The sequence below is a fragment of the Panicum virgatum genome, chromosome 3N (genome assembly GCF_016808335.1).
Source record: "Panicum virgatum strain AP13 chromosome 3N, P.virgatum_v5, whole genome shotgun sequence".
Classification (NCBI taxonomy): domain Eukaryota; kingdom Viridiplantae; phylum Streptophyta; class Magnoliopsida; order Poales; family Poaceae; genus Panicum; species Panicum virgatum.
In genome coordinates, this window is record NC_053147.1 from 18,347,960 (window position 1) to 18,415,628 (window position 67,669).

General features: G+C 44.8%; 9 protein-coding genes and 1 long non-coding RNA gene across 16 annotated transcripts; 6 read left to right on the forward strand and 4 right to left on the reverse strand.

Moving 5' to 3' along the window:
• Positions 1–3,395: 3,395 nt before the first annotated feature.
• On the forward strand, positions 3,396–9,418 carry LOC120667629 (probable aldehyde dehydrogenase). The gene is made up of 13 exons (XM_039947669.1): positions 3,396–3,820; positions 4,233–4,365; positions 4,750–4,817; positions 5,157–5,214; positions 5,370–5,483; positions 5,763–5,846; positions 6,372–6,590; positions 7,085–7,216; positions 7,301–7,390; positions 7,774–7,863; positions 8,242–8,451; positions 9,065–9,175; positions 9,335–9,418. Exons 1-13 carry the CDS (start codon positions 3,396–3,398, stop codon positions 9,416–9,418), a joined length of 1,818 nt encoding a protein of 605 aa, XP_039803603.1.
• A 1,923-nt stretch (positions 9,419–11,341) lies between these two features.
• Positions 11,342–13,122, forward strand: LOC120667630 (ethylene-responsive transcription factor WRI1-like). Its single transcript, XM_039947670.1, has 7 exons — positions 11,342–11,568; positions 11,626–11,747; positions 11,837–11,934; positions 12,042–12,115; positions 12,201–12,251; positions 12,350–12,426; positions 12,518–13,122. The coding sequence occupies exons 1-7, from the start codon at positions 11,342–11,344 to the stop codon at positions 13,120–13,122; spliced, it is 1,254 nt and encodes a 417-aa protein (XP_039803604.1).
• Positions 13,123–13,621: 499 nt separating this feature from the next.
• Positions 13,622–17,029, reverse strand: LOC120664802 (mitochondrial outer membrane protein porin 2-like). The gene is made up of 6 exons (XM_039944146.1): positions 16,878–17,029; positions 16,675–16,742; positions 14,937–15,047; positions 14,734–14,823; positions 14,450–14,658; positions 13,622–14,235 (listed from the first exon to the last, which is right to left on the reverse strand). Exons 1-6 carry the CDS (start codon positions 16,927–16,929, stop codon positions 13,935–13,937), a joined length of 831 nt encoding a protein of 276 aa, XP_039800080.1. The 5' UTR covers positions 16,930–17,029; the 3' UTR covers positions 13,622–13,934.
• A 1,532-nt stretch (positions 17,030–18,561) lies between these two features.
• LOC120664803 (protein IQ-DOMAIN 31-like) lies at positions 18,562–23,230 on the reverse strand. 6 transcript variants are annotated; one of them, XM_039944152.1, is made up of 7 exons: positions 23,118–23,230; positions 22,622–22,750; positions 22,198–22,476; positions 21,714–21,917; positions 20,789–20,845; positions 19,624–20,680; positions 18,562–19,011 (listed from the first exon to the last, which is right to left on the reverse strand). In XM_039944152.1, exons 2-7 carry the CDS (start codon positions 22,712–22,714, stop codon positions 18,980–18,982), a joined length of 1,722 nt encoding a protein of 573 aa, XP_039800086.1. In that variant the 5' UTR covers positions 22,715–22,750; positions 23,118–23,230; the 3' UTR covers positions 18,562–18,979. The 6 variants fall into 6 exon arrangements, with proteins under 6 accessions (XP_039800086.1, XP_039800083.1, XP_039800082.1 ...); XM_039944149.1 differs by having other exon boundaries at positions 22,198–22,479; positions 23,118–23,221; XM_039944148.1 differs by lacking the exon at positions 23,118–23,230 and adding an exon at positions 22,810–22,970 and having other exon boundaries at positions 22,198–22,479.
• A 3,767-nt stretch (positions 23,231–26,997) lies between these two features.
• On the reverse strand, positions 26,998–30,946 carry LOC120664804 (protein PIGMENT DEFECTIVE 338, chloroplastic-like). 2 transcript variants are annotated; one of them, XM_039944154.1, is made up of 8 exons: positions 30,024–30,946; positions 29,373–29,447; positions 29,222–29,293; positions 28,965–29,045; positions 28,491–28,588; positions 27,555–27,680; positions 27,370–27,418; positions 26,998–27,264 (listed from the first exon to the last, which is right to left on the reverse strand). In XM_039944154.1, the coding sequence occupies exons 1-8, from the start codon at positions 30,867–30,869 to the stop codon at positions 27,112–27,114; spliced, it is 1,500 nt and encodes a 499-aa protein (XP_039800088.1). In that variant the 5' UTR covers positions 30,870–30,946; the 3' UTR covers positions 26,998–27,111. The 2 variants fall into 2 exon arrangements, with proteins under 2 accessions (XP_039800088.1, XP_039800087.1); XM_039944153.1 differs by having other exon boundaries at positions 26,998–27,267; positions 30,024–30,943.
• Positions 30,947–31,513: 567 nt separating this feature from the next.
• On the forward strand, positions 31,514–33,984 carry LOC120664806. The gene is made up of 2 exons (XM_039944155.1): positions 31,514–31,792; positions 33,594–33,984. The coding sequence occupies exons 1-2, from the start codon at positions 31,670–31,672 to the stop codon at positions 33,702–33,704; spliced, it is 234 nt and encodes a 77-aa protein (XP_039800089.1). The 5' UTR covers positions 31,514–31,669; the 3' UTR covers positions 33,705–33,984.
• A 3,431-nt stretch (positions 33,985–37,415) lies between these two features.
• On the forward strand, positions 37,416–38,298 carry LOC120664808. Its single transcript, XR_005671023.1, has 3 exons — positions 37,416–37,861; positions 37,967–38,075; positions 38,144–38,298. It is a non-coding gene; the product is annotated as an uncharacterized LOC120664808 (long non-coding RNA).
• A 3,762-nt stretch (positions 38,299–42,060) lies between these two features.
• LOC120664807 lies at positions 42,061–43,901 on the reverse strand. Its single transcript, XM_039944156.1, has 4 exons — positions 43,675–43,901; positions 43,001–43,123; positions 42,679–42,781; positions 42,061–42,521 (listed from the first exon to the last, which is right to left on the reverse strand). The coding sequence occupies exons 1-4, from the start codon at positions 43,767–43,769 to the stop codon at positions 42,276–42,278; spliced, it is 567 nt and encodes a 188-aa protein (XP_039800090.1). The 5' UTR covers positions 43,770–43,901; the 3' UTR covers positions 42,061–42,275.
• Positions 43,902–52,517: 8,616 nt separating this feature from the next.
• On the forward strand, positions 52,518–57,889 carry LOC120664809 (type IV inositol polyphosphate 5-phosphatase 3-like). The gene is made up of 8 exons (XM_039944157.1): positions 52,518–52,730; positions 54,862–54,949; positions 55,198–55,302; positions 55,725–56,199; positions 56,588–56,775; positions 56,887–56,995; positions 57,065–57,204; positions 57,322–57,889. Exons 1-8 carry the CDS (start codon positions 52,679–52,681, stop codon positions 57,491–57,493), a joined length of 1,329 nt encoding a protein of 442 aa, XP_039800091.1. The 5' UTR covers positions 52,518–52,678; the 3' UTR covers positions 57,494–57,889.
• A 2,410-nt stretch (positions 57,890–60,299) lies between these two features.
• LOC120664810 (glyceraldehyde-3-phosphate dehydrogenase 2, cytosolic-like) lies at positions 60,300–64,086 on the forward strand. The gene is made up of 11 exons (XM_039944158.1): positions 60,300–60,443; positions 60,587–60,610; positions 60,720–60,820; positions 61,187–61,302; positions 61,391–61,490; positions 62,055–62,201; positions 62,295–62,355; positions 62,455–62,552; positions 63,162–63,304; positions 63,484–63,567; positions 63,655–64,086. The coding sequence occupies exons 1-11, from the start codon at positions 60,440–60,442 to the stop codon at positions 63,788–63,790; spliced, it is 1,014 nt and encodes a 337-aa protein (XP_039800092.1). The 5' UTR covers positions 60,300–60,439; the 3' UTR covers positions 63,791–64,086.
• The last annotated feature ends 3,583 nt before the right edge of the window (positions 64,087–67,669 follow it).

A 67,669-nucleotide genomic window follows, 5' to 3' on the forward strand; every position in this document is an offset into this window, starting at 1 on the left:
CAATGTGGGATGAAGTCCATGACATTAATTACATTGCCACATAGAATTTTTAACTTATATGGCACTATAATAAATGAGAAAGAAGAGAGAGGGAAGAAACCGGCTCTCATGCAAGACCCGGTTTTAATACGAAATCCAAATATTAACACTATTAAGTTTGCATTGGGAGACTAGTATCTTCATGATAGATGGAGAACAAATGCGATAGATGGAGAAGAGAAAGTATAAATTTATTAGAGCCCACACTAAGAGCAAGTATTATAACATGTTGTAAACATGTTGAATGCTGAGGTGCAGGAGAGAGAGAGAGGAGAAAGTGGGCTATAAGATTACAGACAGCTTCAATACAAATATCAAGAAACATTGTGAGAGAGATAAATGTGCCATTTTATTAACAGTGAAGAGCTAACTATTATGTAAGTGGGCTGAAAGATAGACTATAAAGATGCTTACAACAAGCAGCCGGCTGTATTATTAACGTTGCTCTAAAAAAACTATGAGTTGTAGAGTGTAGTTTTGAAAGAGATGTTTTGCTCATAGACATCATTTAAGGATACTATGGGTTGGGATTACTCTAAGGCCATAGGCAATGCAAGTGTCATAAGAATTTTATTCTCATTAAATGATATGCCATAGACAAAAATGATAATACGACATGCAATTTAAGGCTTGTCTCAGTGCACAATTTCATGGCACAGTTATCTAGACTGGAAACTAGATAACCGTGCTAGATGGGTTTCATGGTGATGAAACTCTTCTAACATCCCATAAAACTTCATCCTTCTCTCCCCTTGTCATGTCAGCAAAAGTGATGATATTTAATATCATAAAACCCTCCATGAAATCCACATTGAGACTGGCCTAACAAGAAAGAGGAGAATAGAGTTTCATGATGATGAAACTTGGTGTGCACAATTACAAAAACCATGAAATTGGAATGAAACTCTATTGACAGGATTTAAATCTCATCTACACACTCATCAACTTGTATTGATCACATGTCATATTTGATCTTTAATACCAATCAACAATTAAATGTGACAGCTTATCTATGAACTGTATAATAAAACTATGCATTGAGGGAGGTGGTTTCAGTCAAGGGTCAGACTGACATGGCACTTTTGGTAATTACATTGATAGTGGCATAAGGCCAAACCCAATATGTGATGTCATTTTATTATTTCCAAGAATACTACATCAACAAAGTAAACACAAATGAAACTATAGATAAAACTCATTAGCTCTCATCATATTTAATTCTAAGACTCATCAAGAGTCGGTAACCGTGTATATATTGTTTTATCTAGATGAAAACTATTTTATATCTCCTCGTTAATTCAGTGCCACACCATAAAAAATAATAATATTGTATTTTATTTAATGTGTATAAAACTCTGATGAAACATTCACTGAAAATTGTCTAAATCGGTAAATCTGAACCTAGCCTACACAACAACTTATGGATAAAAGGTAATTTGTTCTATGGCGAGCAAAAATCAACCAGCGGAACAATTTAATAAGGATAATATAAAAAAGTAATTTACAGTAGTTAGTGGTGCACATAGGAAGATAAGGCGAGTTGTCCATCGTCCGTCAGACCTTTCGGGATCCGCGCGCAGCCGAATCGCCCCCGAGGCCACGCACAGAGCCACCAGAGGAGCTGCCGTGGAAAGTTAAAAGCGCCTGCAGCGATACGCGACGACAGCGCAAGGCACCCGAACCCAACAAGCCATCACTCCCTGACAATCGCAGAGCGGAACGCAGCGGAGCCGCGGGCGCGGCTACCCGTAGATGAGCCGCCTCCTCTCGCGGCGGCAGCTTGCCGCCGCCGCCCGCCGATCCGCTCCCCTCGCGTGCGTGTCCAGGTGATCCGCCTCGCACCCCCACTCCCTTCTCCACTTCCGCGATCTGTTGCGCGCTGGTGGATCGTGCGTGTAAATTTGAGGCGCTCCGCTACGTGGTGTGATGCGAATTGGGGGATCGCACACTGATGGGCAGCGCGTACCGAGCGGTCGCGATAAGCTTACCTGCCAGGATTGTTCGGGGCGTTCGGTTGAGTCGCTTCGGATGATGAGTTCACTTCAGTCTGCGACTGATTGTTTGCGTGATTCGCAGGTGGTTGCACGCACCGTCATTTGCAACGGTTTCTCCACAGGAGATTTCAGGATCCAGTCCCGCGGAAGTGCAGAATTTCGGTGAGGGTTCTGCTTGTGTGTGTATTTTTTTTAGAGTTAAATACACCAGCGACCCTCGAACTTGTCCTGAGGTGTCACTTAGGTCCACGAACTCGCAAAATCGAAATCTGGCACCCTGAACTTGTCAAGTTGTGCCACTTAGGTCCATAACCCTTCAAGGGGCATGAATATATGCAAAAAAAAACCCTTAAATTTTATCGTCTTCTGTATCTACGTCCTCCTCATCTCTTTCACCTCTCTCTCACCGCCGGCATCGGGAGGAGGAGCGCGCGGGGGCTCTGGGCGCTGCCGCTCATTGCGCTGGCAGCGGCGGCGCCCGAGGTGCCGCGCATGTCGCCATGCTCGCGCTCTTGGTCGGTGTCCTCGGCTGGGGGCTGTGCGAGGCCGCCGCGGCGTACGACATCACGTCCTGGGCCATCGCCGTCGCGTAGCCGCTCTACGTCACGCGCTGCTGCAGGTGCCCCGGGGGCTCTGGGCCTTCGCCAAGCTCTCGCTCGCGTCCGCCATCATGCTCTGCCTCGGTCGGCTCCTCCTCTCACGGCGGTCTCGACACCCTGGCTCGCCGCTCCCTCCGCTCGGTCTCGAGATGGCGGCACGGCGGAGCAGTGGCCGCCACGCACCATCCATCCAGATGCCATCGCCGCCGCGCGCCGCATGGCCCAGCCGCGGAGCGCCGTCGCCCGCCATGCTCTGCTCTGGAACCAAGCCGCCCCCGCAGACAAATCCGCCGCAGGCATGGCTTGCCACGCCGATTCCTCACGCGTGAGGCCTTGTCGAGACCCCGCCAAGCTTCCTCGGCCGTCGCCCAGGCTGTCCCGCGCCGGAGTCACCTCCCTGCTGCCCAACAGCGTCGCCGCCCGCGAAACAGAGGAGCTGGCCGCCGGGCAAATCCGCCACCACCACCGCGACTCCGGTCGATTCCTCTGGCATCGGGCTCCACTGCGACCTCGCCGAGCCACCCCACCAGTCGTCCCGGCTCGTCGACCCTGGAGCAGCTCGCCGCCAGAGCTGCCACGGGCACCACCGCCGGCGCACGGGGCCAGGCCACTACGACGGCCCCTGGACGCGGCCACTCTCCATGCGACGGCCTGGCCCCCTGCGCGGCGTGAGCGGGTGTGGGCTGCCGCGGCGGCTCCCATCTCCGGACGGCGGCAGCACCAAGGCTAGATCTAGGCGGCCGTTGGCTAGGCGGCGGCGGCAATGCGGGGCCGCACAGTGGCCTTGACACGGAGGATCTGCTCCACGGCACTCGTCTCCGACCTCCTCGACTCAGCCCCACCGGCCTGCGGTCGTGCCTCGGCGCCGCGCGCAGCTCCGCCGGCCTTGTTGCGCTGCGCCGGCCGCGGTCCGGCCCCGCTGCCGCCCGCAGCTCCACCGGCCGCGGCGCGCCCCGCCGCGCGCAACCCCGCAAGCCGCGGCCGCTCGCAGGTCCACCCAGCCACGGCCATCCAGCACCGCCGCCGCGCGCAGCTCCGCCAGCCGCGGCGCACGCGGCTGGGCCGCCCGAATCCGCGCTTCCAAGTCGACGGGCTGCAGAACCTCACTCAGCTCGAGGTCTTCAATGCGGCGGGGTTCGCTCTCCAGGGGGCGGCAGCGTCCGCGGTGGCCGCGAGCTCCAGTGGAAGGCGAGGAGGCAGGGGGCGGCGGCGGCTCCACGCACTGCGGAGGAAGCAGGGGAGGCGTGGGGAGAGAGAGAGAATGGGAGGGAGGGTGTGAAGGTAGAAGATAGCACTTTTGGAGGGTATTTTTGCATATATCCATGCCACATGGCGCCATCTCAAGGGGTATGGACCTAAGTGACACAACTTAACAAGTTCAGGGTGTCAGATTTCGATTTTGCGAGTTCGTGGACCTAAGTAACACCTCAGGACAAGTTCGAGGGCCGCTGGTGTATTTAACTCTTTTTTTTAAACCCATGCTTCTGTGCCGTGCGGGTTCTAGGAAATTGAATAATATGACTGTTTTGTAGCATACTAGCATATAAGATATTGTTTAATTTCTCCAATCAATGCTCAACGATATGAATCTGACACTGAGGTGCTTGTGCCTCAACCACAACGGTTCAGTGCAGGGCAGCTGGACAGCATCTGCTAACTGGAACTGGATAGTTGATCCTCTAAATGGTGAAAAATTCATCAAAGTTGCTGAGGTTCAGGGAACCGAAATAAAGGTATGCTTCTCTTATATTTTCCATGTTGCGTTCATGTTCATGCAAGCATAGTTCAACTACATTTAACCTTTTCAACTTTCCTCAAATTTAAAGAATGCAAAACACTTTGTTATATACCAAACTTAGCTTTCCATACTCCTTTTATTTTATTACTTTTTTATATATCAAACTTAGCTTTTCATACTCCTTTTATTTTAGTGAGGGTGTGCCAACTTCATTCATATTTACTATGACTATGCAAATATAGAACTGTTGTCAGTCCAAAATGTTGCATTTAAACTTGTTTAATGTTCTTATGTTGCCATGTAAAAGAAGTGTCGTTTGTTTGAAAATTTTCTGTTGAGTATGATCTCATACAAAATATCATGGTTTTTTCTTCTGCAGCCATTTGTGGAGAGCTTATCTACATGCCCTAAGCATGGACTTCACAACCCACTTAAAGCTCCAGAGAGGTCTGTGTAGCTCTCTTGTATTTTGAACAATATTCAGGGCTAACTTATTTTGACTCCCCCCAAAAGAGCAAAATAACAAAAATTACTTAAGCCTGATCAACTTATCTACCCTCGAAGTCTCATTTAAATCACCATATCCGAAGTTGCTTGTTAGTCTTGACTTGGTCATTGAATTTTATTGTGTGCTATAGGTAATCTTGCCGTGATATCCTAGTTCTCTGACATGTGTTCCCACTGCCCAACGAAAATTGATGTGTTTTTCTTTTCACAGTCTTCAAGCTACAACTTATTCTTATCATAAATTTGTTTATGTTTTTTATTAAAAACTCCAATATACAGGTACCTCATGTATGGAGATATATCTGCAAAAGCTGCACATATGCTGGGCCAACCTGCGGTATGCCATAATGATACTATATTATCTAACACTATTTTATCCTTACAAACATTTCGCAGATGATGCTACTATGCTTGAGAAGAGATACATCTAACATGTCTTTTTTGTTAGATATTGTTTTCCATGGCTCATTGTTGTCAATATACTCTTTGCAGGTTTCAGATTTCTTTGCAAAACTTATCCAGAGGGTATCTCCAAAGAGCTACCAACAAGCTCTTGCAGAAGTTCAAGTTTCTCAAAAGTTCTTGGAAAACTTCTGTGGAGATCAGGTATTTTTGACTCTGTTTGCTTTTTTTTTTTGTATGCTCTGGAGACAAGATTTCGTCACCTGCATGATGAACAATACTGGTATACATGAAAGTTTATCCATTAGTCTTGATCCAAGTAGCTGTAGTAGTGGGTTGAGAAATGAGAGCATGCAGCAACACCAAATAGCTGTCAAAGTGGTCTAGTCTGCAGATTGGAAGAAAATGTTCCAGGTTGCAGATTGAAAGGGTGTCAGTTTTATCTTCTCACCATTTATATGTTTTCTTTTCCTACTGTAACAGGTACGCTTTCTGGCAAGGTCATTTGCTGTACCTGGCAACCATCTCGGACAAAGAAGTAATGGCTACCGTTGGCCTTATGGCCCAGTAAGTTTTCTTAACAGCCTCTTGTGAAAAATACTGTATTTTAGATTTCTCCGATTCATTTTGTATGTAGTCTTTGGAGCACATAAGAAGCCATGTGAAAGAAGTGTAATTTTTGCAAATCAATTTCCTAGAGTATCAAGTTAATTTACATGGAGCAAATTTCTTAAGGTGATAAGCAAGCCTGTGTTGTTGAAGCACTTGCTCCTTTTGAGTTATATTCCAATCTCTGTTTCAAGACATACCTTTGATGTTTGGACATGTCTTTCGACAAAATTTATTGTATTTGCTGTCTGGATTGGAACCTGAAGACTAACTTTTACTATGCTAGTCAAATTGGTTGTTGTCATGACCATATATACCCAAATATCTCAGCACGTTCAGTTTGATGTTTGGATGTGGACTGTCACATGTTAGCTGATGACTTAGTTTTATCTTTTATCTTATGTGGTGTAACCATGCAAGTTTATTTTTCTTCCATTCAAACTTGTGATGTGTTAGAGCTAATATGATCTAGAAACTGAGCAGGTTGCAATTATCACACCATTCAATTTTCCATTGGAGATTCCTTTACTACAAGTAATGGGAGCCCTATACATGGGAAATAAACCGGTCCTCAAAGTTGACAGCAAGGTTAGTGTTGTGATGGAACAAATGCTCAGGTTGCTTCATGATTGTGGATTGCCAGCCGAGGATATGGATTTCTTAAATTCTGATGGTATCACCATGAACAAGCTCCTGTTAGAGGTATGAACTCTGTAACTTGCTGGCACTGGTTATAGCAAGATAGAGTAACCAGATAAGGCAACTCATGATCACTGTAATTGCCATGGAAGTTTCTTTGGGATAACAATCCTTATTGTTTTAAGTTCTGAATACCTTTTTTGGTTTGTTTACTAGCATACTTACTACTATGTTCGATAAGGAACTAGTTACATGTTTGAAATAAATACCTGTTTTTTTCTTGTCAACTCTTTTGGTTTAAGAATTAAGAGTTGTCCATGTCATTGATAGCACCAGTAGGTTGTGCTTCAACCAATCCAGCAACATTTTCATTTGTAAGTATGTCGTACATCATGTTCAGCAAGCGAGGTTTTATAGAGTTATTACAGAGCAATATGTATCTCAGCACTCGCTTGTTTTCTCATTCAATGAGAAAATCTTTGGTCTACCAATTGGGTTTACATTCTGCTTGCAGGTGGTAGATTTCATGCTTGAATTCTTTTTGTGATCTCTTGTAGGCTAATCCAAAAATGACCCTTTTCACTGGGAGCTCACGGGTAGCAGAGAAATTGGCTGCTGATTTGAATGGCCGAATCAAGTTGGAGGATGCTGGTTTTGATTGGAAAATCCTTGGTCCAGATGTTCAAGAGGTCTGAAGTCATACTTCAGTTCAACATCTAAAATTATATATTCACAATTAGATCTGTGACTTAACTGGATTTTGTGCCAAACAGGTTGATTATATTGCTTGGGTTTGCGATCAGGATGCTTATGCTTGCAGTGGTCAAAAGTGCTCTGCTCAATCTGTTCTATTCATGCACAAGGTACTGCAGAATGTGGCTTACTTTGCTAGTCGTCTTGGGTCGTGATTGTGGACTCTGTGCATCGCCTATGATGCATAATCTTTCTTTGCCGATTTATAAATGAGTTGTGGTCCCAGTTGTTGATGTCTTTTTGCTTCTTGTTTTTTGTGTAATAATTTGGTCAATGATAGGATTTAGACCACCAATCTAACCATATTGGTCAACTGTTTCTTTGTATGCACTCAAGTTGTGGGAGCAGGACAGTTGTTGTAGATGCAATTGCTATGATGTTTTTAACTTTGGAAGCTATTTGAGAAGCTTACATGCCTTGGAGCATATTTTGCATTGTTACCAAATTACGATGTCCATATTTGTTCTTTATTATACTTCACTTCCACTTGCAGAATTGGTCCTCTAGTGGTCTGATTGAGAAAATGAAGAAACTTTCTGAAAGAAGGAAGCTTGAAGATTTGACAATTGGCCCTGTCCTTACGGTAAGTGGACAATTATTGGCATTTTTGTCACATAATGTTCTTCTAACTTCCGTGCTATGGTGTGATTTTCCTATTATGTATCAGTTAAAAAGCTTACTCAACCAATAAATAGAACCAGGTAATAATATGGTTTCCTGTTATTTTAATAGATGTGAGGTCCAGACATCAAATAGTGTAAGACGAGGAGAAAGAATGGTCTTTGCATAGTACAGGTGTCCATCTAAAAGGTTAATATGTGCGGAGAAAAAGGGATATTCATCACTGAATTTTGTGTGTTGACTTTTTATATGGTTGCACAACTGGATGACACTTTAAGCAGTTTTCTATTTCTTCTTAGAATTAGTGAAGTAATAATAATGTTGATCTTTTCTGATCCAGGTTACTACAGAAGCCATGACAGAGCACATGAACAACCTTCTCAAGATACGCGGATCAAAGGTTCTGTTTGGTGGTGAACCTTTGGAGAATCACTCTATTCCAAAGATATACGGTGCTTTGAAGCCAACTGCTGTATTTGTTCCTCTAGATGAAATCCTTAAAAGTGGGAATTTTGAGCTTGTGACAAAGGAGATATTTGGTCCATTCCAGGTAATAGACCCCAAATGTCATTAGCTTATCATAATTTCAAATAATACTCCAATGCTCATCGGTAATCCTTGCATTCCTGACACTATTACTACTAACCTCTTCCACGAACATATATCATAGATGGACTCGTGGTAACATAATAGCATTGTTCTTGGTTTTGGAACACATCTCTGCTTTCTGTTTGTACAGTTTGTTCACGTCTGCATTTTATTTTATTATAGGCAGCATAAATTTCAGAAATGCAATAATAGTTTTGATGCCTTGCATTCCTGTGGAACTGTTATCAATCTATTATATGCCAAGTATTAACCTCATCCTGAAGCATTTACCTCGGATGTTCGCATGGCCATGACCATAGGAAACACATACTATTCTTTGTTACGGGGTGCAACATCTACCTGTAGGTTTTCCTGAATTCGTTCTAAGCTGCATGGATCTTTTGCTTACCAAAACAATCTTTGGTGGCGTCATTAATCATTACCCTTACTGGCAAATGCTTATTTGGGGTTAACTACATATTTCGATGCCAGCGATGTATTCTACTTCTACTAGTGTACCTATTGCTACGCTGTTCTGTGGTAAAAACACTGATATATTCTGATTTCCCAATCAGGTGGTTACAGAATATTCTGATGATCAGCTCGAGTTGGTATTAGAAGCCTGTGAAAGGATGAATGCACATCTGACCGCTGCAGTAGTTTCAAACGATCCATTATTCCTGCAGGCAAGTTGGTTTTGCTCTCTGTTCGGGATGTTTACATTCATATTCATCTACTTTCTTTGTTATATGTTACTCCTCATTTCTGGCATAGAAACCTTCAGTCGTGTTACTGTCGATGATCAAACACTTCAATGACCTTAGAGCCCTTATCTCGGTTTTCAGGACGTGCTTGGCAGATCTGTCAATGGGACAACATATGCTGGAATCAGAGCAAGGACAACTGGCGCTCCGCAGAACCATTGGTGAGCTAAAACACATTACCACACTTCTTACAACACCAGCATAATAACATTTTCACTCCCCTGTAAAATTCAGGTTTGGTCCGGCTGGGGACCCAAGAGGTGCAGGGATCGGCACTCCAGAAGCCATCAAACTTGTTTGGTCCTGCCACAGGGAGATCATATACGATATCGGGCCCGTGCCCAAGGACTGGGCACTCCCCTCCCCGACATAAAAGTACGGAGATTCATCAGCTAGAAGAGAACTCAAACAATAAAAGGGGGGCGAGAAGTGGAAGGGTTCAGGATTTCCTGAGAAGGCCGAGTCAAATTGTTTCGAATAATCTGCCCGTCTAGCCATTCTCTGTAGCCTCCAGAAACGTAATATGAAGGACAGAGAAGAATTTTGTAGTGGTGGTTCAGGAATCAGAATTGGAGATTGGATCGATAATAATACTAGAATTTTTACCACAGTTCTTAGTTTTAGCTAGTTCAATTGCCATGCGGATGGTTTGCTCGTACAATGTATGTAGTGCGTCATTGCTTTCGCATTCTCTACTGTTCCTGAAACCTACGTGGACGCTCGGCTCGAGTAGTGATCTCGTCTTAACACAGGCCAGCGTGATCCTGTTGCGGCCATGGTGGTGCCACCAGCAGCTGCACGCGGGTTCCAGCCTTCTGAACTGAGGCGCGACGGTGAACCGGCGAGGTCGTCCATGGTCGGCGTAGAGCGCCCCTGGAAGGCGCCTGGCCTCGACGACCGCCGATTGCTCTGCGCGCCTCCGCGTGAGAACACGCGCCGCAGCTGGTGTAACGAGATCGGTGTTGGCTACACAGCTCATTTGGCGGCGGACTCTGTTCCCTCTCGCCAGGCGTCGACACGGGCACGGGGGTGCGGCCGCACCGCACGGTACGCGTCCCGTCAGATGAGTGAGTGAGCGTTCGGTCCGCCGGCGGTGCATCGCCGCGCGGCGACCAGTGTCGAGGAAGCAGGGAGCCAACAGTGTCCGGACATCACATCTCAGTCTCGGACTCTGAGTCGGATTCAAGTCTCTATCCGCCCGTGGTTTGCCGCGACGGACATGCGGAGGAGACGCCGTACCGTACGTGGCCGCGGCGGAGGGTCGGCGCGCGCGGGGGTCCGCCGGCGCCTTGCGCCGTAACGCCCGACGGAGTCGCCGAGCCGGTCCGATCGTCCCGTCCCCGTACTCACTCACCACGACCTCAATCTGGAACGACAACATGCAACCCAAGCCATTGCATTGGAGCTAACCAAGAAGCACAGTTATTTCTCCAGTCGCCGAGCTATAAAAAAAGAGAAGTATTCCAAGACGAAAGACACACGTCTCGCCGGTGGTGAGCCGTACAAGACGCCAGTACGCCACCTCGCCGCGGACACGGAAAGGCGACAAGCGTAGCGCAGCGCCCCCGGCACAGATTTCTCAGATCGGTTGCTGCTATCTTGTCCTCCCGCGGAAGACGAAGCCAAGCTTTCCTTGGACTCCTCCGGGGAATGATGCCCGGCCTTCTTGTTGCAGCATGTTGGAAACGCAAATATGCTGTGAAGGAAAACCTAAAATAAAGGGAACGCGCGCGCACACGCCTGACTGCATACACACAAACGCAGCGAGCGCACTCTCTGCAGCCGCAGCAGCCCGAGATAAGACAAGGCAAGGAATCGTTGCAGTTGAACTCGATGTTCCCAAACAGGAGCCCGGACAAAAGCGCATAGTGAAGACAGGCGGAGCTTGGCCTCATGGCCTGAGGCCCCCGTGAAAACCATCAACGCCTTGTCGCGCGCTCGCCAGCAGACAAAACCTGTCGCCGGGCGACGCAGCGGCGCGGCTGTATATAAGCGCACCGCTGGGTTCCGGCGTCTCACCTAGCTCGCAGCCTCCCTGCTCCCACCGTCCGTCCGCTCGTTGCATTGCTGCAGCTGGGCGGGCGAGCCATGGAGAACTTGCTGATGGTCAAGAGCGAGATAGAGGGCTACGCGGGGCCGGCTCCCGCCGCGGCGATGAGCGCGCCGGAGGCGGGCCAGGTGGTGGTGAGGAGGAGGAGGAGGAGGGAGCCGCCTCTGCTCGCGCCGATCAGCGGCGGCGCCAACGGCAGCGGCATTGGCAAGCCGCTGCCGAGCATCACCGTCAAGAGGAGCTCCAGGTTCCGCGGAGTCAGCAGGTAACAGGAACACGGAACCAACGTGTGTGACTGCGGAGCCTGGGGCTGGAAACGAAGAAAACAGGCGAGATCACAAGAGAGCATCTTGTGTTGCAGGCACCGATGGACAGGTCGTTTTGAAGCGCATTTGTGGGACAAGAACTCGTGGAATCCAACGCAGAGGAAAAAGGGAAAGCAAGGTAGGTTCTTGGGAGGTCTGAAGTCTCTTGCCTAAACGCATCAGATGAGTGACCAATGCTGGACATGTTTTTTTGATTGCTAATAACAGTCTACCTGGGAGCATACGATGAGGAGGAGGCAGCTGCAAGGGCCTACGACCTTGCTGCTCTCAAGTACTGGGGACCCACCACCTACACAAACTTCCCGGTAACGACTCTGGAGCAGTTTGCAAAACAGCAACGAACAAATGGACTAGTCAAGTCTGTCAGTCTGCATGGCAGTGTTGCTGATTTTGTTTGATTGGTATGTTTCAGGTCATGGACTACGAGAAGGAGCTGAAGATAATGGAGAACCTTACAAAGGAAGAGTACCTTGCATCATTGAGAAGGTACACATTGTCCCTGCAGAAGTACTACTACTGTAAAAAAATGCTGTGCCTCAAATTCTGAAATAAGGTTTTATCTTGATGACAGGAAGAGCAGTGGCTTCTCAAGAGGAGTGTCCAAGTACCGAGGGGTCGCCAGGTACTACATTTTTTTGAGAGAAAATCTTGAATTCCTCCATAAGCAGTGCAAAAACACATCTAGAAGTTGAAGGTCCAACACCATGCAAATGCTTTCAGGCATCATCAAAACGGAAGATGGGAAGCAAGAATCGGCCGCGTCTTCGGGAACAAGTATCTCTACCTAGGAACTTACAGTGAGTACATCCCCACAACTTCTACCTTTCATATCTACCACAACAATGTACAAAATTTCACATCCCCAAGAACAAAATTTCACTGTTCCAGGCACCCAAGAAGAGGCCGCGCGCGCGTACGACATCGCCGCCATAGAGTACAAGGGCGTGAACGCGGTCACCAACTTCGACCTGAGATCCTACATCACATGGCTGAAGCCGAGCCCGAGCGCCCCCGTCGCCTTCAACCCTGAGGCCCTCCTGATGCAGACGACTCAGGCCGAGCAGCTCCACCCGGCGGAGCCCCAGATGCTCCCGCGCGGTAACCCGTTTCTGCTGGATCACAATGCGCCTCCGCCGCCGCCGGGGAGTGGCGGCGGCCAAGAGGCCTCCCTGATGTCTCCCGGCGGCGTGAGGAAGAGAGGCTCGCCCACCGCGCTCAGCCTCCTGCTCAAGTCGTCCATGTTCCGGCAGCTGGTCGAAAAGAACTCTGACGCCGAGGAGGCCGGACTGGGGATCAGGGAGGCCGCTGCGGCTGCGCATCCGGAAGCCTACGAGTACCACAACTTCTTCCAGGGAGAGGCTCCGGACATGTGTGACCTGTTCTCGTCAGGCAGCGGCCATGCCCGGGAAGGTGGGTTTCAGGGAGAAATCGCGTGCTACGACGATGGCGAGAGGTTGGATAATTGGAGCGGTTTTGGAACATCTCTGCAATAGTTGCTGTAGAATTCTGTTGCTTGGAACAGAGCGTCTTATGTAAATTTTCAACATTCCAAATTGCTTAGTTTCCCTTCCACACGCTCCAGACTATGCAATTTTGCATTGATCAACAAAGGTTAATCCATGGTAAATCCCAGGTGCATTTTCTGCTCGTCTGGTATGTGAGCTTGCTTTTATCCAAGTCAAATACGAGTACGTTGAAATCGAGAACGACATCATGATCAATTAGTGAAACCATGAAGGTAGAATTACAACAGCAACGGACATGAGACAATTGTGATTTGTATGCAAATGCAACTAGGGGTGTTAATTAGTAATCCTTAGGTGCACCTCCAAACTTCTTTAGTTCAAAATTTTGTACTTCTTCAAAATCACGTCTCTTTTTGAAAAATTAGTACAAAATTTTGAACTAAAAATGGTTGGATGTGCACCTAAGGGTCACCAATTTGCACCCTTAAATGCAACGCAATAAAATAGCTGAAACAAGCAAACATAGCTTTCTCCGAATTTATGAGGCGACCCAAAAGGGATGAGGATCCAATGGTAGACAACATGAAAATCAGATGTCTGGGCAAAGTTTTCCACCAAAAAGCCCGTGAATGGCCAGAGCAGTTGGAACCACGAATTAACTGGTAAAAGCAGAAACCCCTCAAGTAGTCTAGAACAGGGTAACACGCAATGAATTGAGTTTGTGGGATCTGAGACCCCACGGCACCAAAGCTGAGCCTACAAGTTTAGTCCAAGCTTGTTTACTGGACTTCAGCTGCTGATAACAAACGCTAACATCCTAAAACCAGAAGCTGGCGCCCTCAGGGCTTAAGGACCAGGGAGAGCCCAACCTTGGAGCTCTTCTCGATGGCCTTGGTGTCGACCTCCGTGGAGATGGTGACCAATGACTTGGGCCTCCATTCGTGCTGGATGAGCGCACTTGCCATGCCATAGTTGTTGAAGCGTGCCTTCACAGTGGTCAGAGGGTCCAGGGCGTGCTGTGTCCCAAAGGTGAGGGTGTTCTCATTGCTTGAGAAGCTATGAGTCAGCTCTCCTCCAACAGCTGTGGTTGAATTCACCAAGTGGTAGTAGGAAGCAGCAAGGCTGTCTCCCTTGTTGTTCCTGAAATACAAAATGAGCTTAGTGTTGTAAGCTAAACTATTTCTGTTGGTCACAAGTTCGTCAAAGTCCGTGCTAGTGTGTGCAGAAGATAGTAAGAGATGCAGAAATAAGGCATGATATTTGGCCATTAGAAATTTCCTAGATAGACTAATCACTGCTAAAGGGCAAATGAGTTGCAAACAAGAATCGTTAACTATTAGAAGCAACCACTTACAGAGTGGCTGCAGCAACAAAGTCACTAGTAGTGTAGCTCAGTCCAGCATTGTATTTGGTCAAGTCCCCAGATGAAGTATCAAATGAAGCGTCAGCACCAACAGCGACAGTTTTAGTCCCGAATACACCAGAAAAGTTAATAACAGGGTTTGCATTCAGGCCAACACTAGCAGCGACACCAACATGGTGGTGCAAGTACTGGAGTTCAGCCTAAAGACAAGAGGAGACTCATTCAGTGTGTGAATTCATTACTAAAATTGCTTGATCTAGGAAAAAAAGATGTACCTTTGCTGATTTCTGGTATGGGAAAGGAATGCATAAAATTGCCTTCAGACCTGGTGTGCACAGCTCATGAATTGTAAATGTAGTCGTCACCTGGTGAAAGGGAAAATCAGGTTATTTGTACAGAAATGGTGGCAACTGTTTTCTCTGAGATCAGTGAAAGATGTGGTAATAAATGAGCAATAGTGACGAATGTTTCAACTTACAGTAGATTCTGAAGTTGCTTTCACATCCACTGTCACATTTTCATGCTTCAGCTGGCTCTGGATTTCACTGAAGATAGCTTCATTTTTCCTTGTGCTTGCAGCAGTAATGGCCTACACATGACATAAGCGATCATAACTAACACAGTCATGGGGAACATTCAGAAAGTACTACAATTGCTATCCAAAAGATAATATTGACAAAGAAACATCACAAGTTGGCAACAAAGACAACGATCTACTTGAAATAGGATATGCGATGCATTTGTAGGCTTGTGGCATGACAACTGGCATGCACAACAATGTCAAGGACCCATCAGTATAAGAAATGATAATTAACAGTTATCTGATATCTCGTACCAGAATCATAAAACCAGCAACAACCAACTAAAACCAGATGGAAACGTCCGAATTGAATACTGGAAAATTAAGACACAGATACATATATGTAGTAAAGTAGCATATTCTGCATGCTAGACATGCATCAAAGAAACTGGAGAGACACCCATGTAACTCATAATCCAGAAATCAAGTCATGAAAGGAGCAAGAAGAATAAAAACTATAAATATACGAAACTGAGTAGCATGTGTATAATTTACAGAATACATATAGTTAGCATACTACATTATCTGCATGTTCCCCAATAAAGTCATAACAAGAGAATATAAGCTAATTAATGGATTCTCTATCCAACTAGCTTAACTACAGTCACTCTGTATAATTTACAGAAGACATATAGTTAGCAAACACGCAATCTACAATGTGTTCATGTTCCCTGATACACAGCAGTAAACAAATCAAACAAGTCATCACAAGAGAATATAAGCTAAATGATGGATTCTCTATCCAACTAGCTGAAATAAACTGTAAACCATAGCAAAACACTGTATTATCTCCTCCTAGAATTTCTACACTTCTCCTCCTAGAATTACTACTTTTTAGTATGAACCTAGCCACATCCTACATTTGAAACATGCCCAATGAATTAATGAGGAAATCCAGCATCAATTCACTAAAGCGAAGATTTATTTGCATTAGCACACAAGCCTACCCCAACTTGCTTGGGAAAAAAGGCTATGTTGTTGTTGTTGTTGTAGCACACAAACTGTACCAATGGGAAATAGAGACTAGACGATTCATTTGCTACTTGCTGGCACACATACTGAACTGCTGGGAAACATGACACATACATGGACAAAACCTGTGAAAAAGGAAAAAGATTCGCCCAAATTACAGTGGCAAGCACCCTCTCCGTTTGACATCCGCAGCATGTATATTATCCACAGATCGAATAATGTCACACAGTTAATAAAACTCAAGTTACTGGACAAGTCAATCAACTCCACATCTAAGCCAGAAGCCACTGGAGAAAGTAATCCACCACTTCTCCTACCAAATCACGCCAAATACTGAAGCCAGGATCCACAGAGAATGATAGAAACAACAGATATAACTGCAACATCGATAGCAAGCAAACACATCGCATCACATACCAAAGTCCTGCATGAATCATACCAAGGAACAAACCGCAACCAAAGTCCATCTCAAGTTCCGAACTACACCCAGACACAAATCTAGCCTTTCAATTAAATCCGAACCATGGCCACGCGCTAGCGCAGCTCGATTTTAAGGTACCTACACTACACAGTCATCCACTTGGACACCGAAATACCAACACCACTAAGAAAAATCTACTCGGACCACACCAAATCAGAGTAAACGCACGATGTGAAAACTTACAGCTCCGTTGGAGGCGTAGGTGGTGAGCGTGAACTTCTGGTCCGTGTGGTAGTCCTTGTAGAGGAGATCTGTCAATTCCACGAAGAAAACACCGCAAAACCCAGTGTTAGCAACCCACAAACTCAAACAAGCACCAAGGACAAGGAACAACCCCAGCAAAAGCGAGCCCCCGAATCTCGCAAGGCAAGAGGAGCCGCTCAAACCTCTGGCCTTCTTCCCGATCTCGGTGTAGAGCCCGGGACCCGCGGCGGCCATGACTGGCGGCGGAGGACGCGACAGCGCCGGCGGCGAGGGGTGGGGGGGAGGGGATTTTGGGGAGGGGGTGGAGAACGGAAGTGGACGGGACCGGCAGGAGGGCACCGCTATTTATTGTGACAGGAGCGTGCGGCGCCGGGCGCCGCACGATGCGAGGTGAGCGGTCTGGACTCGATCCCGCGGCGGTGTGTTGCTGACGTTTTCTGAATAGAAAGAAGCAGCTTGAAATATTCTCTTCCCCCGCAAGGCTAGTGTTATCTCTCTCTAGAGTACTTGGAGGGGAGGTTGGTGAGAGAGATGTCTTCTGGAGCCATGGAGGGGAGGTTGGTGAGAGAGAGAAAAACATCTTGTTTACCTTGACACTGTTTGGAATATCAGGGCAAAGCTAATTTTGAAAACTAAAATTTAATTTTAAATTGGTAGGCTAAGAATTAGCTCAAAATAAACTGTTTGAATCCATGGACTAATACTCTCTCTCTCCCATTCCCACATCTAAGTGTGCGTGCAGACTCAATTTTTTATGGACAACATGTAAATTAGTTTTATTAGTAGCTCTTGGAGGGGTTAAAGGATCTGAGGGGGCTAATTCACTTTAGTCCAAAATTAACCCACCTGTTTGAATCCATGAGGGTTAATTTAGAGCTAAAAGGTGGAGCAAAAAATATCTCATATATCCAAATAAACAGGCCCCTTGTTTTTTTAGGCTAATCCTAATGGAAGATTTCATGTTGATGTTTTCAAGATAGCCACGTAAGCAAAAAAAAAACTATGAAATAATATTTGAAACTATCTCCTTAATGCATAATTTTGTATTGTGGTTTCCTAGGATTTATGTTGTATTTATTTTCAAAACTCATAAAATATTGGTATTTGTGTAAAGAGAGTTTGATCTAGATTAAACTGGTTTCTTCTTCTTCCTTTTTAAATTTTATCATCAATTCATCGTACCTACATGGCATGCTAATTAATGTACATGAAACTCCAGCTCGAATGGCCTCGGTATGCCCGATCCTTTGTTTTACTTTTTACATCGTCCCATTTACTACCAGTTTCCAAGCGTGTGGTTTCACGAAAGGTCTAGTTTGATATTTTTTTAGTTTAAAGTTATAAATTCCGTCACATCGCATGTTTAAACACCAATTAAGAGTACTAAATATAGACTTATTATAAAACTAATTTCATAAGTCGTCACTTAATCACGAGACAAATCTATTAAACTTAATTAGTCCATAAGTTGACCATTAATTGCTACAATAATCATCTACTAATCATGTATTAATTATACTTAATAAATTCGTCTAGAATCCTAATTGCAATTTATGCAATTAATTTTATATTAAGTTGGCGTTCGAACATTCGAATTAACATCCAAACATTCAATGTGATAACTATTTAAAAAACCAAACGAGGCCCAAGTATTGAAACGAGGCCTAAGTATTGAATGTTTTGCTTGATTTACGTTTTGAACTGCAACAGGTCAGTGACGTAAGTATTGAATATTTGAATGTTTTGCTTGAAATACATTTTGAACTGCAACAGGTCAGTCGCCGAGACAGGTGCATCACGGCCATCAGCGATTCGGCGTTCCAAGGCAATCAGAACAAGGATATGGAAGCCGGGAAAGTACAAAACTGCTACCAAACAGCAACCGAAAGGACATTAATAACCACGGATCATGGATGATGTCTAACAACCATTAGTCAAACCACAGCCCAGAATGCCCAAACGGGGCTTAGATTGCTCAACTCAATCCATACAGGTTCTCGTTCTCTCTAACATCAGCAGCTCTCCAAACAAGCAGGAACTGGGGCATGTCTCGGGACCAAAACAAACCGGGCAAACACTTCAGCTATACATCACAAAAGGCTGGACGGAAAACCCTATAAATAAGTCGACTCACAGAAGGTTCAGCACAACAAAGCCATCGTCGCGGGATGATGAGAACATCTTTTTTACATCACAAGCAAAACAATCCGAGCAAACTGCAGACGCCTTCCACCAAAACAGTTGTGCTAATCAAATGGACGATTTCGGAGTTTGGTGTGCCTCTTCAGCGCCTCCACTCAGCTTTCAATGGTCTCTCTGCATAGAAGACATGAATTAATTTGAATGAGATGCAACTGAACAAAATAAAACCATTTAAGTAAAGAATATTCAAACAAAGATCAACTTAATCAACGGAACTGCTACTTGTTACAATTTTTTATGACCAGTGTAACAGTACTTTATTCAGGGCCAAGGTATGAGTTTCAAAATAATAACAAGCATAGTTGAAGCTGCAATGCAAGAAACATTTTGTGGTTCACATTTCACAACCCAGCTATGTGACAAGAACAAAAGCGGCCATGGACAGAGATGTAGCCTTATATTCTCAAACAAACAGATGTGATGGAATATAGTTGTAGTATGGGGAAACAAAATGGCCTCCTTTTCTATCAGCTTCTGAACTATCACGTGTCAAAAACTTTATGTATAATCAACTACATTTGCCCTCTCATTGAGAAAGACACCATAATCTTCTGGAAATGGATAAGTTACCAGTTCATGCAGCATTTGTTTAGGATGAAATAGCATAAAAACTCGATGCAGATTTAATGACAAGAAGATCAAGTCCTTATTATGATAAGGTACATGATAGATATACAGATGTCAATTAGTGAATATGAGTTTTCAAAGATTTTCTTTCCTACTTACCACTCAAATCTCTTGATGACAGCATAGCCTTGTCACCTTTCGCTCCATCCTTGCCACCAGCATGGGTTGGCCTTTGTGTACGTGGAGAATGCGCAATCATCTTACCATTGGTAGAGGATGGAAGGGAGTGACGGCGAGTGAAGCCATTTTTCTCTGCTGAATCAGAGCTGAGTCTCGGTGAATTCTGTCCCCGTAGTTTTGCCTTTGCTGATTGTGTTGCAGCCATGTAGCTGGGCAGAGCTGGAGAATTTTTGGAGCCATTTTCAGGATATTCTGACTTAGTCGACAATGAGGACCTCCTCTTGCTGCCTTTAAGGCTTTCAGTAGAAAGAGGTTCTTCTTTGGATCTCTGTTCTGTATCATTCACCAAAGCATTTTCTTCATTGTTAATGTCTTGCAGTGGCATAATTTCAGCTGGTGGAGCAACAACAGTTGGTTCATCAACTTTTTCGTCGTTTGTGACTGGATCTGAAGCAACTTCCTCATCAGGCTGGAGATCAGGTACCAGGATATCTATCTTTGCATTATCCGATAGTTTAACATTCTGGGGCTCTTGATTCTCAGAATGAACCTGGACTTGCTTTGCATTTTTCAGTGGTCTCTCACTTTGGACCTCTTGATGATCAGGGATCTCAGGTGCTGGATTAGATACCTTTGAGGTTTCAGCCATGGAATTAGTAACCTTCCTAAGGCTACGCTTAACCTTCTCAAGTTCGGTTAACTGTCCATCAGGCACTGAATCAGCAGGAGCACTACTTGGTTTCCTGGGATTCCGTTTTGTCTTCTCAATTTCTATGGATATGTTTGTTTGTGAAGGCTCAAATGGCGTCACAGAGCTCTTCCTAGCATTGCGCTTTAATTTCCCTGACTCAGTTTCCATTGCATAACTGGCCTTCTTTGCATGTGGCTTCGCATCAGCACCAACTCTCTTTGGTTGGGAAATGGGCTTCCAGACATGACTAGTGGTCCATCTCTCCAACCAGTTGAAGGCTGAATTAGGGTCCATTTCATCATACTGAAAGTGGAGAGCTTCAACCACAATTGGTGAAGATAGAAGCTACAGCAAAGGCAAAAACAAAAAAAGGGAGTTAGCATAAAATGCCAAACAATAATCAATATCTCTCGGCATGTACATCCAAGCCCTTGCAGTGTATTTTGAGATCACCTTACGAGCAAATGCATTTGAAGATAATTTCTCCTTCCATGAATCAGGTTTAGCACTCTGCAAGAAGGAAAAAAAATCCCATAGTCACCATTGTTGGGTCCCACAATAATCATGAAACTGGATGTTGCATTGGCAAATCATGCAGTTTTGATCAACATTTCAAAAAAGAAAGAAAGAGGAAGGTCCTGCCTAACATACTTATTTGCCACTGTAAAAATATTTTTTGCTTTTAAATTAAATATCAAGGTAGGATAAAAATTAAAAACATATAGTCATCTATGTCTGCCATTTGCATAGAAGTAGATAACAATGTTCATGTCCGTAGTAACTGCAAAAGTTTGATGAAGCCAATGAAAAATACAGCTTTATCTTTAATGCAAAGAAATAATGACTAGATATTCAAACAGTGGAGCAAGCAAAATTCCAGGAAATCATGCACTAATTATGCATGGAACACACAAAAGTTCCCAATTCCCAATTATGCATGCAGCATTAGCAATTTGATGATGCAAGGAGATAAATTATATGCAACTTTATTATCATTTCTGGTGCACAGTTCGTACACAATAACTTCTCGGCATTTGTTATCCAGAAGGGAGCTATCTAATTGAAGATTACTCCAATGCTTCGCTACCAGTGCCGCACTAATAATATGAACCACAGTGTCAGAATGGAAGAACCTTTACTAGAAATGTCCAATTCAGAACACAATTTTATTCATTTAAACGCAGAGGCTAGTTTTGCATTTGCTATCCATTAATCAAACATTCATAGGAATATCCCTATAGCTCTTGAAGGATAATAATGGCATGTATCCATGTGACCTTATTTAGTTTGAGAAACCCTAACAGAAACCTGTAAAATGGCACACTATGCACTTCGCTGGTTTTACCATAGAATAAAATATGATTAGTGAGGAAGTTACCCCAAAGTTCTGTTGGGTAAGTTTCCAACTTGCATGAATGGCAGCTTGTGAAACTCTGGCATTCCTTCCACGGATCAGGGCTTGAAATTTCACGATCAACCATGTTGCACGGAGAGTTGAAACAGCTTGCCTCCTTACAAGATGACCCCGAATCAAAGCCTGAAGTCTTATGATCCCTTTCAATGCACGGAATGCTCGGCGTGCCTGGACCAGCACCGTAATACAATTAGTACCATACTAAGCCAAGCATCTATGATCTACGACAAGAATACTTATGAATCACTTAATCATGGCAGTGTCAAAGGCTCAAAGCATGAATGTCATAGTAGCACAGCACAGAAATTTGAATTTATCTTTTTTAAGAATGACTCTAGAAGAGACTTGATGCAGTGCTAGATAACATCGGAACATAGCATGAATCCACGAGCAGATAGCACAAGTAATAAAGATAGTGAAACAGGAACCGGAGACAAACAAATATTACCAGATAACCACGGAACGCAGCTTGTGCCTTCACAGCCGCATGCTCTTCCCTCAACCTCTCAGCATCATTGGAAGCATCAGACCCCACAGTGACATGCTTCTCCAAATCTTGATTGACATCAGGCACTGCAACTTCGCCTTGCGAGTTGGAATTCTCACCCTTAGCCACCTCCCGCACGGTCTCATTGTTGTGGGCGCTAACAAGCACCGGCTCCGAGATCACCGGGGAGCTCTCAGCGAATGCGGGCTCCTTACCAGCATACCCTTTGTTGCTTGCACCCTTCTGCACATGGAAAATAAACGCATCAGTCACAAGAACAGATCTCTTATCCGTAGCTGCAAGCCAGCAACTGCATAACCGGACTCGCATTCGGAAAATTCGAACCCTGACGCCATTCTGAAACTACAAAACATGAGTAACGTACCGATAAATCCTTGGAATTGGTGGAGGTGGACCGCGACGACGACTTCTTCCCGAAGAGCACGGACTTGATCCACTTCGCCGGAGACTTCCCCATTGGAGCCTATTCCGCCGCTCGCCGGGGGTTCAGAGACTGCAAAAGAATCGCACATCAGTGCACAGATCTACATGAGGACCAAATTTCACCAGCACAACCCCAGCAAGAGACGCAAGAAGCTGCCAAAGCCCCTTTTGTTGCTACATCCCCAACGAGCAACCTTGCAGAGGATTTTAAAAAAACACAAAGGAGGAGGAAAATGGAAAAAAAAGAGGAGGCTTCAAAGGATAGAGGCGCAAACACCAATAAATGCAGCACCAAGGAACCCAAATCCACGGTACAGAGCATCCAAACCGTCGCAGAGGTGCGCGAAACACCGTTCCCTACACCCCTCAAACAGCACAGATCTAGACGGCGGCGGCGGCCGGAGGACGCGCGCCGGATCTAAGGAAGAGTCGCTCACCTCAGGCAGCGGCGGCGCAAAACCCTAGCTCCCCCCCTCTCCCTCCTGCCCGCCTGCCTACACAACCATTCCAGAGAGAGAGGCAGTGCGGGAGGAGGCTACTGGTGTTGGCTCGTACTGCGCTGGAATGGCCAGGAGAGGAAGGAATGAGCTGCGCGGAAAAGAAAAAGGGAGGCGAAAAAAAAAGATAGAGCCGAGGCACTCGAGAGTGTGGCTGAGCTAGTGTGCGGGCCCCACGTGCAACGGAACCGCTTCGCCTCGCCCTCGCCCGGGGTGGGACCGGACGGGTTCACCAAACCGACGTGCGGGGCCCACGTCCCGGAGCCGCGGGGCTTACGGGCTATGACATGTTGGCCCCGCCCCGGGGTTTACACGCGCGCGTGCGGCACGTCGATGCGTGAAGTGCGCGGTGGTGGATTTACTGCTACGATTCGACAGGTTGTACCGGGTCCAAATGGTATTGGCCGGGAGATATTTCGCGTAATCGTAATTGCGTCCCGTCCAGCGGTAGCGGGGAATTTTCATCGGAAAGATATCATGTGCAAATCAACTATTTCGCGCAAATCATATAAATTTCAATCTAGATCATTGAATCAACATCTAAGGGAATGTGCACGGAAGTGGGAGGAGGATTTACAAAAATGTAATTGAAAACGAGCGATTAATTATAAAATTATTTAATTTCTCATACTCTTAGATGTTGATCTGATAATCTAGATTATGAGCTCAGCTCAAGCCAGACCACGAGCCACCAGCTCAGCTCTCCAAACCCAATAGTCTCATCTCCTAGTACACTTATTAGCAGCGCCCAACGGCGACCACCATGAAAGCAAACCAAGCAGGGGCGATATCTCCACAAGCTGTTCATTGCTCGGTACTCGGATCGAGCCGCCGGTGACGGTGAGGTCAGGTGAGGCGACGACCGACCCGCCAACCACCCGCACACGTCTGCGTGCATGCCTTTCTGAGTCCCCTGACCTGGGCCACATTGGCCCACATGTCTGCGGCGAGGGATCGCATCCACCGATCGTCCCCGCTCATGCGAAAATATTATTTGTTTCATCAGCTCGCTCGTTGCTAAGGATGTAAGTGGGTATCTAATGTTGTTTTTTGGGTCAACTAATTAATTATAATATCATGCTACTCTTTCATTTCTCCTCCTAAATTATTTAGGCACAATATCATTCTAATTCATTTTATCAATATTTTGGATCGACCGATGACTCACAAATTATTTAACTTGCATCCCTGCTCGCTGCTAATCGTAACGGCAAGGGAGATTAAGACGCTAGCTGCTTCGCCCACGCAACTCGCGTGGTTTTGGTCGAGCGGGGACGCTGCCGCATGCGCCGTCCGCTCCGCGCCCACGGCACCGTCGGCACGGGGAGGCGCGACGACAAGCCGGCCGGTGAGGCACGCGCCGAGAGAACGACCCAGCCGACGTCGCGCGTGCGGCGCGTGCCGGGCGCGGCCTCGCCGTGCTGCTGGCAGCCGGTCGGCGCCCCAGGGGCCAGGGGCGAGGCAACCGCGCCCTTTTTCTCGTGCTGCGTCCCCCGGCGCGCGGGGCTATGATGGCGATTGGCCGGCGGCGAGGGTGCGACGCACGCCACAGCCTCATGGAGCCGGCTGCACGCCGTCCTCCTATCCCCTCCCGGCTCCCGGCGTGCTCCCACTCGCAGAGATTCCTGTTCCAACCGGCACGCGGACGCCCCCCCGCACGAGCGAGCGGGGATCGGACACAGCTTCAGGTCACGTTCGCTCACCTGGAGCGGTTCATGTCAATCATTTTTCCTGCGCAGCAAACGACGAGTCGACGACCAGGACATTCGATCAACCATCAGATCGACTTCCATCGCAAGAGCTGCTCGAGTTCAGCCACAAGTGGATGGATGCATGCATGCCTTCAGCTGTACCTTGGCCGTCTTGGCTTCACAAGATCCAACCCACCCTGCTTGTCAGTTTGACGGCAACCGTTCGGGGAATCATGTGCGAAAAGAAGAAGGTCAATCGCAAAAGGCAAACCAAGACGCGGAGCTAGCTGGCCCAGCGTGAAAGGAAAAGCTGACCGGCGACCTAAAGTGAGGGGCACCTGTGTACGTTTGGATCACACAAGGAATTTAAGAATACTAGTTCCCAAACTGAAATTTTTTGATGTCAAATCAACTGTGTTAAAAAAAACTGTTTGACTAGATGTCGGAAGAGTTTTTCGGACACTAATTAAAAAACTAATTTCAGAACTCACCTGGAAACCGCGAGACGAATCTTTTGAGGTCTTTGACCGCATTATTAGCACATGTGGGTTACTGTAGCACTTATGGCTAATCATGCATTAATTAGACTCTAAAAATTCATCTCGTCGTGTACATCCAAACTGTGCAATTAATTTTGTTGTTGACCTACATTTAATACTCCATACATGTGTTCAAAGGGAGAGGAAAAAAATTTGGCCAAAATATTTTGGGAACTAAACGGCCCCTAAAGCAAACGACTGTTCCTGCATCCCGGTTCCTGATCCGCTCCGTGCTGTACCAACCCCGGCTGGTTGTCCAGTCGCTGGCGGTAACTGGTTCCTGCGGATTTTAATTTGTCAGGGAGAAAGAGCTGACAGCTTCCGTTAATCCGTGTGTGCCTGGAAGAGTCTCCTACCATTGCTAAGAGTTCTGATACTCTCTCTCTCTCTCTCTCTCTCTCTCTCTCTCTCTCTCTCTCTCTCTCTCTGAGCCAAGCCAGACATCATCCTGCAAAGCCGAAACGGGCGTCGAGTTAGGGCCTCGCTTTCAGCTTTGCAAAGCTAGGCTACAAAGATTCGAGTGGTTGTCTGATTGCTTATTAACTGATCTGCAGATGAAGTGGTTGGGGGCTTTATTTACGGTTCCTCGATGAAGAAGGCACACCTGTTCAGCCAATATTTAGTACTAATTGTCCAGCGAAGTCCTGGCTGCATGCTCGGTGATGCTACCTGCTTGGAGTTCAGCAGTCGTTTTCGCTCATAAAGGGCAGGTTCAAACCCCAATTCATGTTGACACGATAGATTGGGTGGTTGTGCACCTGCAATGGCGAATTCCAGCCCAAAAAGGCCGGGGGCCTGTTCTCCTCTGTGCGACACCAACGCGACACGTTCCCAAACTTCAAACGCACGACGATAGATGCTGCTGTCTGCTGTCCTCAACTGTTCAGACGACCAATGTATAGCTGACAAGCAGGTGGGTGAAAATAGGATTAGAAAAGGCTACCGCCCTAGCGTAACAAGTCCATGTTCGTATTACCCTAAAAAAGGTCCATGTTCGTAGATGGGGAGGAGAGGAGTCTTGGCCAAGACGAAGACGGTGAGCAGTGCGCGTCAAACGCTTTTGACACGGTCACGGAGCATGCGAAGGTCGTGTTCGTCCGGGACAGGAATGAACGGATTTTTGCTCCCCTCCGTCGGCGAGGAGGCAACTGCTCACCGACCGATCAAACGTGAGCGTCAGGTCACTGGTCAGTGCTCACACGACAGGATCAATGAATTTGTGAAAACAGTGGGGGCCGGGAGGAGAGAGACCGCGTAAAACCATCTCTGTCCACGCACGCACACAAGCATCTCTGTTACAGGGGTCAAAATCTTGAGAAGCCTGCCTCCCGCCATCCCATATCTGAAACTATCTACCATGACGAGCTACGCTAGTTGCAGGTTGCTGCGGCCGCCGCCGCCGCCGCCGCCCGCCGCGGGGCAGAAAAGCTTCGGGCTGCGGACGTGGTGGTTTCGTCTCCGGGAACTACCCGGGCATCGCCTCTCTTGCGCACCGCCCAGGCGCAGGCGCCAACGGTGAATGTGGGAAGGCCATGGTCGCTGACAGCACTGGCCGAGGCGGCGGAGCTGCTTTACAAGCTCGTGAGTTCGTGACATTTGTAAGCATGAATCAAATTGAATGTTGAATTGACCAAAATTTCTGCACAACTCCTGTACGGCAATCAGAGTTCAGAATTAGACTTGCGGTTTGCTACTCCATCTGGCTTAAAATTTCAACCACTTCCAGTTAGCGTAGGATTGGGCCTCGTTGTCGAACGGAACAGCATCGTTGCAGGAGTCTTCTGCCTCAGCCGGTCGAGGGGGCTCTGCAATTTGCTCCCGGTATCTTTGCGCCATCTCTTCAGCCTCAGAAAACACCTTCTGCCGCCATAATAGATGAGAATGTGAGCACTCAAATGAACATACAACTGGAAATGGTAATCATTCCACTTGAAAAGAAAATAGCGTGTCACATGGTCTCACCTCTTTGTTAGTGATAAACAATCCAGGTTCACTCTCGAGGTCCTTTGTGCTGCATAAAGCCAAGCACATGTAGTCATGCATAACAGAAACTCACCGAACAGCAGATGACTGTTGTCATAACAAATCTTACAATGCATTAGAGCAGCAGCATGCTCCGCAGTTACTGCAAGGTTGCTATGTCATACCTGAGGGCAATTCTTTCTGGAGATGCTGATTTAATGACAAGAGCTTTCACTGTCTCGCCCACTTTTAGCACATCAGCGACAGATCTCAGCTGACCATTTGTTATGTTCGACATGTGCAGTAAGCCACTGCAAAATATTACAAACTTATGAATCTTAGATACAAAATGTTCACATGCTTGCCAAGTAGTAATAACAAAAGATGCAAAATGGTTCATGATCCAGGTATCAGAAGAAGTTCTGTTGTCAGTTTTGAACTTTTGATATGACAAAGGCACATGAATAGCAAATTACAACTAAAATTGACTGAAATTAACAATAACTTAATGAAAACACAGGAACATGGAAAGATGGTGCCTGTATAATAAGGGAATGGACTCTTAGCTGAAGCACAGCACCATTGCTCTGAATCTAAGTCAAAGATTGACATAGGAGAGATCCCTTGCTAGCATTCCTTGACAGAAACAGGTGTAGATACAAATTTTTATTGGAGCAGTTGGGAAGAGCACCGACCATTTTTGCAATCGTTAGAAGGAGCTAGCTCAACCATCTAGGCATATCTTGAGATACATAATGAAAGGCATCAATGTGAAGGCAAATTAGCAAATCTCATTTTAACAGTCATGGCTTTGTTCAAATAATCCAGTCCAAGAACTCTACTTGTGGTTGCTTATAAATGATTTCATATATCTTAAGGAGTAAGCCGTAAAAAAAGACACACATGATTAAAATAATTTGAACTTGAGGTGCGTAGGATTAGATCATGCTGATTAAAGGAAAAGTACCACTACAAATGAAATTTCTGTGATACTGAATGAAATAATGTAATGGTTAGGAATTAGGAAACAGTACGAAATCATTCTGAAAATTCATTTAGATCGAGCAGAACAGGAAGAAATGGTATCTGTAAAAACACAGGTTAGGGTCTTGAGATGTTACGCTCTGTTAGTCTCGCCAATCCTAATTTGCGCACCATATGAAAATAACTTGCGGACTGTCCCTTGCAAGAGCGTCCCTTCTCTAAGGTATGACACCACCTAAACAAGTAAGCAATTTGTTTAAAGGGAAAGAGAGAGAGAGAGAGAGAGAGAGAGAGAGAGAGAGAGAGAGAGAGAGAGAGAGAGGAATTCATGAATCCACTCATAAATTAGGGTGTGACAATTGACAAAAGTATTGCCAAATGACGAAGGTACTTTGGAGAGTACTCTGGAAACATCTGTATCAAAAGGTAAACAAGTAGAAAAGTTTCTTGCATAAACATTGCTTAAAAGCAACGAGATAAGTTGTTAAAACAAGCATACAACAAATACCTACTTCAAAAAAATACAGCGAAAGAAAAAGAGTAAGACAAAGTATTAAAGTATGTGGTCTATGCTTCATAACAGGTAGTAGAGGTCAATGTAGGTAACTTACCCATGCTTCTTTTTCACTAATTATCAATTCATTATTCGCTTCGTCAATCCTTGTAATGCAGACATGAATTTCTTGACCAACCTGTGTATGCAAAAAATTTTAACTCAAAATCATGTATCAAATTCAAGCCTGGTGAATTTGAAACCATCAATCGTGCTGATACCAAGTGTGGAGCAGCATACAGCCAGACAAGACTCAGGTTTGTCTATATGAGATGCCAAAAATATATTACGGAATACAAATGATGCAGCACTTACTTTATTCTTTAGATCTGTGAAATTTCTTGGTCTAGTCATCATCTCAGGCTTAGGGAGGAATGCCCGAAGGCCCTGAGAAGGTAAATGCACTTTAGCCATAAATTACAAAAGTGAACTAAGTGCTGTGTGGAGTAGTACCGTAAACTCTTACCTCGATTCTAGACAGCAAGCCACCAGCATTCCACTCATAAATTTTGACCTTTATGGGTACGTTTAGCTGTTTTATCTGGACATCAATGTACAGAGACACATTAATACAAAATAAGATCAAACTTTCTCATAGAGCACTCAGCAGTGGCATTGCATAGCTAATAAGAAAACTATATATTGTCAACAAAACAGGTCATGATGAAAGAGAAATGTTAGCATAGAAGAAAACGTTTTGAGGTAAAGTCTAACAACCATGAATATAATGTAGATTGTACCACTTTTTTTTTTCTACACACTTTAACACCAAATACTTTTGATTAACACCATTCTAAGATCCTAAGGTAGAATTTGGTTTAAACTATATATCAACTATATCCACCATGTTCTAACATAGTAACATCTCGAGGTCTGAGAACAGGAAATTAGTTTAGTAGGTATGTAGGTGGTACCAGCAAGATGGCAAACTGATCATGAGTTCCAGACCTACTCATATGTAGCAGTTGGTTTGAGCTTTGAACCAGTTTCTATTCGATCATGTTTCACATCTACTTGGCGGTGCATAAAACCCCAACAAATAGTGAACAACCAAATTATCTGTAAGAGATCACTCCAAGGATTTCCAACAACAAAAGAAAGGATCGGCATAGAGGACCTGCCTCACTCTGTGCCACGCGACGCGCCGGAACAGCCTGCGTGCGGACAGCAGCGGCCGCCCACCAAGTGTTCGACCGAGGACTTCAGCGAACACGATCGTGCCAACGCCCATCACTGCCGCGCGTTTCTCCTTCCCATTCCTGCCGCTCGTCAATTCCCCACCCTCCTCTCCGGCGCCGACCTGCCTGACCACGGCGCCCACTCTCCCTTCCGTGGCGAACTCGGCCGCACGCTCCGACCCGATGTCGCACGCCAGGTACCCGAACTCCTCTCCGGGCACCGGCACCGCCTCCTTGGTCAGCATCAGCGCCGGCTCGCCACCGGCGCCGATGTCGACGTCTAGGGTCCTCCCGTCGTTCCGGACCACGACGCCGGCGACGAAGTCCCCTGGCTTGGGGTCGTAGTACCTGACCCCTCGCCCGCCGGCGGACACTCCAGAGGTCCTCGCCGCCTCACCCGCCGCGTCGCTCTCCGCGCGCCCTCCTGCGGCCGCCTCTGCTTCCGCGTCGGGGTCAGTGCTCTTCACCTGGAAGAACTTGAGGAAAGGCGCGAGCGCTTCCTCCGTGGACAGCGCCGGAACGGGCTCGGGCTCCTCCTCGGCATCCTCCGCGACGGAGGGGGACGGCTTCTCGAGGAGGTGGAGCTCGTCGCCTCCACTTCCGCCTCCGCCTCCGTCGGCTGAGGAGGACGAGGCGTGGACTTGGAGCGGTAATGGGGCGGCCGCTCGACGGGAGTATAGCAGGTGTCTCGCGGTGGGGGCCTTGTGGTGCTTGGCTTGGCGTCTTCGAGCCCGAGGTGAGATGGACACGGCAGGGAGGAGGGAGAGGAGGGAGGGGGGCGGCATGGCGAAGCGGGCGGGCGAGCGAACGGCTAGCTCGTGGGCGGCCGTCGCGCGGTTCTATCTCACCCCCATTGTCGGCACTTGGCGCGGCCACGGCGGACATGGATATTTCCGTTCCGTCAGTTTCTCTTCCCTACTGACGGGCCCCCAAATGGTGCGTATCTTTGATGGGCCCATCAGGCCCGGATAGATCAGTACCTTTTTTTCGCTTATATATTCTTTTGTGCAAACAAAACGTTTTATTTATTTATTTCTCCTATGACTATAGAAATATATCTCTATTTTTTTTGCGAATAGAAATATATCTCTAGTTCATCTAGTCCTCGATAGACGTGTGATCAACCATGATTTTTCTAGTACAACCATGATTTTCAATGAGGTGGAAAATGGCCATGCCAAATCCCTAGTTGCTTAAATTTTACCCGTATGTTGTTCTTCCTTGACTTCCCTTAGTTCAGTACAATTACAGACTATAACCACTGTGGTCTTGTAGACACATATAAATGAATAATCCCTACGCATACTTCTAGGAATTACAGAAATGAAGTTTCCCTCTTTTTATTTCAAAAATTGAGACGAACACAATTGTAGAAAGAACCGTACCACACACAAGTCACTGGCACGCGGGACCCAGCAGCAGGGCACCCCAAAATTTGGCGTCTAGGTCGAGGACCCCCGCAGGCCGCAGTAGGCACAAGCGTAGGCACGACTCCTTCGCATTCGCCTCCCCGAGTGGCGGAAGGAAGGGAGCGGAGCGAGCAGGCCAGCGAGGAGGAGCCGAAGGTTGCTAGGGGCGGAGGCGGATGGGGTTCATGCTGCGGGTGAGGCTGGCCTCCTTCTTCGCCGGGGCGGCGGCCGCCGCGGCGGGCGGGGGCTACTTCCTCTACAAGGACTACAGGCTCGCCCACGATTCCATGTCCCTCAAGGTATGCCCGCCCACCCCTTTCTGCTCGGATCTTAGATTATTGAGCGCGTATCGCTATTGGTGCCCTCGGCGATAGTGGTTCCTAAGTAGTAGTGCTTGAAGCGCATCAACATGTTGCGTGCAGGAATGGGGATCGGGGGTAAACCCTCGTTGTGATGGAGTGCCCAACCCAACATGTCTTATGCGTCTTGGTTGATGACTCAGTGAGCGTTCATATGGTTCTTTTTCCGAGAAAATGCTAGTGTTCATTGCTTGATGCAAGGTTGGGGATAGCATCTCTATCTAGATCATCTGCTCTTGTGAGCTTGTCATATCAGTGGAAATGGGGTAGACGTAATTGATTCGTTGATATATCAAATCCTTGCACGTAGGGCCTGAACTGTATTGTTTAGCATCTCTATCTAGATCATCTGCTCTTCTGAGCTTGTCATATCAGTGGAAATGGGGTAGACGTAATTGATTCGTTGAGATATCAAATGCTTGCACGTAGGGCCTGAACTGTATTGTTTCCTGACTATTTGGTGGTATATGCGGGATTGCCATGGACCTGACACTTTCAATTGAAGTCTTTCCTGTTTTAATTTGTTTGATTTACATTCTTTACAATATCAACAAAATGCAACTAGCTTTGCCTGTGTGAAATCCATGGTTGCAGTTCCAGCACTGCAAGATATGATGTAGAATGTCAAATTGAATTTATTTTCTTGCCAGTTCCTTACTCAATGTCTCACAGTTTGTGTTAAATCATGTCTTGTTATGCACTATGCTGGGAGATTGGAACATATTGCTCATACCAGTAATTGTTTCTGGAAGTGTCTATGGAACATACCAAGTAGGAGTATTATCTGGTTCTTTACCATTAGATTCTGGATCTGGAGGAAGGAACATGTTTCAGTAAAGAACTATTTTACAACCACAGTCCATGTTGAATTATATGTCCATTTTGTGACTGGAGATAATGTGTTTGCAATCCCTTGCAGACACAGGATGTTCATGTATTAGTGTTCTAACAAAGTGGACTGTGGAAGTGATTGCGAATTTTAAGCTAGCATTTACGTTAAAATTCAATTGTGTGGTAGGATTAGAGTGAATCAAAACTGGTTTCCTACGTGTGTCTGGAGCATATATATATAGACGTAGGCATTGGCATCCATCAATGCAGCGTATTTGTGTTTTCATTTCATGACTTTCATCCATATGTTCCTGTATGTATTTTACAAAATATGCAGTGGTTTTCCCCTTTAGAGTGAACATAATACAGAAGTATGAATTTTTGTGAACTTCCGAACTTACCCTGTTTCTGAGTCTCAAAAGCTGATTCATTCATGACAATTTGATAACTCAAAGCAATGAATGGAGTTATGCAGATGGGAAATTTTTGTGGACTTCAGAAACTCAGTTTGATGTCAAAACCAAATACATTAAGTAAGCATCAACAAAAATGTGTTAACTCATAAAAATGAGTAGATTGTGTAGAGAAGACCAGGGAAATTGTTCAACTATGTGCGATTAGAGGAACCTGCCATATGGTTTTATAGTTTTGAACAAGCAGTGGCAGTTACCTAGACATTACGGTTGAAAGGCTTCCTACAGATTCATAAATACTGTTACCTTTTCACATCGCATCAGTCTCTCAGGCTGATCAATCTTTGTTGTAGCTGTAATATTAAGTTCTCTATAGCTATATTTCATATCCTGTTCTCGCAGCAAAAACTTTCTGCCAATGTTAATTTCCTCTCTGTATTGCATGACTCTGTCTGTGTTGAAGGAAAGCATCTGACGTTTACAATTGATATCCTCAGGTAAAAGGTCTTCAAGACTCTACCGACGCTCGCTACAAAGCCCTTGAAAAACGACTTGAGGCTTTGGAAGGTCAGCAGAGCACTGGGGCTGCTCCGGATGCATCTGATTAGTGTGTTCACTATGAGGCTTGAGCGCGGATGATTTACGTCTGTTTTCTTTACCCCGGTTATCTTCTCCTTTGAAAGCAAGAGGCCTGACTGACAACAAAATAATCTAGGATGCTTCTTTTGTACCGCAATTGTCTGAGGCTGAGGTTCTTCCCCTACATTCTGTTTGTGTTTCATGTCAGATGCACATGAACATCAGAACTCTGATTGCTCAGGCATACAGAACGTGCAACAAATGGTTGTAAACCCAACGCCAATTTGAGATGGATGGATTTTGCCGCATCGTCTCACTGTGTCCCATTTTTTTCTGAGCTGTGCACGTTGCATCACAATGAGCACACGTACTGTGTTGTCATTTATGCGGTGGCTTGACATGGTTTGCTTGGCCTACATTAAACGCCAGTTTTGCTTGTTTTTTGAATCCAAAATTGGTGCGGCCTGTTTACGGCTTACCTGAACACAGCATTGAGGTTGGATCGGTTTCACAAGAGGCGCCATCATGGATCTGGTAGGTGCCGGCTGGTGATGAGTAAGTGAAAAGGTTCAGGTTCTGTCACAATGATAAAAATGTGGTTCACATGAGGCAGGCTGCTCTAATCTAGTAGTATCATGTTAAGTGCAGCATTACAAATGCCATAATTAGTTCTGCACCATCTTCAAACTCAGCAACATCATCATTAACTGTGCACATCATGGCAAGCAAAAAAATATTTCAACCATACCAGGAGTAATCTTAGCTGCAAGGCATGGGACCTGGCTCAAGGAAAGCCAAAATGTATCTTTCCTGACCTTGGATGGAAAGGCCACGTTCGCCCCCATGGTATTAGCCGACGGCGGATATGAAACAATGGACATGGTATCTGTCGCGTAATCTGTTCCTTTCATGCTTCCAGGTGCTGCTTGACCATACTAGCTCCTTTAGTAGGTCAGTCATATATATATATATATATATATATATATATATATATATATATATATATATATATATATATATATATATATATGGCGTCTTGGACTAGCAAAAAAGAACTACAAAGAAAGCCAAACTAGCTGTCGGAAACGTCATTTAAATTTGACCGGAGGGAGTAGTTTGATGCAGCAGAGTCTTCCGCTGAAACAGCAGTGGATTGAACTTGGAATTACGATTGGAAAAAATGTGGTTTACCGTGTATGACGGGGCAACAAGGTGATGATACATTTCGGCAGTAGGTACGCGCGGCAGCTTTTCTTCAAGGTCCATGCTATTATGACTTTTTTTATCATCTTAAAATAACAGAGCCGATGCTATTACCATCTTAAAATGCGTGGGATTAACAAAGCATTATGCAAGAACGCCATGGCAGTGATTATATGTTCTTACCATGCTTTTGTTGTAGCATCTGCAAATATTAGATGGCGTAGTTAAACTGGTTTTGGACCGAGCCGATTGCTTCGTAGGCTGGTAGCCGTTGTCATCCAGTGCACCAGCCCCCACCTCCACCTCCAGACCTCCTCGTCAATAACTAAACCAGTCGAGCTAGCTTTGCTCATAAAAGGGGCCAATGCAGTCTTCTCGATCACGCGTCCTCTTCATCATCCATCTCCTTGTCGCGGCCATTGCTCCAACCTCGCCAAGACCACCCAGAGGCAGCTAGCCATGGCAGCTCCGCCAGGTTCCCCGCGGACGCCGCGAATGGCCGGCCACGAAGGTTTCTTCTTGCACCTCTTCTCTTCTCTTCCGATCATTTTCATATGCGCGGAAGCTGTTCTGAGTGCATGGTTTTGATCCGTTTACTCAAGCTTGATCTTATCTGAAGCAAAACGAGAGGAGACAACACTAAAATTATTGCCATGAAAGATGTTTGGTTTGCAAGTAGATTAGCATGAACCTGGTACCTGGATGCCATTCAGTGTTTGGTTTGTTTCACTCAGTTTAACTCTAGCACACGTCGTATTCTACGCGCTCGTGTTAACATCCCCATCCAACCGGGTAGAGTTGAGAGAGTTCTGGTTGATGTCCCAACCAATTGGATGATGTTGTATGTTTGAGTTGAGTGTGAGTAGTGCACTGGCGTTTTGAGTTGATGTCCTAATCCAACCGGCTGGTGTTGCTAGCTGTAGGTTTGTAATGGTATGTCCGTATGTGTCACAGTTGTAGTTTGTATGGTTTCGGGGCCCTGTTTACTCATAAACAGGATCAATTCTCTTCTTATTATTATTATACGTCAAATCTCAATGTTCAGGATCTTTCAAAAAAAATTATAGTTCTGGGAGGCTTGTTGCCCCGTATGCTAATGCAACCTACTTTGGCTCGCAGATAGTCAAACGAAGGCTGCACCGTACAGGCTTAGAAGGCAGAATTCGGAGATCCTTCGTGCTCAGTACACTGACGTTAGAGAGCTCAGGTATAGGAATACGCAGGTCCTATGTTTTGTTGGGTCCAGTTATGTCGTCTTTGACATTATTTCTTCCCTTCGTAGTTCTTCAGCAAATGGTACTCCTGCATCTCATCTACTCCGGATACAGTAATTATAATTTGGAGTGATGCTACTAGGCTGAAACAAACAAATAAAGCATTCTAATTGTAATTTGGAGTGGCGTTCGTTCTTTCGTCTGAACTGATCTTTTCATATACAGGATCTGTGCAGGAACATGGAATGTTGGAACCAAATGTCCACCCAGTGACTTGGATATTCAAGAATGGTTGGATATAGATGAGCCGGCTGATATTTATGTTCTTGGGTAATTTTTCGCCCAAAAACCTTTCGTTTCAGGTGGCAGGTGGGGCAACACCAGGAATTGAGTTCTAAAGGGAAAAAAAATTAAATTGTGTGAACCTTTCTTTTTCATGTTGTTCAAGATAATGGATGGTATGTGTCACGTGTTTGCACCAGATGAGCCAAAATCTGACATACTGGTTTTAATCTTGGGAAACTACTAAAACTGTTTGGGAAACAGGAACTGGGAACTTGTTAACTATGTAATTCGGACATGGGTTCTACTTAAATAATGAATTAGCAGTGCTCTTGCTGTTATTCAAAAAGGAAAATTTGTTAACTATATTCAAAACAGGAACTGGGAACTTTTATATTTTAATTATTTAGCAATCGCATTCAGCTTGATAAGTTTATTAAAGGTGACAGGTATCTAAATAAGCAAGCTCTCCATGAGATGACGTAGTATTGCTGCAACTTAATAGTAAAGAGTTCCATTTACCATGAAAACCACTGACTATCTTTCAGATTTCAAGAAATTATTTCACTAGGTGTCGGGTATATGATTGGTACTGAAGACAATCATCCAGTTACAGTATGGGAGCATATAATCCATGAAACTTTGAATAAGAAGTGCCCAGATAAATCAGAGTTTAAATGCCATAGTGACTCTCCTCCATCAGCAAGGTTTATTCCACCAGATTGTGTTATTGCAATGGATAATGAATTGCTTAGTGATGAGGAACTTCATCTGCTGGACAGTGCAAAATTATCTACTTCAGCTCGCTGTCTTCAGCCATTGGATTTAGCCTGTGATGTTAATATTGATAATATAGTTAAAAGGAAAAGGCCGCAGTATGTATGGTTAATAAGCAGGCAAATGGTAGGACTATTTCTTTCAGTATGGGTTCGGAGAAGACTGCAGAAGCACATTCAGAATCTGAGAGTATCAATTGTAGATGTAGGTAACAAGGCAAGTGACAACTCTGATGTTTGCTTTATTACTCATGCAGCTCTATATTTCAATTGTATCATACTTGGGAACTTAGCGAGTTGTCTGTCAAATTACATGGTGGTGACACTGTTTAGAATCAATGACAATTTTAAATATTTCTCCTGAGAACTCGAGTTTAGAAAATGCATATTTTGGTTCTAACATACTTTAAAGAATAGTGAAGGGCAGTTAGACCTTTTACTGAAAGAGATAACTTATCATTTTATTATTTCCTTAAATGTTAATAGGTAGCTGCTTACCAGTGTAATCATCATGTCTATTCTTCAGGGATCAATATCAGTCAGCATGTCTATACATGAGACTCATTTTTGCTTTGTATGTTGCCACCTGACTGCTGGTGAAAAAGATGGAGATGAACTAAAGAGAAATGCAGATGCTGAGAAAATTCTTAGAAAAACAGTGTTTTGCCCAGTTGGTAGAGTAGGCGTGCCCCAAAGAATACATGACCACGAGTAAGTGAGTTAATCCCAGTCTTGTTACATTGCGCTATGCTCTAATATTGCACTGACTCAGCCATTTCCGTGATTTTCATTCATATGCGCCCTTAAAATTTTCAGAATGATTATATTGTTAGGGGATCTCAACTGTCGCCTCAACTTATCATATGAAACGACACACGAACTTATCTCCAAACAGGACTGGGATGGATTGTTTGAGAAGGATCAGGTAATTTTGTTGTCCTAGTACATTCATTACTTCCACAGAATTTCCAGCTCATGCGTCTTCTGTGACAGCTGAAAAGAGAACTAGGGAAAGGATGCACATTCGACGGTTGGATTGAAGGGTCTATCAGCTTTGCCCCCAACATATAAATAAGAGTTTAATTCAGAAAAATATGTAAGTGATGCTTCAAAATCTGGGAGAAGAACACCGGCATGGTATGCTCCCGTCTGAGCTCCACCTCATGCTTTGCATAAGATCATTCCAGTTCATTCAATCATTCCAGATATCGAAATTGTGGATATGTGTACACCAATAAGCATATTAGCATTATCACCTCCTTGTGTAGGTGTAAGGATCGATGGACCAAGAGGGGGGAGTGAATTGGGCCTTTTTCAAATTTTTAAAACAAATTAAAGCAATCTTAACCTATGCAATACTAATAAGGCTCAATTCACCAACCGGCTAACTAAGCAAACTATACAAGCTATAAAGAAAACAACAAGATATGAAACCAAGCAAGGTAGAGCTAAGTTATGATCTCTAAGGTCAAACACATGAATAATTGCATGAAAGTAAGTGCTTGAAAGTAAAGAGTGGGCAAGAGACAACCGGATTTTTTCCCGTGGTGTCGATGTATTGGCACACACCCCTAATCCACGTTGTGACACTCACTAAGAGTCTTGTCACCTCCCATGTCACCGAGACGAGGGCGCTCACTAAGAGTCTCCGTTCACCATCCCGGCGTGGTGGAGCTCAAGCCATGTACAAACTTCTCCGGGCTCCCACAATCCTTGGCAAGCTCCGGAAAAAACACCTTCAATCACCAAGATCGCCTAGGTGCTGCCAATCACCAAGAGTAACTAGCTAGGGCCTTTACTTGAGCAAGAACCGATCACCAAGAACGGATGCACACAAGCTTCTCTCTACTCAAGTCCTTAGTCTTGCTTCTTGAATGATTGAATGAACAAATGTGTGGAAGATGAAACTCAAGGTGGCTCTCAACAATAGTATGAGTATATGAATGTTGCCTGGTGTCAAGAGACCTCAAAATGACCCATTGGAGGGGTATATATAGGCAGCTCACACGAATAGAGCCGTTGGAGAAAAACTGCCAGAAAAATACTTAACGCCGGTTAATCCGACGAACCTCCAATAGCTAGCGTCGGTTTAACCGATGAATGTAAACTGCCCATTTGGAAAACTAGCCGTTACAACTTGGGCAGATTAACCGACGTATCATCGGTTTAACTGGTGAGTGTAGTTGTTCACTGATAAACTGAAAAACCAACTCTCTGGACAACTGCACCGACGTTAACTCAAATCCATCGTCAGTTTAACCGGTGAGTATAACTTCTGAAATCCCTGGAAAAACCAACTCACTGATCAATTGCACCGACGTTCGATTTCAAACATCATCGGTTTAACCGGTGTATAGACTTGAAACACCCTGGAAAAACCAACTCTCTGGACTAATTCACCGACGTTAATTTCAAATATCGTCAGTTTAACCGGTGTATAGAACCTGTCAAGACTCTGATAACTGCGTTTAACCGACGTATAGAAAAGTTGAGTCGTCGGTTAAACCGGTGTATAGACTTTTTCTGATTTTGCCTTTTCTGATTTGAGTCTTGAATGAAATCCAAATATTCTTGAGGTATAAGTTGAAAACCACTTATTTGAATTTCTAGGAACCTGAGTGACCATAGTGTGCATCCATTTTTGATTGACCATATCCATACTCAAGTTACTTAGCCTTAACCCCTCTTAATAGTGCGACCTCTACAAAATTATAAAACCTATACTAATCTAAGTGTCCTTCTCAACCTTGCGACACTTAGGACCAGAAAGGTCCTTAGTCTTGTTATATATTTGAGTTGAATACCGAGATCGTCTTTTTGGAATAACGAAATTGAGGGGCCTTTTTGACATATGACCAAATGAGCGATAATGTTTCATTAAGCTGCACAAACTCATTAGTCACAATAATGGTTGTCATTAATCACCAAAACATACCTAAAAGGCCTAGATGCTTAAACATACTTAAAGGGCCTAGATGCTTACAGATGCTTACAGTAGGTGTGACTGCATTCTCTCGTATGGGAAGGGAACCAAGCTACCAAGCTACTTTCGTACACGAGGGCGGAGCTTACGCTTTCTGATCACCGCCCTGTGACCGCATTCTACATATCAGAGGTTGAAGTTTTCATCCATAGAAAGTTTCAAAGAGCTCTAAAATTCACAAATGCAGAGGTTGAGGATAACCTATTGAACTGTGAGGCAGGCAATTTCCTAGCTCTGCAAGTTCCAACCATTGAGCTTTGAAACAGGCAATGTAAGGATCGTCTGAGGTTCCATTGCGTGACATATCTGTTAGCCTGTTTATGACTTCACAGGTTCACATATCCATTTATAATCTTTGCTACATTCTTATTTGACCAAGAACATCATGCAATGTGCTTTTATAAGCGGAGTGGTCTAATCTAAAAAAATTATAAGGGGAGCGGTGGCCATGAAACCATGATTATGGACTCTTGTCATTTTATCAAGCCATAGCATCATTTTGTAGTATGAAGTCATTGGTTCGTCCAAATAGCCATGGAAGATTGATCAAAGTCATTCGCCGGGTCCTTTATAGTAAATCTATTTTTAAGGAGAGAATCTATCCATTATATATTTATATGTTCCATATTCATATGATACTTCTTAGCAAAATATTACCTTACAGTAATTTATCAGTTAGATCAAATGAACCCACTCTCATGAATTCCTGGACATTCAACTACACCAAAAGTAAATGATCAAGCGAACAAATTTATCAGGATTACAAAAAAGAATTTAGCCCTTGTTTAGATGCGTAAATGGGAATATGTAAAGTACTATAACACTTTCGTTTGTATTTGATAATTATTGTCCGGTCATAGATTAACTAGGCTCAAAAGATTCATCTCGCAAATTACAGATAAACTGTGTAATTAATTATTTTGTTTAACTACATTTAATACTTCATGCATGCGTTCAAAGATTCGATGTGATGTGAAATCTTGTAAAGTTTTGGAATTTTGAAAGTAACTAAACAAGAGGTTAATAGAATACTAAACCCAAAAACATTGGCTGTAGGGAAATTCAGAGCTTCTGACAGAAACTCAAGTTTTTATTATTCGATGCCAAAACCCTTCCCAGTACGCAACATTTTCACTCGGATCAAAAGCCATGTCGCTGTACCCATACTTAACAACATTAAATGTATATAAATTAAAAAGAACTGAAAAACGAACACAAGGAAGAGAGAGAGAGAAAGAAAGAAAGGTATAGAAATGTTACAGAAACGATTCAAATGTAAAGTATGAGCAATCAATTCAGAGCTTCAGACAGAAACTCAAGTTTTTTTTATTATTCGATGCCAAAACCCTTCCCAGTACGCAACGTTTTCACTCAGATCAAAAGCCCTGTCGCTGTACCCATACTTAAACGACACAAAATGTATATAAATAAAAAATAAATAAAAACGAACACAATGAAGAGAGAGAGAGAGAAAGAAAGAAAGAAAGAAAGAAAGAAAGGTATAGAAATGTTACAGAAACGATTCAAATGTTAAGTATGAGCAATCAACAGATGATCCCTCAGAACGCCAGATCTCAACAGTGCATATGGAGATATTGGTTCCTTCAACCTCCCATCAGAGTGACAAGGAGAGGGAGCACCAACTGGATGAGCGCTCAGATTACTAAAATGTTCATCACCGGGATATATGGAAATTGCATGGCCAACATAGGGGAAAATATTCTGAAGGAAGCATGATGCATCTCAATGTATCAGTTTTCTGATAACTTGTCATGTTTGAAAATGGAGAGTTTCCAATATAGTACAGATGGTCCAACGTGGCTAGTTGCTTATGTAGCAACAGATGTCAATTATTAGAATTAGAACTTTTGTTGTAAGAGTGAATTAAGTCTCCACAATATCAACAGATTTTCTCATGTAGTCATGCGTGTGCATAATAGAGCACAACCACCCATATAGCATCAGGCCATTAAGATTTTCTTTGAGGTCAACTACTAGCATCAAAAGAAGAAAAATGTACAATACCAAATGAGTTTCTTGTTTGCCCCATCAATGTCATGTACGCATCCATTATTTTTATGATGACAATTGGCTGATGTCAAACAATAATACCTAGTCGGCCAGTCCAACTAAAACCGGCTACTACCACTGACCTGATGCCGCTCTATCTCGAAGCAACATATCTCTCTCCTCTTTCATCTTATTTGCAATCTCAATTACCTTTGGGTTATAGAAACGGTCCATAACGTACTCCTTTTCTTCTGCTTGTATTTCTTTGATGGCACTTGGGTATGGGTCTGGCGGCGGTTCCTTCCCTTCACTGCGGGCGATTTCTTTCAGTTCCTTGTATGCTTTCTTCTTTGCTTTCTTTTCTTTGCGATACTCAAACTGGAAAAAGGATGATAGCCATCGAATAAAACTGACAGTATTTAAACTTGAACATTTCTATAACTTGCAAATTTAAAAAGAGTGAGCTCATAATAGGATTTTGTGTTAAGGATTTGATAAAATTAACAAAAGGACATCTTCAGAATAGGATTATTACATCTGCTACAGCCATCGCATAATCTTCACTGACTCCTTGCTCTTTCAACTCCAAGACACGCCATGCAAAAACTCGTGCTGGTGGCGGATCAAATCCGCTTATCCTGAAATGATCGGATATGTATTAAAATTCATGTTCAAAAGGAGACAAATTTAGATAAGGGCACCATTTGCATGTGCAAAGGAAATAGATAAGCAATAGAACATTTTGCCCTCCCCATCAAAATTTGGAGTCTTAAATACATGTATACTATTTCAACTGTATAGTGCTGAAGTGGTAAATTTTTACAAGGAAATCACAAAGCACATGATAAGGAACTTACTTGATTGCATCGTGGTAGAGCGAATCTGGATGCTTTTTGAAGAACTTCTTAACATACACATCCTCTGGCATCTCAATCTTCTTGATCTTTCCATCCACACGAGGAAATGTCACTGGAGGTGCCCTAATCAACAAGTCTAGCGTTTCAGTTGACCAGCAAGCAATATGGCAAACAAAAGAAAGGCATAGCAGTTTGAAAAAGTAACAGCCAAGCATGCATAGATCCAGCACACATCCAGTTTACTATTTACAAACTTCTAGGCTCACAATGTAACACAATTGAACCTCACTAAAAAAATGTTGCAAACCATTTGACAACAGAAACGATATAAAGCATCAGGAAATACACATATCCCCGTTATACGCAACACCATGGCGTTCAGGGTGATTGATGAGAATCATGAGATAGTAACTAGAAATCAACCTTGTATCAGCACAGAATCATGCCATTTTACAACATCTCACTTCATAGATCCATGGATGAGCAACAAAATGAACCATCTATGATGTCACATAGAGTTTTTCTCGACATAATTAGCGGGGTGCAGCATAGTTTACATGTGGATCTTATCCCAACTGCAGCGCCAAAGGTAGGATAATGGAGAAATGCAGGCTTAGATGCACAGACACAGCTAGGGACACGGAGATGCGGGGGTGGGGTAGGAGAACACTGACTCTTCCATGGCCTTGAGCCATGTGGGGGCCGGCTTGGCGAGGCCCTTCACCAACTTCCGCGTCTTGGTCAGCAGGTCACCCCGCATGTACGACATCTCCCTCCTCCCGTGAGCAAGGACCTCCTCGTTGGCAGCCGGCGGGAGGCGCGGGTGGCGGCGGCCGGGTGGAGGCGCGGAGAGACCGAGAGTGGGAGATTGGGTGACCAGCACCTGGCTAGGGTTAATTGCTGGCCCATTTTATCAAGTCTGGGCTTTAATTATTAACTACTCAAAAGTTTTTGGGCTAAAATTTAGATAGTCTTGGGCCTAAGGCTATCTACACTCGTGTTACTCTATTTCCTCCCTCTAAAAAATTATTTTTGTCTGGTCATCAAAATTCTCTCCTCTACATTCAGTTTCTCCGCATCCATACATCATCTATATCTCTCCTCTATACCAACTTCCCCCATACGAGACTCATATGTCATACACTATTTAATTTTTTACACCCACCACCCCACCCTCTCTCTCCTCCCTTCTCTGTCCCCAGGCATCCCACGACAGCGGCGGCGGAGGTCCGCACGGGCGATGGCCGCGCACCACCGCACCGCGGCGCGCCCCCCCGAGCTAGGCGCGCGGTTGGGCTCGTCGACGGGCAGCGCGGGCAGCCGAGCGGGCGCGTGGCCCCGCGAGTGCGCGTGCGGCGCGGCCACGGCGAGCAGCGGCGGAGGCGGTGCGGCGAGCGGCGGGCCGGACGCGGCGCACGGCAGTGCAGAGGAGTTCGCGCAGGCTGCCGACGGCGGGGCTCCGGTGGCGGGTGCGGTGGTGAGGGAACGGCGGAGCTCCCTACCTCGGCGACCGGCCTGCGAGCTCCCTTCCCTGCGAGGTCCCTACCTCGGTGACCGGCAGCGGAGCTCCCTTCCCTGCGAGCTCCCTCCTCTGCACTCCCGCTTCCTCGACCCCCGCACCATCCGGCCATCTTCCCCGCGGGGCGCCCCTCGTCCCTCCTCCCTTGGCGGCGCGGGCGGATGAGCTGTGCCGTCGCGGGCGGGCGGGCAAGCTCCGCAGCCATAGCGGCGGCAGCGCGCGGAGGCCGGCGGACCGGCGTGCGCTGGAGGGCGGCCAGCTGCAGCAACGCGCGGCGGTGGCAGGAGCGGCGGCCACCCCACTACCCTCTCTCGCTCCTTCCTACTTCGGCGGTCTCCTTCTCCGGTGCCGCGGAGCCCCGCCGCCCCTCCCTGTCCCCTCCGCGGAGCCACGCCACGAGCGGCATCGATTTCCTCGACGCGGCCTCGAGCTCCGCCACCCTCCTCGAGTGTCGCCCCTGCTCGAGCTCCGCCACCCCTCCCTCCTCCCCGCCCCTGCTCGACGGCGGCAGGGCGCGCGACCCGGCGGCGAGACGTGCACTGAGCCTCCGCCGGCCGGCACCGCCTCCAATCAACACCGCGGGCGCCTCCTCCACCCTCCGTCGCGGCTCTCCTCCTGCACCCCTCCTCCGGCGTTCCCCTATGCTCCTGCTCGCGGCACGGCGGAGCAGCAACGGCGGCACGGCTAGGCGGAGCGGCAGCCGCCCCACTACCCTCCGCCTCCTCACCCTCTCCGTCCTCTTTCCCCGGCCTCCTTCCTCTCCTCTCTCCGTTGGCAGCGGCGCAAGCTAACGCGCGGGAGGACCAGCGGACGGCGGCGCCCTGGGCCCGCGCGGGCCTCCAGCTACCCGGCGGCGGCCTCTTGACTCCGTCGGCACGCCGGCCGCCGGCGGGTCGGATCCCGGCGGCCGCGCCGCCCCCTCCCTGCTCCCTCCTTCGCTGCGCGCTGCTTCGCTTGCGCGCTAGTGGTTGGGACGACGCGTGAATGTGTGGGCCCCGTGCCATGTCGGCGGTATCGTTCGTTCTCTACCTCCGCTTGATTTGGCGCACTCGCGAGCTTCCGCTTGGATAGCGTAGATGCTAGCGGACGCAGCTGCAGACCCATTTTCGCTAAATCCATCCTCCAGGGAGTTTTACCGTGTGCAGCTGCGGATAGCCTAAACGGCGGCGGGTCGGGGACACGCAGCGATGGAGTTCTTCCTCCACAATTTCTCTCTCCTCCCCCTCACAAGAGTTGGCGCAGAATTAGAGGAGCCCGTCGGCATCCTTCCGCTTCGTCTCTCTGTGCTCTTCTCTCCGATTGGAAAAGCTGAACACCGACGAGGCGCCGCGTGGAAATGGACCAAGGAGGAGGAAAAGGGGGTCGATGTCCAAGCGCATCCATCTGGCATTGGCTGATTTTTGGAAGATGTTTATTAAATTAATTAAAACCCTATTTTCCGAAACATGATTAGCAGTTTGCGAATGACCATTACGTTCAGAAGAAAAACACTCACCATTCCCGCCACCTTTGTGTAGGAAAGCTTACATTGCGTCAATTTTCATAATTTCTCCTTCAGAAGTACTCCCTCCGTCCCAAAATAAATGTAATTCTAAGACTAGACACGCAAACCAATGCATGGTGTGAAATTATCAAAATACCCTTGTCTTTTATGAGAATGATCTAGATAATGTCTTGTTTTTTTTGTAAGAAGTTTTCGAAAACTCTTGTCTTTTGTAGTAGTTTGGTCAAAGTAGCATTTTTTAGGACAAATTTTAAACTCTAGATGTACAATTATTTGGGACGGAGAGAGTACTTCCCCGTCCTAATTTAAGTGAAATTGTAGCATTCAAAAAAATTCTCAAATTAACCGCACAGGCACACAATAGCACATACTCCTAGATGCTCTCATCTGTCCACCGTTCATTGCAATGGTTACTACTGTTCTCAGGCCAGCTATTCCCTTTATGTAGGAATTGTGTCATTTTCTGTCTTCTTGTTCAAATCCTAGAAGTGGACGACGGCTATACATTATTCATCCACTGATCTATACATTATTCATCCTGAAAGAAAAAAAAACACATTATTTGAAGGCCAGCCGATCACCGGCGGCCCAGGCCCCTCCATGGCCGCTTCCACGGTCGCGTCACACACGTTGGTTAAGCCTACACCAACTGCGCGTGGTGCATCAATATCTGCATACGCCAAGCAGTTACGTGGAATTAAAAACGGTAAGGGATCACTGGTTTCACAAGAGGGTCATGGATTTGGTAGGTGCCGGGCGACGATTAAGTGAATAAATTCAGGTTCTGTCACAAATGATAAAAATGTGCTTCACATTAGGCCGGCTGCTACCTTCAGGATCTTCAGCAATACCGTGTTAATTAAAACATCATCATTAGTGTCATTATCAGTTCCGCACCATCTCCAAACTCAGGCCTTGTTTAGATCCCAAAACACAAAATGCAAAAAAAATTTAAATCATTTGCATGGTGTACTAAATGTAGTCAAAAAATAAATCGCATTACACAAATGGACTGCTGATTGTTAGATAACTAGGCAATTTTCGGTATATTTTAATTGCAAATATTACTAACAATTTCATGGCATAAATGAGTGATAATGTGTGAATAAGATATGTGCATGTGTTCATGTTATTCTTACTAATAAGCATGAACAAAAAGTTAAACCAGAATAGGTTTAGAGTGTACCCCAAGACGGGACCAGTGCCGGAGGCACCGGTTGCGCCGTTACCAGCTGGAATAGACATGCTATTCGACTGGCCTTGCCTGAAGTAGCCGAACGATGTCGATGCAGGAAGAGGTTCGCAGTGCAGTCCCACGAACGGTCACCAGGAAGCAGACGAAGTACAATCGCGTCAAGACGCTCCCCAAAAACCTGATTAGGTCTCCTAAGCAGGAGTATCTGGATCAAGTGATGGAGTGTGTGTTGATGAGATGAGGAAGGGGTGGTTTATATAGGCGTGGAGGTGCCTCAGGTTCAACGAACCTGGACGTCGTAAAGAGTTTTGATGAGCGCGCGTGTGTGGTTCACCGATCTCCTCTTACCGGCCTCACAAGTGGTGTACACGAAGTCCACCCTTTAAGTCAGTTGAGATCCTCCTCAAATCCCGGTACGGAATTAAACAATTAATTCCCTAACATTTAATAGTGGGTTTTAAATTCTTTTATTGTATTGATTAGAATAAATGGGCCAAGCCCATAATTCCAACAAATACAAGTTGAACTAGTTTGGATGCTACAAGGCATCCAAACTCTGAACCTTGGATGAGCACTCTCAACCTTGGATGCCTACGGTGGTTATTAGCTGTAACGCGATATGATTCTGAATAAGGATCTCAATAATAGAACGAATCTCAGCTGCATAGATGTGTTAAAATAAAGGCAGCGTTTGTCTCAAGGCACTAGACGACTGGTACCGAAATGTGCTTACTAGTTGTCTGGATCATTGCATTCTGAAACAATGTAACATGCATGGTGTTGTCGTATGATCTGTCCCCTTCATGCTTTCACGTGCTATAGGCTTCATGAGCAATTAGGTATCTAGCAAACTCCTTGTTCACAGGAAGAAATTGCAGTGTTCAAGTTGGAATTGTGATTAAAAGAATATGGTTTACAAGGAAGAAATTTCGACGACTATAATTCAAGTTGGAAAAAATGCCGGCAATAATACCCAGGGTTAACCAAACCGGTGGGAACCGGTCCGGTTTGACCGGTTAAACCGGTCCGGCCCGGTTTCGGTTTGGGCCGGTACCAAACCGGCCCAAATTCAAAATTCAAATTTAAATTCAAAAAATGAAAAATTTCTAAAAATACTTCAAGGTGCGACGAATCTAATGGTGTCAAATTTTCTCAAAAATCCGTCCATTTAGTATAGTTTGCGGGCATATGAAGTTAAATCAAAAAATAAAAAGAAAAAATGGCCGGCCATTAAGGCCCACCACATATGGCAACCGGTAAACCGGTCAAACCGGCCGGTAAACCGGTCAAACCGGGAAACCACTTTTAAACTATTGGATTTTTTGGTTAAAACACCGGTAACCGATCAGACCGGACCGATAAACCGGTCAAACCGGTCGGTATACCGGTCGGAACCGGTTACACATGTGCTTTTGAATTTGGATTTGTATTTGAATTCAACCGGTTTCCACCGGTTTCCGGTCAAACCGATCCGATAAACCGCTACCAGAGGGCGGCGGTTTGACCGGACCGGTCGGTTTTGTAAACCCTGATAATACTTAACAGCATATGCCAATCACAAGAATACAAGATAACTAAGCTGAAATCAAGGAAACTTACTCGTGGCCTATTTGCTAGCCGACCGTGTCCGTGATGGAATCATGGAGGCATGATTAGCTAGGTGGATTAACAAAAGATTACTATGCATAATGGCATGGCATTGATGACCAGTTCCTATCATGCTTTTACGTGCCGCAAGGGTTGTCCTATTGAAGCGTCCCCTCTAGGTGATTTAAATGTAATATAAATATCAGTCACAGGAGGCTGATACACATTTATTACATCAGATGGTACATCACCGTATAAAACCTCCGAGGAGGCGGACACTCGATACAAACGATAATTAATAATAAAACAACTACGGTGATACACCAAAGCACAACCCACATGGGATCCAGCTCGGGCTCAGAGTAACGCGCTAGCAGAAGCATCTTGCAGAAGGCCAACACCACAGGCAAAGTTGGGGTTCGGACGCAACCTCTACTCGACGTCTTCAACAGCGAAGTCCGGATCTTCCTCTGAAGAAAACCACAAATATATATCGGGTGAGTACAAAAGTACTCAACAAGTCCAACCCCATCCACGGAGGGGGTAACACAAATATGCACAGGATAAACCAAGGATAAAGCTGAGGTTTATTTGCAGTAAAGTTAGATTTTACACATGCAAGGGTTTATTTTTGAAAAGAGTTTTTCCCAAAGCAATTTTTAGTAACCGAGTAATCAGTGGGGTTGATCCTACACAAAGGATCCAAATTTTAAATGCTACCAGACTCCTCATCCGCAGTAGCTCACGGCACATCTGCCGGACACCTTCCAAAAACATCTCACACCAAGAAACCATCCATCCTAGAAGCTAGTTATGTGACCAAACCGTAACTCGCCCAGTACCGTGGGCACGGCTATTCGAATAAGTTTTAACTATACAGAGGTGTACAACTTTACCCACAAGTGGGGTACCACAGCACGATCACTTTAGTGTCGGTGCAGATCCCAACAAAGCCATTACCCACCTTAGTTAGACCTGACTAGCCAACACAGACTCCACCAAGGGGCCATTGACCTATCACTGAGGTTTAACCGGGGCATAAGTCACTATGACCTTATCCCTTCTCCTTGATCACCCGTTGCTCTCAGCTCTCCTGATGGCTATCAGACTAACTAGTGGGGTTTATGCTAAGCTGTTGCCACACACAACGGTCGAGTGGTTTGCACGATAGTTGAGTTAGGCAAGATGACACATCAACTCGGTCCTTAATTGCGACAAGATAGATATCTCCTAACCTTCTTTCTCAACCACATCGGTACGAGCCTCCAACATATGACAATCCACACAGGGAATGCCATTTATCCATCCCATCTTAACATTTTATTCTTTATAACCCAATTTCCCTTTTCTCAATACTCACACATTTTTCCTTTTATAAAGCATGTTGTAACCATTTTTGAGTGTAATAAAACGAGTATCGGGTCCTAAGCGGTGCTTTAGCAGCGATTAACATCCATAAAGAATAAATCATATATAGACGTTAATCTAGGTGGTCAACGAATGGTTATAACAAATAAGGGGTGGCTATCCAACCATGTTTCAGCAGTAAAAATATATGCAATTTTATAAAATAGGCCAATAGGTTGTGTTTATAAAACTGGGTCGAAATATGCAATCAAATGATGAGATTGAACTTGCCGTTCGCAAAGCCTTCCGGGAAGTCCTGATCGAAGTATTGTCCTTCGGGTTCGGCCTCGCGGTACTGGTCCTCCGACACCTGCTCGCAGTACTGCTCGTCGACGGGTTCTCCCTCAGTCACTTCGTGATCTACGGCGCACACAAATAAACATACAACAAAGAAAAAGAAATAAAGGTTTTATCGTCGAGCTCGAATCAGGAATAACTTAAGAAACGATGGTAGAAAGAATATTTTTGGGCGATTTCTTAATGGCATGGCCGAAATTATGTTAGAAATGGCGTGGTAAAGTTTCGGGGCAAACAGAGGATTTTTGGCGCATGAAATGATAGGCCGAAGAGGGATTTAGGGGCTAAACGGGGGTTCAAGGGCTTCTTTGTAATTATTTTTTAGAGTTGAAGGACTTGATTATAATTTTTGAAAATATTTGTGTTACTTCGGAAAGGGGCAGGGGTCTATTTGAAATTATGTTTATATGGTGGGAGGGCTTATTCATTAAAAAGAATAAGAGATTGGCTTATTGGAAAATACTTTTAGAAGAGGAAAGGACTTAGTTGTAATTTCTAGAAATATCTGGGCTGAATTAAAAAGGGCAGGGGCTTATTTATAAATGTTTTTGTGTAGTGGAAGGGTTTATTTTCAAAAAGGATGAACATGAGGGGCTTTCTTGGAAAAGGTTAGAGAGGAGGGGGTTCTCTTAAAGAAATCAGGAAAGGGTAGGGGGTTTTTTTTGGCAAAAATGCCATCTTCTTTCTCCTCACGCCGCAAGAACACAGAGGAGGGGGGATTGGGGCGGCGGCGCTCGGCGCCGGCGACCCAGGGCGCTAGGGCGGCCGGGAGCAGGGGCAAAACGGAGAGCGCGACGAGGGGAAGTGATTCCCCCTCTCACCTCGAGCGGAGGTGGCGCGTGGCGGCCTGGCCACGGCGGCCAGCGGCGGCGGGCGGAGGCGTGCGCGGCGGCGGCGCTGCAGGTCCGGGGAGGGAGCTGGCGGCGGCGGCGGTGCTTGCGGTGATGAGGAGCGGCACAGAGGAGCCCTTTTATAGGAGGAACGAGGCGTGGAGGAGGGGGCGCAGCGGTGGCCGGTGGCCGGCAAGCTCGGCCAAGCCTTAATGGCGGCGGGGCCGGCTCGGTGGCGCGGAGCAGCACGGAGGCGATGGCGAGGTGACGAGAGCGTGGACGCGCGCGCAAGTGGGGGGCGGCGGCACCGAGGGGAGGGGCGCATGGGACGGGACGGCGGCCAATGGTGGGGCGCCGCGCGTGTCCGAGCTCAGCTCGGCGGCGCTGTGAGGGGGCCCTCGCCGCGGGAGCGCGCGCGCCGAGGTGGCAAGTGGGCGTGCGTGTAGAGGAGGGGCCGGGGTAGGCAGGGAGGGTGGCAAGTGGGTACGGCGGCGTTGGAGCTCGGGCTCGGCGGGCTCGGCGTGGGGGCGCTCGGCGTCGTGCGGCGCGTGCGCGGCAGAGAAGAAGGAAGGAGGAGAAGGGAGAAGGAAGAAAGAAAGAAAGGAGGAGAAAGAAAAGGGAAAAAGGGAAAAAGGAAAAAAAGGAAAAAAAAGAAAAGAAGAGAGAGAGAGCGCGATTCGCCGCGGCGGTCGGCCATGCGCGCTGCGATGCTCGGCCGATCGACGACATGCACGCGGAACGAGAAAAAGAGAGACGGGACAGAGATTGGTACTGATGTCGGGATAGCGGATTGTCGGGACATTGGGAGTTCGGGCGGAAAATGATTTTGAACAGATTTGGGCTCTACGACGAAAAAAATTTTAAAAATTATTTTTAACGAGTGATTTATTTTAGTGAATTTTTCGGGATGTCACACCTACCATGTTTAGATATCTATCACATATATAGTCAGTTCTATGGGGAAAAAAGATAATTTATTTCCAAGTAAATGATCTATGGCAAGTGTTTTATTACAGCAGCGTGTGCAAATCTACGATGGCGTAGTTGAACTAGTTTGGACCGAGCGCTTGCTTGCTCTTGGTAGTAGCAGGTGTCATCGAGTGCCCCGGGCCCACCTTCTTGTCAGTAGCGAGACCAACCGAGCTAGTTTTGCTCATAAAAGGAGTGAGGCCTAGAGCCCCAAATTAAGCGGCCATCAACTACCGTCTACCATTCACGCAGCTCTGCTTGTGTCGTTTGTTTTCGCGGGCCACCGCAGCAGCCTGGCGCTTCCTCCTCCTCGAGTCCTCGTCGCGGGCGGCCATTGCTCCGACCTCGCCAAGACCGCCCGGGGGCAGCCATGGCCGCTCCGCCAGGTTCCCCACGGACGCCGCGCATGGCCGACCCCGAAGGTTTCTTCTTGCCCTGCTCTTCTTTTTCTCTCATCTTCTCTTCCTTTCATATGCGCAGAAGCAGTTCTCAATGTGTGTTCTTTTCTTCCCAATTTTACAAGTGGATTGGAAAAATCTCGTCTTGGTTCTTGAATAATCGGTCATTATTTGTTGTTTACTAGAGTTGGTCACGAATCTTTTGGGTTCATCTGGCTTATGTAGAGCAGGGTTTAATTTACCGACCGGACCGGCCAAACCGCCGGGGTCCGGTACCGGTATACCGGTCCGGTTTGGCCAGAAACCGGTCGGTACAAAAACTCAGTTCAACCGGTTCGTACCGGTATACCGGCCGGTTAGATCGATTTACCGGCCGGTTTGACCGGTTTACCAAGTGGGCTTTAATGGGCCGTCTCATTTTTTCTTTTTTTTGGTTTAACTTTAAATGCCCGAAAAGTATGTTAAACGAACGAATTTTTGAAAAAAATTGACACCATTAGATTCGTCGCACCTTGAAGTATTTTTAGGAATTTGTTAGGAATTTTTCATTTTTTGAATTCAAATTTGAATTTTGAATTTGGGCCGGTTTGGTACCGGACCGGACCGGTTTGACCGGTAACCGGTAACCGGTCAAACCGGACCGGTCCCCACCGGTTTTGTAAACCCTGATGTAGAGTGGGATTCTCTTTTATCCTCGTTCATTTAGGTATTGTTCGATTAGACATGGATTCAATCCGGGTCAGGAATATAGAAATAATAAGAGATATAATAAGGGATATAATAAGAGAACTGAATTTGGTCTGGTCGAAAATTAATTGAAATAAAATAGGCTTATAAATTATAATAGCTACATTAAATGACCGAGAATCAATCCATGAGTTTAGAGGCGTGGAATTAATTCCGATCTCTTGTTGTATTTATTATGAGTCTATTTTACTATAATTAGTTTTTGACCCAGAATGAATCCTGATCTCTTGTTATATTTCTTATTGTTTCTAATATTTCTAGCCCAGAATGAATCCATATCTAACCGAACAAACCCTTAATCAAATCTCGGTGTACGTGAATTCACTTCCAAGATGTGGTGACACGGTAGACACGTGATCTTCACAATCCATTTTATAATAGTTTATCCATTTTATTCTCTAAACTTCAAAATAAGAAAAAGTGTTCCAGCAAAGAACATATATTTTCTAGATTTCTCAATCTACAGTTCTATACACTACTTAAAAAGTCTAGTTTACACTCTTGAACTATCGCAAACGTTCGATTTTCAACTTTAAACTACAAAACCGGATAAGATAGATCATCCAACTATCGAAACCAGGCAAATTTGGCACTTTAGATGGTTTTGAAGATGGTTTTCCATTTTATAAAAATTAAAAATATTCAAATTTAATCTAAAAAAACATAAGTAATTCATTATAAATCAAAAAAATATGAAATGGGTATCAAAATTTTCCTAAAAATGTAACCTATCTATTGGCATTGCACTTGTTATTTATTTGAATCTATTTTTTATGTTCATAGTATTTGGTTGCTTGTAGTTATGCTTATTATTTTTGAATAAATAAGATTCAAATAGAGCAATAATAGATAGATTACATTTTTAGAAAAATTTTGATACTAGTTTCATATTTTTCTATTTTAAAATAAATTAGTTTTGATTTTATAGATCTCATTAGAATTTTTATTTTTTAAAAAAAATACAAAACCACCCTAAGGACTAAATTCGTCCAGTTTCAATAGTTGAATGGCCTATTTTATCGGGTTTTGTAGTTTAAGGTTGGAAATCAGACTTTTACGATAGTTCAAGGGTGTAAACCGGACCTTTCCCTAAAAAATAGAGTCCATAGAACATATATTTTTTTAATAAACATTTCCAAACGATTCATGAATGACGATAATTGGAAGCGCAGACAATGGTACATCAGCACGAACTTGAATGCCTTTCAGTGTTTGCTTTTGTCACACACGTGTACATTATTCCACAGACTGCTCCAATTGAAGTTCTGGGACCGAGCGTATCGCCGTGTATGTGTTTTTTTTTTGATAAAAAGCTTGTCGCCGTGTATGCTTATGCAATCTACTTCGCCTCACAGATAGTCAAACGAGGGTGCACGTGTATGCTTATGCAATCTACTTCGCCTCACAGATAGTCAAACGAGGGCTGCACCGTACAGGCTTAGAAGGCAGAACTCGGAGATCCTTCGTGCCCAGTATATTGATGTTAGAGAGCTCAGGTACGGTATAGCCATACAGATCCTGCATTTGTTTGCTTGGGTCCAGTTACGTCTTTGACAATATTTCTTCCCTCAGTTGTTTATTTGGCAGTGGTATTCCTGGTGCTCATTTACTACGGATACAGTGATAGCATATCGAATAAGATAGTAACAGATGATCAAACTTAACTGCTACCAGGCTGAAACAAACAAAGCATGCTGGTCTTGAGTGATGTTCTTTATTCTAAACTGCAGCTTTTAATGTACAGGATCTGCGCAGGAACATGGAATGTTGGAAGCATATGTCCACCTAGTGACTTGGATATTCAAGAATGGTTGGATAGGGATGAGCCAGCTGATATTTACGCTCTTGGGTAAATATTTTGCTCAAAAAGCTTTCGATCCAGGTGGGCTAAACCCACAGTTAACTTTTGGAGGAAAAAAGTTCAATTGCGTGAACCCCTTTTTTCTTCTTCTCATATTTTGCACGATAAACGATATGTGCCCGATTTGCACCAAATCAACCAGTTTCAACTTGGGAAACTACTAAAACTGTTTTGGAAACATGAACTGGAAACTTGTTATATTTGAAAATTATGTTGCTATCACATGGAACCTTTGATATCTTAAAAGTGAGGTATCTACTTAAGCAAGCAAATTCAGCCATTATACGACCACATAAAAGTGACATTTCAGACGAAAAATGAAAGATACATGCAAGCCAAACTTGTTCTAAACTTATAGTTTCTTAAAAGAAAGGATTTCATTTACCATGAAAACTACTGTCATTTTTCAGATTTGAAGAGACTATTCCGCTAGAAGTCGGATATATGATTGGCACTGAAGATACTCGTCCAGTTGCAGCATGGGAGCATATCATCCATGAAGCTTTGAATAAGAAGTGCCCAGATAAATCGAAGTTTGAACACCACAGTGACTCACCAGCAAGGTTTAACCCGTCAGATTACGTTCTTGAAATGGATAATGGACTGCTTAATGAATCCAGCAATGATAGTGATGGGGAACTTCATCTATTGGATAGTGCAAGGTCATCTGGTTCAGGTCACTGTCTTCAGCCATTGGATTTAGCCTGTGATGTTAGCATTGATAATAGAGTTGAAAGGAAAAGACCCCAGTATGTACGGCTAATAAGCAAGCAAATGGTAGGAGTATTTCTTTCAGTATGGGTTCGGAGAAGCCTGCAGAAGCACATCCAGAATGTACAAGTATCAATTGTAGGTGTAGGTACAAGAGGTTTTATTGGTAACAAGGCAAGTTACAAATTTGGTGTTTTTTCTTTATTATTCATGCGGCTTAATACTTTAATAATAACTGTATCACACTTGAAAACTTAGGATGTTGCTTTCCATGTTAAATGGTGACACCGTGACAGCCATTTTTGAATTCAACAATAATTTTAAACATTTCTACCGAGAACTGGAGTTAAAAAATGCATGTTTTGGTACTACCATACTTTCAAGAATAGTAAAAAGACAAGTAGAGTGTTTTTTTACCGACAGGCAATTATCATTTTGAACATTTTATTTCCTTAAGTTTTAAGAAGTATCTGCTTACTATTGTATTCACCATGGATATACTTGTTGCTGTAAATACAGCACATACTCAGTTACTCACATATGTTCCTGCAATATGCTTCAGGGATCAGTATCAGTCAGCATGTCTATACATGAAACTCATTTTTGCTTTGTATGTTGCCACTTGGCTGCTGGTGAAAAAAATGGGGATGAACTAAAGAGGAATGGAAATGTTGAGGAAATCCATAGAAGAACAGTGTTTGGTAACCCAGTTCATATACTAGGCTTGCCCCAGAAAATACATGACCATGAGTAAGCGAGTTAATCTGTATCTTGAATAATACTTTATGCTACGCTTCATTATTACAATGAATCAGCCACTTCCATGGTTTTTATATCAATACATGCCCTTAAATTTTTCAGAAGGATTATATGGTTAGGGGATCTCAATTATCGCCTCAACTTATCATATGAAAGGGCACATGAACTTATCTCCAAACAGGACTGGAATGGATTGTTCGAGAAGGATCAGGTAATTTGATGGCACTAATACATCAATTTGCTTCCCTAGAATTTCCAGCTCACGCTTCTTCTCTGGCAGCTAAAAAAGGAGCTAGGAAAAGGATGCACATTCGATGGTTGGGTTGAAGGAGCTATCAGCTTTCCCCCAACATACAAATACGAGTTTAACTCAGAAAAATATGTAAGTGATGCGACAAAATCTGGGAGAACACCTGCATGGTATGCTCTTCCTTCCAAGCCACGCCTTTCACTCTGCATAAGGTTCATTCTAGTCTTCTAGAGATCAGAACTAAAATATGTCAAGAATAAGCAAAGCATTTTCATCTACTTGTGTAGGTGTGATCGCATTCTCTCATATGGGAAAGGAACCAGGCTACTTTCTTACAAGAGGGCGGAGCTTCTGTTTTCTGATCATCGTCCTGTGAGTGCAGTCTACATGGCAGATGTTGAAGTTTTTGTCCATAGGAAGTTTCAGAGAGCTCTAACATTGACCCCGTACAAAGGTTGATGATCACCTATCGGGTTAATTAAAACTTACTCCGCTGTTTGCTGCTGCCTCCGCGTTTCTGGCTTCACCGTGCCCTCCGTGGCTCCGTGTGCTAACGCGTGGCGTCAGGCCTTCCCGACCTCCAGCTTCCCTCGCGAGGTCACGAGCTCAAGTTCACCATGCGCATGCGGTGCCCCCCACACAGCCACACTGGTCCACCTTGCCCCTTCTCTCTGTGTATTTTGCTCTCTCTCCTTGTCTGCTCTCTCATACTGCTAGGAGGTATTACTACATCAACATATATACAAGGATGTTACTTTTAAGTAGAGAACTATTTATATAGTGCACTTGTAATTAGGGATTTTAGCGTTCTTGCCCCTATTTCGAATGAAATGGTGAATTTACCTCTATTTTTTCGACTGTGCGTATTTGTTCCTGCTTTTTGAAAACGAAGGAGTGTTTGCCCTTGTTCCGTGAAAACCAGTTAACGGTGTTAAAATTGCTAAAAAAGATCAATTTGCCCTTACGGTTTTGCCCTACTATTATGTGAACTTTGTAATTTTTACCTTTATTTTGAATAGAAACACTGGACAATATTTGACATGTCTAAAAAGAATTTTCTCAAGCAAATTCAAATCATATTTTTGTAGTTTTCAAACATGACCAAAATTTGATAAATTTTTCAATGTAATGCTGCATCGATGGACCGTAGTTTGTATTGCTTTTGACAGCAAGCATGCAAATTATTTAATTTTGAGTGTTTCTAGTCTTCTCTCTTTTCCCTTTTATTTTTATTCTCCGGACCATAGGAAAAGATAGTTCTACCGTTAGCCTTAGAGCAGTCCCAACTTTCCATCTCAGTTGATGTCAGTAGCATTAAATATAGTACCATGTTGGCAAAAAAAACTGATTTGGCAATCAAATCAATGATGAAGAGAGATAAGAAAACACCACGAAACCAGGTCGCATGCGCGAAATGGTGTTGGCAAGACATCCAACGAATGAAGAAACGACTGGACACCCGAAGTCTCTAATTATTTTAGTCGAGTGCTTCATAGCATTACTACTTCGTAGTTTCAAGCTACTTACCAAAATATTACCTTACAGTTCGATCAGTTAGAACAAAAAAACTCAACTCTTTAATTACTGAACATTCAACTTAGACAGAAAGCAACGGTTCAACAAAACAAATTTGTCCGTATTACAAAAAAGAACTCAGCATAATTGAACGCAGGATCATTGATTGGCACAGTATTTACCCAAAACTGACCGAAAGCAAGCTGTAGGGAAATTCAGAGCTCCACACAAAACCTGAAGGTGTATTCCTTTACTATAACTCTTCCCAATAGCCCAAGAGACTTTCAGGAAAACACTCGCAGGAAATGCACCCGAGACATCCATTGACACCGAACGGGAAAACTTCAAATCTGCTGCAGATTTTTTTTTAAAGAAAATATCTGATATCAGCCGACCGTTCCTGTGATGCACCTAGAACAAGCTGACCGGACATCTTTCTCTTCACCCTTTTCGTTCTTGATGACAAGGAGAGCAAGCAACATGGTGCCCGTGCTGGCGGCGGCGGCCGGCAGGATTCGGAAATCGGAACCCGCGGCCGCGGCGGTCTGGCCTTTGGAACCTGACGAGCCCTGACACCGACGTGTTCCAAACGACCAAACCCGAGGTACTCGTGGCTAAGAATGAAAACGGATCGGATTTGCATGGAATCGGATTCGGATAGTATTTTTTTTTATCACATTTTAAATTAAATACGGATACAAATTCGAATATTCTCGGATACAAATACAAAACAGATGTCTCGGATTCAAATTCGAATTCAGATATTGACTTGATATATGAGCTAACATTTAGCTATTTTCTTTATTAGTAGTTTTAGATTATATACATGTACAAACTAATGTATAATAATATAAGAAAGATATCTAGTTAAAAATAATTTATTTATCCTTAATAAATAAATACATAAAAAATTAAAATAAAAATATATTGCAATAAACATATAAATAATTTTATTACATATAAATAAAAAATATAGAAGTAATTTTGAGATAAAATAAGAATATTTAAAAGTAAATTAAATCCTTTATATTATATTTTTATTATAAAAATTAATAATATGGGTGGTAAGAAATAAATATAATTTCTTAAATAGTTTTTAAATGAAAATGGATACGGATAGTGTCGGATATTATCGAATACGAATATGAAATCGGATACAGAAAATCAATGAAAATCGGATTCCGATGTATCCACTTTACTACCACATTAAATTCGAATACGGATATAAATATCCATATTGATGTTTAAACGGATATGGATATCGGATAATTCGGATATCTGCTGTCCGTTTCCCATCCTTACTCGTGGCGTGGCAAACGTCTTGCGCGGTGATAAGGATCTGTTTAGAATATTAGCTCAAGACTAATTTTAAAGACTAATATGTTTAATTTTAAATTAGTAGATTAAAAATTATTTCAAAATAGACTGTTTGGATTCATGAGCTAATGTTCACTCTCATTGTCATGTCTACATGTGTGTACAGACTCACTTTTTCTGTAGGAACCATGCAAAAATTACCCCCATTTTTAGTCCTGGGAGAGACTAAGGATTTTGAGAGAAATAATCTACTTTAGTCCAAAATTTAAATACATAAGAGATAATTTAAAGTTAAAAAGTGAGGGCTAAAATCTTTTGTATCAAATAGACCCCAGATCTGGACCCATCGGAATGGTTTTGCACCCGCACCCGAACCCGAACCCGAACCCATCGGATGTGAAACCCGTGGGCGCCCGCACCCATAGCCCATGGGTCCGCCTGCCATCCCTAGTCGCTCTCGGCTTTATAAGGGCGGCCGCTTAGCCCCCCATCTCACCATATCCGCCGCCGTCTCCTCGTCCTCTTGGCATCCAGATCCCATCCCCGTCTTTCATCCTCGCGGCACCCTTCGCCATGGGTAATTGCACTCTCTCGCCCCGGATCTCCCCGCCTAGGCCTTGCTGCTGCTCCCTTCTGCTCCATTTACGATCTAGCCAAGAGGGTTTTGCTGACTTGTTTCCTTCTGCTTTTCGTTTTGCTGGCTGGATTTTGGGGATGCAGGCAAGATTAAGATCGGAATCAACGGTGAGTTTTTGGCTCCTGCTAGTAGTTCGTGCTCGTTTGGTCTCTGTGCGGTTGAATCTGGACTGATCTGAGTGGGTTTCTGCTCGTTCGCGTCTGTGATTGTGCTCAGGTTTCGGAAGGATCGGCAGGCTCGTGGCCCGTGTCGCCCTCCAGAGCGAGGATGTCGAGCTCGTCGCCGTCAACGACCCCTTCATCACCACCGAGTACATGGTACGCGCTTCGATCTGTGAATTTTGCTCGTTGCGGCCATGCGTTGTGTAGGTCTGGTGGTTTTTTTTGGGGAGGGGGGGGGGGGGGTGTTGTGGTGGTTTAGCGCCGATTCCTGAGCTACCGTGCATCATATGGTTAATCGTTGCATCCAGAGTTGTTCTACCTCGAGTTCCACAGATCGGGGGGGGGGGGGGTGGTGTTGGTCTTGTTGCTTAATTGTAATATTCTATCAATCTATCCTGGCAGTGGGGTATGGGTATGTGCAGCTTGAGATTTAGTGCTTCGCTCTGTGTTTAGTCTTGATAGGGTACCGCGCTGTGAATTTTGTGCCCTCTGAGATTTACGTGCTTCCCCTGTCCTGTGTAGACCTACATGTTCAAGTACGACACCGTGCACGGCCACTGGAAGCACAGTGACATCAACCTCAAGGACTCCAAGACCCTTCTCTTCGGTGAGAAGCCGGTCACTGTCTTCGGCTTCAGGTAGCTCCCTGTTACTGCTTCATTCAGAAATGGGTTAAGCTTTCTGTTGAAGCTGTGAGCTGATGTTTGAGCTGCCACAATTTGAAAGGAACCCAGAGGAGATCCCGTGGGGTGAAGCTGGTGCCGACTATGTTGTGGAGTCCACTGGTGTCTTCACTGACAAGGACAAGGCTGCGGCTCACTTGAAGGTATAGTTGCTGCTTGATAGTCCTATGGCTGTTATAGAATATTTGTAGTTCATTTGTGTATTATGTTTATGTTCTCCTGATTTTCTAAATGTATGCATTGGGTCGGGGGGATTGTATACTAGCAGGGGGGACAAATTAACTGTTGGTCCACTTAGTTGGGCTCAACAAATGGTGTGTTAATTTTTAGCAGTAATTTTTCTTATTTATTAACTTGCAGTATGCATGGCCTGTGCTTAATGGTAGCTTCTTGGTTCCCAATTGAGCGATTGTCTGCTTTTGACATGCTGTAGTAACCTGAGATTTGGAATATACTCTTGTTTAGTCTTACCAGTTTGAATGTCTATTAGTCTATGCTGTTTTAAGCATAGATACTGGGAGACTATGAAACAAGGTATTTTTTTTTGTCATGATTAGGATCTAATACGTGTAGTCTATACTCAATCGCTTTACTTCTCATGAAATTATTTTGAGCTGTGTGGTTTTCCCTCTTCTAGATAAGTTCTGATGCTTTCTCTAAGTTCCAATTGCCTGTTTCTGATAGCTGCATTTTCCTCTGAATAATAGGGTGGTGCCAAGAAGGTTATTATCTCTGCTCCAAGCAAAGATGCCCCTATGTTTGTTGTTGGTGTCAATGAGGACAAGTACACCTCTGATATTAACATTGTCTCCAATGCTAGTTGCACCACAAATTGCCTTGCTCCCCTCGCTAAGGTGTGTCGTCGCATCTTTTTGCTTTCTTTAGTTGTTTGTGCTCTTCTGGTGTAGATTGGTTATTAATTAATGATCTCTATTTCCATAAGACAGGTCATCAATGACAACTTTGGTATCATCGAGGGTCTGATGACTACTGTTCATGCCATCACTGGTGAGATTTGTTTTGCTGTTGAACAATCTTTTGTACTAGCATTATTGGGAAGGTACTTGTAGTTGGCTGAAAAATGATTGCATGATACTTCTATGTCAGCCACCCAGAAGACTGTTGATGGGCCATCAGCCAAGGACTGGAGAGGTGGCAGGGCTGCCAGCTTCAACATTATTCCCAGCAGCACTGGTGCTGCCAAGGTATATGATAAACTCACAATGTTGTACTCCGTCCTGAAATATAACGCATTTTTTTTGTCCTAAGTCAAACTGCTCAATCTGACCAAGTTTATAGAGAAGAGTAATAATATTTTAAATGTCAAATGAGAAGTATATTTTCATAATTTACTCATTTGCTGTGTTAGGTTTTGATATTTTTCTCTATAAATTTGGACAAACTTATACTACTTTGAGGATGGAGTATGCTGTGAGCTAATATTTCCTTACTTTTTTCCTTAGTGATTTGTTTGTAAAAAAACTGATTTGACCTGGTTTAGCTGACAATTACTGGTACAAATGTCATAACTTGCTTTACTGTGTTTGGGGGTTTCCTTAGTTTTGAATTATATACTGTGGTCCAATTTGGCTGAAATAACATAGCTTAATGAGCATTCACATACATTAGTATCCGGGCGTTAATGACGGAGGTACAGGTGCTAACTGATACCATGATACAAAACCAATACTCTTTTTAGTTAAATGTTTGGTTATTCCACCTCATTATTATTCTTGATGTGATTGTATCCATTCCATATTCTAGTAAATTTTATTTAAATTATGCATGCTGACTTTTGTATTAATGTGTTGCAGGCTGTTGGTAAGGTTCTTCCTGAATTGAACGGCAAGCTCACTGGTATGTCCTTCCGTGTTCCGACAGTTGATGTCTCCGTTGTTGACCTCACCGTTAGACTTGAGAAGGCTGCCTCGTATGAGGACATTAAGAAGGCTATCAAGTAAGTAGTTTTTTCTTGTTTATTTTTAAAGTTATTAAAGTTAAATCTCCATGAATATCATAATGTTTCTTGTTGGGATTAACCAATGCTATGTTTGACATGGAGCGAGGTTTCTAGGTCCATGATCCTTGCGTGGTTTGAGATCATGAAACATCATTGACTTAATTGCTTTGGAACAGGGCTGCGTCTGAGGGGCCTCTCAAGGGTATTATGGGATACACAGAGGAGGATTTGGTTTCCACCGACTTCACTGGTGACAGCAGGTACTGAATTTTGTTTTGGGCCCTCTTAGGAAGTAAGTCTGGTGATTCTCTGCTGTATTTCATCGTCATTTCATTCCTTCCACTCAGGTCGAGCATCTTTGACGCCAAGGCTGGAATCGCTCTGAACGAGCACTTCGTCAAGCTTGTCTCCTGGTACGACAACGAGTGGGGCTACAGCAACCGTGTTGTTGACCTTATCCGCCACATATTCAAGACCCAGTAGAGCATTTCCGCTTGTTGGTTCTATTCCCATGGGCTTTCTGGTGGTGGACCGGCCTGCTGCTTGTCTATGCAGAGAATAAATGTGAATGGCCTCCATATGCCAGGATTCATGATAAGTTGGGACATGGGTTGCCTTTTGTTTTTCCTATCTGCCTCCTTCCTGTAACGACGATGCCATTATGGACCTGAGTTTAATTTTTGGCTTCTGAAGAATATAAACAGGTGGTTGTAATTTTTGCAGTGCTGGTCTGTTTGTTGAATAGAGTGCTTGGTGATGAAAGTCTCGTGCTTGGTCCTGCTTCCTGAGTTTTCTGCTGTCTTGTGCATTCATCACGATTGGATCAGCTCAGTCTTCTGCCGTTAGATTTTGCCTGTGATGTCATTGATAATAGAGTTGAAAGGAAAAGACGGTTTATGTACAGGTAATGAGCAAGCAAATGATAGGAGTATTTCTCAGTATGGGATCGGAGAAGCCTGCATTGGTAAGGTAAGTAACAAATTTGGTGTTTTTTTCTTTAATATTCATGCAGCTTAATACTTCATTATTGACACTTGGAAACTTACGATGTTGCTTTCCATGTTAACTGGAGTTTAAAAATGTATGTTTTTGGTATTACCATACTTTCAAGAATAGTAAAAAGACAAGTAGAGTTTTTTTACTGAACGGAATTATCGTTTTGAAACATTTTATTTCCTTAAGTTTTCATAAGTATCTGCTTACTATTGTTTTCACCATAGATATACTTGTTGCTGTAAATTAAAAAAAATTAAGGGTAAAGACCGTCCTTACGGTATTTTCATGAAAGAAAGAGCTTTCTCATAAATGTCGAGAAAATCCTTGAACCTTCTTCAGCCTGCATCCCATGAGAATGGATGATCAATGCACATGAGGGTTGGCCAGAGGTGAGCCCTGTATCCCGTGAGAATAAATGATTTATGTACATGAGGGTTGACCAGAGGTGAGCCCAACTGTGCTTTGGAAATGGGCGGATGAGGGGTTTTTCTGGAGCAAATCCTAGGGTTCGAGCTCTGATCGATTGGCAGGACCAACCCCTGATCAGCCATAGCACATACTCACATATGTTTCTGCAATATGCTTTAGGGATCAGTATCAGTCAGCATGTCTATACATGAAACTCATTTTTCTTTGCATGTTGCTGCTTGGCTGCCGGTGAAAAAAAGGCACCATATCCTATGGAAACCAACATTCTTGTGCAAACTTTAGAAACCCCAATCAATACCACAGGATCCTCATCCAAGGGCTATGGACAAAGGTGGGTGATTTTAGCACTTAAAGCCCCCCCCCCCACTCATCCCACCATAATCCCAGTTTTTGCAAATCACCCCCCAAAGACAAGCCTGCACCGCTTGTTCAGCCCCCATCGGAGATGCACCTGGCCCGGCGCCGGCAGCGCGAAGCGGAGCAGGCGGACGTCGTGGGATAGCACCTTCTGCTGATGAGGCGGCAGGGGACCTTCTCGCGCGGGTTGGAGAGCGCGAAGGGCGCCGGCAGCGGAGACCTGCAGATCACGGCGGTCTCATGGATGGGGTGTCCGGGCTGTCGCTGCCATCGCCGGCGGCGACGAGCTTGCCGATGCGGGAGAGGGCAAGGAGCGCCTTGGCCTTGTCGCGATGCGGGAGAGGGCAAGGAGCGCCTTGGCCTTGTCGGAGTGGATGGCGTCGCCGTCGAACTCCTCGGTGCAGTCGGCACCGGCGTTGATGAGGATGATGTTCACGCCGCCGGGGTAGTCCTTGAGGTACGCGGTGCAATCGTAGACGTGGCCGTGGACGACAATCCACGCCGAGTCCCGCAACGCGTGCTCGCGCACCTCGGCCATGGTGATGAACTTGCTGGAGGCATTACTGGTGGTGGTGTCCGCAAGCGTCGCCGCGGACGTGCTCCGGTGGATCCCCGGCCGGCGCCGCGGCAGCGGCGGCCTCCGCAACCTCGAGGTGCTTCTTCCACGCCATCCACCCGCACGACTGGTTGCCCGGCTGCACCGTCGTGGAGGCGCAAGGGTCGTCGTGGAGTCGTGGAGGCGCGAGACGCGGCCGGCGGCGCGAAACACAGGCGGCGGCATGAAACGATGGCTGCGAGCCGAACTCATTTTGAAGCTCCTTCGACCAGACGACTCCCCGGCGACCTCCCTTGGCAGCGGCCAGCGGCAGACTATCGAGCTTCAAACCCTAGACGAGGGCGGCAGCGGATCGGGAGGAGGGCAGCGGCCGTTCGGGAGGAGGGCAGCTGGGGGATTTGCATAATTTTGGGATTAGGAGAGATTAGTGGGGGGTTATGTGCTAAAACAACCCACATCTTCTCCTAGCCATGGGATGGACATCCTGTGATTCTGATTGTAGTTTCTATAGTTTCCATGAGATGGTTAGTTTTCATAGGATATGTTGCCGTGAAAAAATGGGGGTGAACTAGAGAGGAATGGAAATGTTGAGGAAATCGATAGAAGAACAGTGTTTGGTAACCCAGTTTATATTGTAGGCGTGCCCCAGAAAATGCATGACCACGAGTAAGAGTTAATCTGTGCCTTGAATACTTTATGTTACGCTTCATTATTACAATGAATCAACCACTTCAATGGTTTTTATATCAGTACACGCCCTTAAATTTTTCAGAAGGATTATATGCTTAGGGGATCTCAATTATCGCCTCAACTTATCATATGAAAGGACACAACTTATCTCCAAACATGAACTTTTCTATAACTCTTCCTAATAGCAGCATTTTCGTTAAGATCAAAAGCGCTGCCGTTGTACACATGCGTATTCAGAATGAAGATAGAGAATCAATCTACAAGATTTTTGTTTAAAAAAAAAGAGAATCCACCTACAAAATTTAGAGTCTGTTAAAAATTTTTGCCTCCCCCTTTGGACACATGCATGCATGGAATATTATATAATTAAAAAATAAAATTAATTGCACAGTTTGGATGTACACGACAAACAAATCTTTTGAGTCTAATTATTGTATGATTAGCCATAAGTACTACAGTAACGCACATGTGCTAATGATGTGGTCAAAGGTCTCAAAAATTCGTCTTGCGGTTTCCAAGTGAGTTTCGAAAATTATTTTTTTAATTAGTGTCCGAAAATTTCTCCCAATATTTGGTCAAACATTTAATGTGACACTCAAAATTTTTCATTTCACCAACTAAACACAATTAACGCACAAAGAGTCGAACCGAAGAGATAGGCCTAGGCAATGAAATGAAAAAAATTTCCAGGACAAACATCTCCCTGACCGAGGACGCACGAATTTACAGCCAAGAAAGAGGGTTCTGCTCATTCAGAGTTCGGGCTATACGGCGGCAGGTTGGGATAACACGGCGATGCTTCTCAGATTCTTCCCCACAATTTGTAGGCAAAATTTGCCTCAGAACACCGTTTAAAGGTGACATTTGCTGTGCACCACAAAAAAAACTTGTAAGACACTAATAAATGGTGTACATTTGCTACGAGATACTGCCTGCATTATTCTATCCCATTTAATTGAAGAGCCACGGGAAATGACAAATTTGCTCTTGCTGCCTTATTTTCTTCTCCCGCATAGCTCTGGGTGTTGGGTAGTTCAGGTATGGAAAATTCAGGTATTTATAAATGCAACCCCAATTGAACCAAAAAAGGTATACCCCAATTGTCGCTGCTGAGAATGGGCGACTACTAAACTACTCGACTGCTCGTTTGTTGTGCGCTTGATCGGATATGGTCTATCACATGAAGACTCGATGATTTAGACTGGTTCGGGCCGGAAATGCCCTACGTCCAGTATGGGGGGTGGTGTTCTTGCTCTATTGCTCTCGAGCCCGGGTGCTCAAAGTTTAGAGGGGAGCTTACAAGCCTTTCAAGCAGTATGCTTTCTGGGAGTCGA

Bases quoted from the DNA above. Each gene is read 5' to 3' on its own strand.
- LOC120664804 (XM_039944153.1), bottom strand. From the start codon at position 30,869: ATGCCGCCCCCCTCCCTCCTCTCCCTCCTCCCTGCCGTGTCCATCTCA. The intron at 29,448-30,023 runs GTCCTCTATGCC...ATTGATGTCCAG, and splicing joins CGTGGCACAGAGTGAGGCAG to ATAAAACAGCTAAACGTACC. The intron at 29,046-29,221 runs GTAAGTGCTGCA...TTGCATACACAG, and splicing joins TCACAGATCTAAAGAATAAA to GTTGGTCAAGAAATTCATGT.
- LOC120664803 (XM_039944149.1), bottom strand. From the start codon at position 22,714: ATGGGGAAGTCTCCGGCGAAGTGGATCAAGTCCGTGCTCTTCGGGAAG. The intron at 22,480-22,621 runs GTACGTTACTCA...TTCCATGTGCAG, and splicing joins CCAATTCCAAGGATTTATCG to AAGGGTGCAAGCAACAAAGG. The intron at 19,012-19,623 runs GTAAGTAGGAAA...TCTTCTATGCAG, and splicing joins GTCATCAAGAGATTTGAGTG to AGAGACCATTGAAAGCTGAG.
- LOC120664806 (XM_039944155.1), top strand. From the start codon at position 31,670: ATGGGGTTCATGCTGCGGGTGAGGCTGGCCTCCTTCTTCGCCGGGGCG. The intron at 31,793-33,593 runs GTATGCCCGCCC...TGATATCCTCAG, and splicing joins ACGATTCCATGTCCCTCAAG to GTAAAAGGTCTTCAAGACTC.
- LOC120667629 (XM_039947669.1), top strand. From the start codon at position 3,396: ATGCGGGGCCGCACAGTGGCCTTGACACGGAGGATCTGCTCCACGGCA. The intron at 6,591-7,084 runs GTATGAACTCTG...GATCTCTTGTAG, and splicing joins TGAACAAGCTCCTGTTAGAG to GCTAATCCAAAAATGACCCT. The intron at 9,176-9,334 runs GCAAGTTGGTTT...CTCGGTTTTCAG, and splicing joins ACGATCCATTATTCCTGCAG to GACGTGCTTGGCAGATCTGT.
- LOC120667630 (XM_039947670.1), top strand. From the start codon at position 11,342: ATGGAGAACTTGCTGATGGTCAAGAGCGAGATAGAGGGCTACGCGGGG. The intron at 11,569-11,625 runs GTAACAGGAACA...CTGGAAACGAAG, and splicing joins AGGTTCCGCGGAGTCAGCAG to AAAACAGGCGAGATCACAAG. The intron at 11,748-11,836 runs GTAGGTTCTTGG...TGCTAATAACAG, and splicing joins GAGGAAAAAGGGAAAGCAAG to TCTACCTGGGAGCATACGAT.
- LOC120664810 (XM_039944158.1), top strand. The intron at 60,611-60,719 runs GTGAGTTTTTGG...GATTGTGCTCAG, and splicing joins GATTAAGATCGGAATCAACG to GTTTCGGAAGGATCGGCAGG. The intron at 62,356-62,454 runs GTGAGATTTGTT...CTTCTATGTCAG, and splicing joins TACTGTTCATGCCATCACTG to CCACCCAGAAGACTGTTGAT.
- LOC120664809 (XM_039944157.1), top strand. From the start codon at position 52,679: ATGGCCGCTCCGCCAGGTTCCCCACGGACGCCGCGCATGGCCGACCCC. The intron at 52,731-54,861 runs GTTTCTTCTTGC...TTCGCCTCACAG, and splicing joins GCGCATGGCCGACCCCGAAG to ATAGTCAAACGAGGGCTGCA. The intron at 57,205-57,321 runs GTATGCTCTTCC...CTACTTGTGTAG, and splicing joins TCTGGGAGAACACCTGCATG to GTGTGATCGCATTCTCTCAT.
- LOC120664807 (XM_039944156.1), bottom strand. From the start codon at position 43,769: ATGTCGTACATGCGGGGTGACCTGCTGACCAAGACGCGGAAGTTGGTG. The intron at 42,782-43,000 runs GTAAGTTCCTTA...CGATCATTTCAG, and splicing joins CTCTACCACGATGCAATCAA to GATAAGCGGATTTGATCCGC. The intron at 42,522-42,678 runs GTAATAATCCTA...TCCTTTTTCCAG, and splicing joins ATGCGATGGCTGTAGCAGAT to TTTGAGTATCGCAAAGAAAA.
- LOC120664802 (XM_039944146.1), bottom strand. From the start codon at position 16,929: ATGGCCGCCGCGGGTCCCGGGCTCTACACCGAGATCGGGAAGAAGGCC. The intron at 16,743-16,877 runs GTTTGAGCGGCT...TGGAATTGACAG, and splicing joins GATCGGGAAGAAGGCCAGAG to ATCTCCTCTACAAGGACTAC. The intron at 15,048-16,674 runs GTAAGTTTTCAC...TGTCATGTGTAG, and splicing joins CCTACGCCTCCAACGGAGCT to GCCATTACTGCTGCAAGCAC.